Here is a 72,089-nt window from a genome sequence, read left to right as displayed (position 1 = left end):
ACTTTTGGTGATCATGACGAAGATTTTGCAGAAAAATTTCACGATTTTGAAAAACTCTCATAGGTAATTTCATTTTTCTCGTGGATGATGTTGGGATTGTCCCTCATCCTAAAAAGAATAGGAATTTGATGGCAAAGAAAATTTTTGAAGTGTAAATGTAATTTTAAAAAGATGCCCCAATATGGCGAAAGAAATAAAAATCGAACACCAAAAATATGAAGGAAATTGACATTTCATTGATAAGCAAAGACTAAAAACAAAACTTGAATATTTACAAGTATGCGATAAAAAAATCATAAAAGACTGGGGCTGTCTTGCCTCTACAAGATGACTGCTAAGATAAAATGAGAAAAACAGAGAAAATTTGGCATCATTAGTTCTTGGAGTGATCTGGGAGAGGTTTGGTCAGGACAGCAGACTGCTCTTCGTCTTTGTCCTCTATCAGAAGGTTTTTATCGATGCAGTCCTGTATGATATTTTTTAGAACGAAGCAGTGCGTTGTGTCATGCCCCACTGCCCAGTGAAACTTGCAAACATGTTCTTTGAATTTGCCCAAGATTACTGGAGGATCAACAACTTTTGGCAGACAGATCATATTTTTTGTGAGCATATATTCTAGAACCTCCTCGAGTGTTTGTTCCAAAGGGGTGAACTCACGGTTAGGACTCCAGTCCTTGCATTTTTGTTTTTCCTGATCTTTCTCACACTGTTGAGGATTGGATTGGGAATGCCTATTATTGTTGAAAAACTTCCCTTTTTGACCTTTAAATCCTTCTGAATTGTTGCCATGATCATTCTTGTTACCCTTGTTGTCGGATGAGGAACTAGCAGAAAGAGTGAAATGGGCTTTCTTCTTCGCATCTTGACTGCCCCTTGCCAGGGTGATGCCGTCATAGAGTATGTTATCCATTCCCATCTCAAGCCATTCAGCTCGTTCAATGAGTTCGATAAACGATTTTGATGGGTAGGTGGAAATGAGACTCCTGAGAGGTTGAGAGAAGTTGTTCAAGATAACTTGGAGCGCGTGCTCCTCTGAGTTGGGGGTTCTCATTTTGTTGCATATGTCTCTCCACCTGCGAATGAAATCTATGGCCTTTTCCTTGTCATCTTGTTTCAGATTGTATAAATGATTGAGGGTGAGCAGTTATTATCGTCGCAAAATTTTTCCCTTCCCTGCGAGAGAGAGGGGAAACGTTCCGCGAGTCAAACTTGACCAAAGTTTGAAAATTGTTTGAAAATACTCACCTCCGTTTTGAAAATAGCGGGAAATATTCCGAAGAATGGGACTCTACCTGTCGGTACGAGGTTCGACCGTTCCTGTCGCCTTTAACAGGGGTAATCGAACCAAGGATCAAATGTGTGCTTGACTTAGTTAAATCATCAAAATCATGTTCTATCCTAAATGCACAGAGAATTCAGGCATGTGCTATGAAATCTTGTAAAATGCAAGTTGAAAAACATGATGTATGCTTAGAAAATGCTTTGGAGTTGGAAAATATTTTTAAGGCAGAAGATGAAAATCAATCTCTAAGGAAACTCTGATAAAAGAATTTGAAATCTTAAGAAAATTCATAAAGAGTTGGGAAAATCATGAATGGATGAAAATCCTTGGAAAATGGAAAGGGTTTTTGAGAAAAGGCAAACACTTGAAGGGAAAATGCTTGTCCGGAAAACTCCAGATTTGAAAATTTTCTTTGGAAAATGATTGAAGATTCATAGGAAAACTCTTTTGAGAAAAGAAATCAAATCTTAGGAACTTGAAATTCAGAAAATCTTAGCCTTGAGAAATTGGAAATCGATCTTGACTCTGGAAAATGATGGAAAGTTTCCTTTAAAAATGAATCCTAAGTTAAGAAATATTTTCTGGGAAAATCAGGGGAAAACTTAGCTTGGGAAAATCAAATCTTTGGAAACCTTTTCAGAGCATCTTGAAAATCGATTTCCTTGAAAATGAGTTTTTACATAAATGCACATGATTTCATGATGTGAACTATCCTGAATGAATGAATGTCTTTTTATGAAAGCTTCTTTTAAGGAAAGTATGCAATTTTAGAATTAAACTAAGGTAATATTACCACATATTCTGACTATGGCCGTAAATATGCTTGTAATTTACTTAGTTAATTCTAAAATATTTTGTAAAAAATCAAAGATATGCAGTGAATTTTGGAAGATAGCCTAAGGGTGTAGGCTCAGTGTGACTAGTAGAAAGATGTTGAATCTGGGTCTCATCCAATATTCCGACTAGGGCTGTAAATATGGACTCCACCGAGTTCATCAATTCCCTAAGAGTTGGTGCACGTGTCATTCGTGTACATCCATAGTGATTTTGAAATATAATGCATAAATCACATAATCAGGATATTACCGAAATTCAAACTATATGATATGCATCCTAATCTAAGCAGAAAAGTAAATCTCTTATTCCAAAATTTATATTATTACATCACTAAATAAAATGAAATAAAGACAATTGCAGACTTAAGCTCCTTCCTTTGAATGTCCCTGCCAAGCTTGAAATGGGGTTAGCTCAAATATGTGGGTTTTTCCAAGATTTTTCAATAATATCTTGAGATTATTGGACTTAGTTGGATATAAACCCGATTTTCATACTTTATTGATATTTGAAATAATGCAAATGCAAGAAAATCCAGCAATAAATAGTTTGAAATTCGGAATTGTGGTCAAAATGACCAAAATACCCCTAATATTGAAGTTATACCTTTAAAATCAGGGTTTTTGAAGGAGTTTTGATAAAATTTGGAGATTTTGAAATGCAAATGGAATAAAATGATGATAAAATGCATGATGAGACATGATGACATGCTGATAAACATATTAGGACTGTAAAAATCAGAATTGATGTTTGAAACTTGGCCAAAATAACGAATTTTGCTTGTTTTTCGCTCGGACAAGGGTCCCGCGGGGACCCCGATTTGATGATACGACTAAACCGGTCATCAAACGGTACTCAAATCATGCCAAATTCGGTAGAGAGAACCACTCTACCATTAAGAACAGTATAGAATAATAAAATGCATGGAATGACATGGCCTAAATGCAAAATTTCAAAGCAAACTCTAAAATAAGCAAATTTCGCATACGGGTACAAACCAAACATAGTATTTAACGCAATAATGCAAAAATCTGCCATAGAAATGTTTGATATTTTGCAGGCTGCTAAAGTACATGAAAATGAACATCTATAGCTTTTACAGCTCCGGGATTTGAACTATGGTGTGTTTGGTAACAGGGATTTGGTTATGACGGGACTAAAATAAATAGGATCTGATATGGAAATGGATAAAAAATAATAAATACCATCAAAATTTCTGAAAATTAAATGAGGAACTACTGACATGCATATGAACAACTTTCATTTATAGATTTGTCATTTGATCAACTGGATGAGAAATAAAAATACGACATTACACGCATAAACCAGAATAATAGATGTAAGTACCAAAACAAGAGACTGAAATAAAAAATACAGAACTGGCATGAAGACTATCCTAAAAATTGCAAAATTTCAGAATCAAACAGAGACATTCATAACATAAAGTTCACTTTTTAGAGATCCGAATTTGGAGCTATATCTAGAGAGAACCACTAGAATTAAGTTGATCAAGAGTCCTAGAGACTCAAATTAGGCTCTGACACGTGTCCTGAACTCTCGGATTTGTGTCAAGTAGCAAAAAATCATAAAAATCTGATAAAATCATATTAAATACTAGACTTAATCTTGAGTTCAGGGAATTTTTTGGATCAAAAATCGGATCTCACAGAAGGGAGATCCTGATTTTACAAGTTGAGACTAAATGTTCTGAACGTTTCCCGGGTCATAAAACCCGACTTGGCATTTTGAATTTTGAATGAAGTAAATAAACTCAAATGATTCCGATTTTTTTTTCAGATTATCAAGGACAGCTATGAGCACGTAATATGATTTTTTTGGCATTTTTAGAGAAAAATAAAAACATAAAATAACAAGTGGACTAACTGATAAAAACAGAGAATTACTGAAACTAAACATAATTGAAATAAATGCTAAAAAAGAACTAACTAATTCCTAAAATTTGCTAAATTAACGAAATAAAATATGAATCGAATCTAACTAATGCATGAATGTTAAAAATCATCAAGGAAGCATGATCCTACTTAATATATGTCGTTTTATGGGAATGGTTCAATCCATCATTCAGACGAACCCTTTCTTTAAAACGAAAAAAACCATGGGATTCAATATGTAAATTGAAACGAGAATATCATTTCAATAGCATCAACTCGAATGGGAGTTTACATTGTGTTCTTTTGCTGTTTTGAAACCTTAGAGATGGGCGGCTGCGAGATGTCTCCTTGAAAATGGGCTCCAGAGAGGGCGTGAATTCAGAGGAAAACAAAAGAAGCTAAAAAAAAATGGAATTCTAGTTGAAGTTCAGATCTAACAAAAAAGCCCCCTCCACTGGGCGTGGGCTAGAGTATTTATAGAATTTTTGGAGATTTTTGAAATTCAAACAGAGTAAATCTAGACCTTCCATGTGGCGCCATCTCAGAGAATGCTACTTTGGATTTTTGGAATAAAAATAAAATGCAAATTTTGTAAATACGACACCTCAGTAGAGTTTGAAATTTTTTGAACTGAGGTTGGCTTGATTTTCTCTGCAGGAGCTTCTCATGTGGCACCACCTATGTGTGGGCCCACTTTGGGATTTTGTAAAGCAAATAAAAAATAAATTTAAAGAGGAAAATAGAGGAAAATTCTGGATTTGCGCCACCTCAATATGGAATTTGAATATTTGAACTCTGGCTTTTTCTGAAGGAAGCAGAGACAGACATGTGGTGCCACCTCAAAGTGGCTCCACACTGCCATGTGTCAGAGGGCAGGAGCAGAGGAAGCAGATGGCGCCACCTCAAATGAGATAAAAAATGAAATTAAGGAGGAAAATTCAGGATTTACGCCACCTCAGCCTAGAGTTTAAATATTTGAATTGTTGCTTTTTCTGAAGGAGGCAGAGAGAGACATGTGTCATTTGCTTTTCCTGAGGAAAACAAAGAGAGACATGTGTCAATTGCTTTTTCTGAGGAGAGCAGAGAGAGACATATGTCACTTGCTTTTTCTGAGGAAAGCAGAGAGACATGTGTCACTTGCTTTTTATGAGGAAAGCAGAGATAGACATGTGGCATTTCAGGGTGGTTTCACAGCTGACAAGTGTCAGCTTGCAAGAGGAGGCCTCTCAAATGGCGCCACCTCAGGGGGGGGACAATTCTACTTTTTCTGGAGAAAGGAGAGATGGACATGTAGAGACTCAGGGTGACTCCAGAGTGCCATGTGGCAAGGGAGAGAGAAATAAAGGGGGTGGACACGTGGCGCTACTTTAGGGAAGCTCCACAATGACACGTGGCATGAAATAAAAGAAGGTAACTGAAGACATGTGGCGCCACCTCAGGGTGACTTCACATAGACACATGGCGAAGAAATGGAAGGTGAGAGAAAATGACATGTGGCGCCACCTCTGGGTGAACCCCACACTGACACATGACAGAGGACGGAAGGAGAGAGAAAGGGCCCAGTGACAAGGCTCCTATATTTTTGGGTTTTTCGAAATCTAAGTTTTACAAAAGGAAAGCCTGTGTGGCGTCACCTTAGGGTGGACCCCACATTGCTACTTTATTGAAATAAAAGCAAGAAAGTAAAACCTCTTTTTAGAATTTTCATAAAAACTTAGACTAACTGGCAAATAAGAAATACTTGGCCTAATTGCAGAAATTTTGAAAAGAGATGGCCCCTGTAGGGCGATTTTGTAAAAGAATGATATTTGAAATTGCTGACAAAAGGGCAAAATCTGAGATAAAATGGCTAAGTTCAAAGCTAAAATCCATATTGAAAACTATCCAGATCGTTTTCCTGAGAAAATATTTTGAAATTCAAAGTCCTGGGGGTAAAATGGGAAGAATTGACAATTTTGAAGACCCAAGGTTTTGAAATCGATTTTGAAAAGAGTTGAAATTCGAATCTGGATTGAAAATTTTGAAATCGAGAGTTCTGGACCTCGAAATGACATGTTGTGCAGTGCAGTGATATGAAATGCTCATGCGATGATATGTAAAGACATGTCTCATGAAATGCCCTCCTAAACCAAGGTTTGGAGATTCCCGTCTCCTGTCAGGAATAAAATTCTGAAAATCTGAGCTAAAATAGAGAAATTTTGAGAGTTGCAGATGAAATTTGCACTTTTGCAAGTTCTAATATCAGAAAATGACCATATTACCATCTGAAAGTCTTAGAAGACAGGTTGCAGTGATTGGTGGAAGTGTTGGGGATATGTGTAAAAATTTGGGGTGTTTACAACAGTGCCTCAGTATTGAACATGAATCGTTCCACAAACAGATTAACAACCTTGTCAAAATCTCGTAGCTCAACGGGGTTGACGTGTTCTGCATACCATTTAGCCGCTATGCCTTCGAGACTGAGCGAGAAGCACAAGAAAAGAGCATGGTTGTCTTCACTGAATCTAGCACACTCTATGAAAAATATTGCAAGATGAGCTTTTGGGTTGCCGGATCCATCAAATTTAATGAATTTTCTGGGGAGGTCTTTCAAGTTGTTGTCCCCATCTAAACCGAGGTAGAAGCCTTGCCTAGTATATACTTTCTTTTCCTTATCTCAGACTTGCAGATCCTTAACTATCTTAGTCAGTGCTTGGATTGAATCTTTTGTCGGGACCCCATCTCTAGGCTTGTTCACTGATTCGGGGTCTTCTATCACCTTCTTGGGTTGTCGCAGATGTCTTGGGATGAACACAAACCGTTCTTCCTCGGAATCCTCCTCTGCCGATTTTGTACCCTTAGAGGTGATGTCCTGCTAGATTTTCTTTTTGCTGATCCTAACATGCTTTTTCAATGGCTTTCTTTTGATCTTGTTTTTAGAGGATGTTTTCTTTGAACCTGCTCCGGCCTGTTCAGACATCATTTTTGCCATCATCTTCTGGAATATTTTGTATATTGCTGGATCAACATCATCTTCCTCTGAATCATGTCTTCGGGACAATATGGGAGAGTTCACTTCCTCCACTTCACTGTCATTGTTTTACTGAGCTGCTTTCCTTCCTGCTCTCGTTTGAACCATAATGGAAAGCCTAATGTTTTCTGTAGAATAAAGGAAGAGTTTAAACTTAAAGAGTTTTGGGAAAAAAGAGAGACGATGAAGGAGATATTAAAAGATTTGAGAAGAAATCTCTTGATAAAAGAGATCTTGGATGAGAAAATAAAATTTTGAAGACATATTTGAATATGGATGACAAGACCTTGAATATTTTGAAAAATTGCAGGCAGGATCAAAAGAATTGAATAAATCAAAAGAAAAAAGAAAAATACGCCTAGACTTTTGAAAGATAGAGGAAGACTTAAAAGAATGTCCAGGGTTTAAGAAAATTCTGAAAGAATAAAGAACTAAGAAATACATAATCCTGGATTTTGAGAAAATAAAGGAAAATTTGAAATAAACATCCAGACTTTTGAAAAAATGAAGTAAATAAGAATTTAGAAGATAATATTCACAAAAGAAGCCAAACTATACAAGCAATAATGCACAGAACAACACTCACTAGAAGCTGACTCTAAATGCAATATTTGAAATGGCTTGTAGGACCTTAATCCTAACTCTAGGGTTTAGATCATCTGATTCCAATCCAAGATACATTGATATACTCAAGCCGAAGCTCGAAGTACGTGGCATAGAAATATTTTTTCGGTTCTAAGGTAATGGCTTCCCAACATCCTTGAGCACCTACCGACATACTTCGGACTATGGCCCTTAAGTACGTGGTTGAGAGTGTTAACCCAAATAAGTGATCCAGTTGTGAGGCTCTCTCCCAAACTATGGTTCAGTGAGACAACCCAGCAACGTGAAGACCGGGACAATATAGGTAGGGATGTTTTTAAAAACATGTTCAACATGCAAGAAATTAGATAGCTCTAATGCAAGTCCTAAAGAGATAGAATTTAAATGAAGAAGAGCATACACTTGCATACATGTTATCGTCGCACAATTTTTCCCTACCCTACGCGAGAGAGGGGAAACGCTTCCGCGAGTCAAACTTGACCAGAGTTTTGAAAATTATTTTGAAATACTCGCCTCCGTTTTTAAAATTAGTGGAAAATTTTATGAGATGGGGCTCGACCTGTCGGTACGAGGTTCGACCGTTCCTGCCGTCTTTAACAGGGGTAATCGAACCAAGGATCAAAGGTGTGCTTGACTTAGCTAAATTATCAAAATCGTGTTCTATCCTAGATGCACAGAGAATTCAGGAATGTGCTATGAAGTTTTGTAAAATGTAGGTTGGAAAACATGATGTATGCTCAAAAAATGCTTTGGAGTTGGAAAATATTTCTCAGGAAAAAGATGAAAATTAGTTTCTCAGGAAACTCTGATGAAAAGATTTGAAATCTCAAGAAAGCTTAAAAAGATTTGGGAAAATCATGAATGGATGAAAATTCTGGGAAAATAGAAAGAATTCTTGAGAAAAGGGGAACATTTGAAAAGGAAAATATTTGTCAGGAAAACTCTGACTTTAAAAATTTTCTTTGGAAAATGATTGAAATTTATTGGAAAATCTTTGGAGAAGGAAAATCAAAACTCAGGAAATTGAAATCTTGAGAATCTTAGCCTTGAAATATTTGAAAATCAATTTTGATTCTTGAGAATGATGAAAGACTCCTTTTGAAAATGAATCTTAAGAAAATAATATTTTCCAGAGAAAATCGTGGAAAACTTAATTTGGGAAATCCAACTTTGAAAATTTCTACAATTTCTTGAGGAATCGATTTCCTTGTAATGAAATTTTCTTGAGAAAAGTATAAGAAATGCAGGTGATTTTATGATGCAGATTATCCTGAATGAATGAATTATTTTCATGAAAACCCTCTTTTCAGGAAAATATGCAGTTTTAGAATTGAACTAAGTAGAATTACTACATATTTCGACTATGACCGTAAATGTGCTAGTAACTTACTTAGCTAATTCTAGAATATTTTGTAAAATTGATGATATGCAGTGAGATTTTGAAAGATAGCCTAAGAGTGTAGACTCAGTGTGACTAGTAGAAAGATGTTGAATCTAGGTCTCGTCCATATTTCGACTATGGCCATAAATATGGACTCCACCGAGTTCATCAACTCCCTAAGAGTTGGTGCACGTGCCATTCGTGTTCATCCATAGTGATTTTCAAAATAAAATGCATGAATCACATAATCAAGATATTGCAGGAATTCAAACTATATGATATGCATCCTAATCTAACCTGTGAAAGTAAATATTATTCCAAATTTTACAATTGATTGTTACATTGTTGACAAAAAAAAATAATAATAAATAAATGATAGTATCAAGAGAAGCCACATCTTCTAGATTTTCCTGCAAAATGAATTAATACGAGCAATACGACATACTAAAAGAGAGATGGAAACTTTCATGTTGATGACAATGTACAAATGATTATACATGAACTACAATTGGAAATGTACCATTTAATGGAAATATAATGTCATAGGTACAACTGGGATGCTTATAGAAATGCCTAGATGCAATACTTGAATTAAATGAAAATTTGCATTATCTCTAAATGCATGAGAATATGACTATTTAAATGTATATACATTTATCTAATATAGATATTCAATAAGGAGGTGACCTATTTAGGTTTAAGGAGAAGATGCATGAGGATATGTATATACAAGACTAATAAGAAGATGCAACATAGGGCCACTATCTTGAACATAACTAATTTGCTAATGAAAATGCAACAGATGATAGGGTATAGAACATACAAAGAATAGGTTAAATGATATACAGGTGATAGACAATGTGATTGCAATATACTATGATGAAGGGATTAATAACCAAATTCAGAAAGTAGATGCAGAGAATGGACTGTATGATAAAATGAACTGCATGCAGGGAGGAATATTAGATGCAAATGCAAATGCAAATGGACATGAATAACAATAAGTTGAAATAAACAAATGTGACAACATGTTGAGGGCATACAGTGATATGACTACTGGCTACTGTAGGTTGTGCAAATGACTTCAAATGAAATGCCAACCACTCGTTAATACCTGCCAACTAATTACATTTTAACTATTGTGGTATACACATGCTGATAGTGTAGAACCTTTTGTGGAATCTAACTGACTTTTAACCTTGCAGTCATGAGTTGGCTTTCAGCAACTTTAGGGTCACAATGTCAACAAAAACACGTCCATCTTGTTTTTACAAGTTTGGTAACAGATAGGTGATGTATATGTAAAAGTTGCTGATGGTATGGAGATAAAATGGCAATCTACATGTGTGATAAGGGAGATATAACAGTAAAATGTGTATATCGTGACATACAAATACAGAGATTACAGTAAGCATAGGGAATGAAAAAAGTCATGCAGTAGTGAAGCTATTGTTTGCTATGGAAGACACGGATGGTTGATGGATAACAGTGAAACACATACAATGGAAGGGCATAAGATGTAAATGTAAGTGAGCATACATAACGAGAAATTACACAAACAGATATGAGGATGACAATAGGTTGATAGCATACAATAATGAAGACGCTAGCTACAAGGGGGTGCGCAGGTTATTATATTTAATATAGTAAATCACTTGCAGACACTGATCCTTCAAACCCTGTGCAATAAATTGATTTAGCAGACATCAGATTTTTAAAATTCAGACAATGGATCGATCAACGAATCAGATCAGCTGCTCCATCTGATTGCCAGAATGAGACAGTGGTCTTGCAGCAAATCCAATCAGATGCCCCCACCTTCCCTCATAGACATGAGCAGAGTAGATCAATGATGCTGAGGGGCGTCCAACTAATATTGACGAGAGGCATTTACAGAGAAACCTACAATAGGTATTATACTAAAAAAAAACAAATCAAATATTATGATGAATAAAGTGATGGAAGTGCAGGAATTTAAATCAGAAGTTGTAGTGAATCGATGCAGAATGTATGTGGAATACTGCAGAGTATATGCAGAACATTGCAGACTATATGCAGGAAATTTGCAGAATATATGCAGGGAATTTGCAGAACAAGGATAATAAACTGACACAAATTTGGAAAGCAAATACACAGCATATGCTAAAAAAAAAACAAATGTGAGATGTATATATGTAGAATGACATATGCTACAGAGCATTCAACATAAGAATGATGCAAAACGAAATATGGAAATCTATCTACCACTAATATATGATGGAATAAAAATGCGTAGAGTGAAGAAAATAGAAAAAAAAATTTAGATAAAGCGATTTCTCAATGTAACCCAGCAAAAGCGGTCAAATCGTTGTTGCAAGATGCTAATCAGTGCTGTTATAAGCAGACTGATGTTGCATATGGTGCGTTAATGGATAGGGAATCGACAATCTAGGGAAAAGGAAGAAAGGAGATGTGAATCGGGGGAAAAAACATGATCCTCACCTTGGCTTGACAGAAGTTGAAAGAAGGGAAGCGTTCCTTCTGGAATGCTACCTTTGCAGTGGTTGTCTTCAGCCGATCAATGAGGGGGGGAAATCAGGTGAAAGTCGAGAGGGAAGAAGATGGTGATAGAGGAGGGGAGAAGAGAGAGGGAGAATGGGTTCGGGCATCCGATTGGGGTTTTTGCCAAGAGAGTCTCCAAAAAACTGCAGGAAACCAGGGGTGTTCAAGAGATGGGAAGAAAAGAAATCGAAGCCTCCTCCTTTTCTTGCGATCAAAGCCTTTTAAAGATCGGAGCCTCTATGAGGCTCTCGAACTAACTTTTGAAAATTTTTGAAAATCTTAAAACTGGTTTTTTTTTGAAAAGTTTTGAAAAATTGCCGTTTTGATAGGGGGACAACTATCTCTTTATTTGAAAACTCTGGTTCATTTTACCTAAGTTTTAGGTAAAGTGAATCTCTCTTTTTTTTTAATGTGGTGCCACCTCAGTCGGCTTAAGAAAGCCTTTTGAAATACACATAAAAAGATTTTTTTTTCTTTATAGGAAATTCTAGTGGGGCGCCACCTATATGTGGGCCCACTGATTATTTTATAAAATAAATAAATGGACATTAAAAAGAGGGTTTTATGAATTGGTGCCACCTCCAGGTGGGCACTGTCTGAAAACAAGAGAAATATTTGAAAATTTGAGTGTGACACAACTTCCGGGTGGGTCCCACATCATTTTATTTGAAATAAAAATAAAATGAAATAAATAAATAAAAAAAACTACATAAATTCATTTTGGGATTTTTATAATAGTAGGTTATTTTAGAAAATACGAAGTAAAAATTGGCTTGATTTCAAAAATTTAGAAGAAAAAGGGTCCTTCAGGGCAAAATAAAAAAATGCAGAGATTTTATAAAGAAATTCAGAGCCCTTTTGCAAAAGTTTGAAATAAAATCTTCTAAATTTAAAATTGTGTCCCCTTCTTTCCAACTGACGAAATTTGAAAATCAATACAAAACTATCCAGATTGTTTTCTTGAGAAAACTTTTGTAATTCGGAGTTTTGGGGGTTAAGACGAGGAAAACTAACTATTTTGAAAAACCCAGGGGTTTGAAATCAATTTTGAAAACATTTAAAACTTGAATCTGGATTAATAATTTTGAAAATCAGGAGTTCTAGATCTCAAAATGACATGCTGTGCAGTGAAGTGATATGAAATGCTCATGTGATGATATGCAAAGACATGTCTCATGAAATGCCACTCTGAATCAGGATCTAGAAATTTCGGCTTCTTGTCAAGAGTAGGATTTTGAAAATTTGCAGTTTGAAGATATTTTTCAGCGTAAATAGAGAGATTTTGATAATTGAGAATGAATTTTGGACTTTCTGCAAGGTCCAATATCAGAAAATGACCATTTTGCCTTCCGGTGATCTCGGAGAACCAAAATGTGATGATTGGTGGGGATGTCAAGAAGGTGAGTGAAAATTTGGGGTGTTTACAGATGCCCCTCTTTGCTACTAAGCCGGCTTGTGGCCGAGCTTAGTCGCAAAGAAAAACACACCAAATTTGGGCTATGTAAAATGCCCCAGTTAGAAGGATCTGACTGGGTATGAGGAAATTAGCTCTGATGAAGATGGTAGATATGAAATAGAGAACGAAGATGAATAGATTCGCTTTGTGGCGGTGGAGTTTAGGTTTTTGCCCTTAACCTGGATGGGACAGAAAATACCTCGTATGGAACGAAGCTCAGGTTTGACCCTTAACCTGATTGGGGAATGAAATACCTCATCAAAATGAGGCTCAGGTTTGTACCCTTATCCTGATTGGGCGGAAAATGAAATACCTCATCAAAGGAGGCTCAGGTTTGTACCCTTATCCTGATTGGGCGGAAAATGAATGGAATCCTCGAAAGAAGAGACCATGATGGAACCTTTGGATTTTGCATAATGAATCCGACAGGGTTTTTTTTGCAAAAGGAAGGAAAAATGGGGTCCCTAAAGCTTGAAAAGGGGTTGATCTTGGGCGTCTCATTGCTGAGACTAAATAGCTTTTGAAATTGCCTTTTGCGAGAAAATGATTGGTGGTTCGACCTCTAACCGAAATTGGACTGCCTATGGTGGGACAGTGGGGACACAGGGAAGTGTGTGAATCTGAGAGCCCAGAAGCTCAGATTATAAAAAGAAGGGAAGAAATCTTGAAAACTCCCGTAATCAAGTCCTAAAGAGGGATTGAAAATTGGTGTCAGGATGTATAAAAAACGGACATCAAGCTCTCACTTCACGTCAGAACAGCTAAAAAATATTGTTAAAATATTGAGAACTTTGTTGTTGATTCAAAGTATTTGAAAATGGTACCCATTGTTGCAAAAATATTCCTCCTTTTTTACCTGAAGTATTACCTCCAAACGGGATTGACTTCATAGAATCAAGATTTTGAATTCAAATTACTCGTGATTGACCTTCTTCAAGGAAGCTTATCAATTTCCTTGATATGAGCAGGAAAGAGAGAATTTTCATATTATGAAAGCAATTGATAAAAGAATATTGATAATAGAATTTCACAAAATTAAAGAAGATTCTTTATAGATTTGGCAGTTTGATATCCTGGGAGGCTTTTCTCATGATAATCTTTCTGCACTCTTTTGAACTCTCTTGGGTTTCGGCAGAGTTTATTACATCATCCTTCATTTTGGAGATGTCCTGACTTTTCTCTCTTTCTTTTTTCCTCTCTTTCTCTCTTTCTCATGATAATCTTTCTGCACTCTTTTGAACTCTCTTGGGTTTCGGTAGAGTTTATTACAACATCTTTCATTTTGGAGATGTCCTGACTTTTCTCTCTTTCTCTCTTTTGGAAGGGTACGTCACAAACTCCTTCAACTTGGAGATGTTTCGATCCTTCTTTGCCTCAGGGGTCATGTTGATGAGATTGGCTCATTGGTTGGAGATCTTTGGATGATAGCGAGAATTAAATATCTTTTAGGGATTGTCGGGAGGTTCATCGCATTTGCCTTCATCTCGACAGTGCTTTGGACTTTCCCTAGAAGGATCCGTCACAAACTTCGTCATCTTGGAGATGTTTCAAATCTTCTTTGGCCCCGGGGGTCTACTCGCTTAATTTGTCTTCATCTTGACGACAATCGAGAGATCCCTTTTGCGGATATTTAATTATAGTTTAGGTAATTTTGAGGAGACAGGGCTTGGGTGAATTCTCTTTTTTTCTAGCGCTCAGGATATTTTCATTGCCTCATCTTTACAAGAATAATCTTTAGAGATGTGTCATAACTGCGATCAATATCAATCATCTATGGCTTTGCAATAACATTGAATTTTCTTTGCTGGCCATATCAAGGACTTATTCTTCATCCTTTTGGTTGACCAATGGAAAGAATTTGGATTTTGGAATCTCTCTTTGCGAAAGCTTCACTCTTTTGGAAGTAATGCTGGAGGAAAAGATAGGTGCAATGAAGATTTTGAAATCAATAAGTAATTGATTGACAAATTGACAAAATTTTCTTGAAATTCTTGGTTAAAGAGAGCATTTGAGGTCCGGCTCAACACATCAGTGACGAAAATTATCCTCTCCTTTCCCCAAAGGAGAAGACTCAGGCTTAGCCCTTACCTGAATGGGAAATGAAAATTATTCCTCTCTTCCCTTAAGAGGAGGTGTTTGCAAAACGAACTTTCAAAGAGAAATTAAGCTTTCGTCAAAGCTCCCTAATATTAGGCTTCTCTTATGAAAAGGGGGCCGATAGTAGTGAGGTCGGAAAATTGGGTCATGAAGGAACGAGTCCATCACACTCTCCCTAAAAAAGAGGGTCTTCCATGACGAAATGACCTAGTATGAAAATTGGGGGGCCACAAGAAAAGCGAGTCTCCGTCGAGCCTCTCCCTATAAAAGGGTTCCTTGTGTGAAATTGGAAATTATTTTGCAAACGGTTCACAAAGACACGAGTCCCTTCAAACTTTCCCTGAAAAGGGGCTAAGTGAACGAATTGGATAGCATGCGAAAAGAACGAGCGCCCTCGAACTCTCCCTAAAAAGGGTCTCTCGCAAGAGAAAATGATTAAAATTTGGATATTGAGCCAATAGGCATAATGAATACGACCATGATTGGCAAAGGTGACCCGCAGGTTGAAAATGATTGAGATAGAATTGGTAACCCGAAGGTTTAAACTTAGATGATCTAATGGTCGAAATTGAGAATTGGTTGACCCAAAGGTCGAAGTTGTGTGACCCAGAGGTCAAAATTGAGAATTGAGTGACCCGAAGGTCAAAATTGGAAATTGAATGACATGGAGGTCAAAATTGGAAATTGGAAAATTGATTGTTGGAAATTGGGTGACCCAGAGTTCGAAATTGAAAATTGAATGATCCGAAGACTTAAATTGGAAATTGGTGGACAAAAGGTCAAACTTGAGAAATTGACTGACCCTGAAGATCGAAGTGACTTGGATCAACATAGGAGAATAAATGGCTCGGGTCAGAGCTTGAATAAGGGTAAAGAGATCACGAGTCAGAACTCAGAACGACAAAGGAAAATGAAGAGCTCAAATCAAAGCTCGAATAAAGTAAAGAGATCACAAGTCGGAACTCAGATCGACAAAGGAAAGATAATTTGAGAAAAGACCCGAGTCAGAACTAGGATCTATAAAGGAAAAATAATTTAAAGGAAAACCCGAGTTGAAACTCGGATCTTTAAAGAAAAAATAATTTAAAGGAAAACCTGAGACAGAACTCAGATCTTCAAAAGAAGAATAATTTAAAGGAAAACCCGAGTCGGAACTCAGATCTTTAAAGGAAAAATAATTTAAAGGAAAACCCGAGTCGGAACTCGGATCTTCAAAAGAAAATTAATTTAAAGGAAAACCCGAGTTGGAACTCGGATCTTCAAAGGAAAAATAATTTAAAGGAAAACCCGAGTCGGAACTCGGATCTTCAAAAAAGAATAATTTAAAGGAAAACCCGAGTCGGAACTCAGATCTTCAAAGGAAAAATAATTTAAAGGAAAACCCGAGTCGGAACTCGGATCTTCAAAAGAAGAAGAATTTAAAGGAAAACCTGAGTCGAAACTCGGATCTTCAAAAGAAGAATAATTTAAAGGAAAACCCGAGTCGGAACTCGGATCTTCAAAGGAAAAATAATTTAAGGGAAAACCCGAGTCGAAACTCGGATCTTCAAAGGAAAAATAATTTAAAGAAAAACCCGAGTCGGAACTCGGATCTTCAAAAGAAAAATAATTTAAGGGAAAACCCGAGTCGGAACTCGGATCTTCAAAGGAAAAATAATTTAAGGGAAAACCCGAGTCGGAACTCGGATCTTCAAAGAAAAAATAATTTAAAGAAAAACCCGAGTCAGAACTCAGATCTTTAAAGGAAAATATAGACCGACTTGAAAGTTGGATTTTGAAAATGTACCAGTTCGAGCACTGGTTTTTTGAAATGAACCAGTTCAAGCACTGAATCTTTGAAAATATACCAGTTTAAGCACTGGATTTTGAAATAATACCAATTCGAGCACTGGATTTTGGTTCAGTGCTAGTGATTGTCTTTCAATTTTGAATAACAATTAGGAATTGTGATAGGATTATTTGTTGAAATCCCAATGCTAACCAATTGATATTAATGCAGTTGAATGCAAATGAATGCAAATTGATGCACAAGTGTGTAAAATGAGATATTTGTTTATTCTGCCTGCATACAAAACAAAATTTTTTAAAATGCCCCAGTGTAACTAGGAAAATAAAGTTTGATCCTTATTGAAGAGAATAGGAAGATTACAAAGGAAAAATAGATGCTTCAAGTATAGAACTTCTTCAAGTGTCGAGCATTAATGGGATCTGGTAATTCTACCCCATCGGCATTGATGGCCGATATGAGTTGTGAGGTAATGCTTCTTTGACGACGTAGGGGCCTTCCCAATTTGGCGACCATTTCCCGCCGGGATGATGTTTGAGATAAGTTGTGGATCGAAGCACTAGATCATTGACTTTGAATCTCCTTTCGATGACAGATTTTGCATATTGTCTGGCTATTCTCTGGCGATAGGATTGAGCATGATCTGCTGCTTTTAGCCTTCTCTCGTCGAGCAAGTCTAGTTGTATCAGTCGCTGCTGCTGGTATTGATCGGGAGGTAATTCTAGAAGTGATGCAAATTTCAAAGCGGGCTTCTAAACATGTAGTGGCAATACTACTTTTGTTCCATAGACCAGCTCTGATGGAGTAACATTTGTTGGAGTGTGAATGGTGGTCCGGTAGGCCCATAGTGCGTCGTGGATCTTCTCATGCCAGTCACGACCTGTTTCCACAGTTCGCTTCAAGATACGAATTAAGATCTTGTTGGTAGCTTCTGCTTGACCATTCTCTTGAGGATAATATGGAGCAGAAAAATGATGATGGATTTTGAACTTTGAGCAGAATGTCTTCATTCTTTCATTCTTGAAATGATTGCCATTATCTGACATGATGTCATGTGGGATGCCGAAACGGCAGAGGATGCTCTTGTGAATGAATGAGACCACGTGTCGGCCTTCTACTGTGCGGAGGGTGATAGCTTCTACCCACTTGGTGAAATATTCTGTTGCAGCAAGAAAGTATTTGTGGCCATTTGAAGCAGAAGGAGTGATGGGACCTATGACATCGAAGGCCCACATAGAGAACGACCATGGGGAGACAACAGATTGCAAATATGTTGCTGGAGCATGAATAGAAGGTGCATGTACTGACATTGAACACACTTCTTCATAAAATGGTAACAGTCTTGCTGCATAGTCTTCCAATAATAACCCGCTCTGATGATCTACTTGACAAGGGTTTGGTAGTCGATGTGGCCATGTGATCATCGCAAAATTTTTCCTATTCCCTTGTTGGTTTCTATCTCTTCCTTCTCTTTTCCTTTTCAAACCTCTATTTTCCTCCTTTTTTGAAGGGAGAAAAATAAAAGAAAGAAAAGAAAGAGAGAAGAGAAAAGAAAGAAGGAAAAAGAGAGAGAAGAGGAACTATTTTGCGTGGTTTTCACTTGACCTTGATTTGAAAATATTTAGAAAAATTACTCGCCTCCGTTTTGAAAATTTGCAGGAAAAATTGAGAGACGGGATTCGCTCGTCGGTACGAGGTTCGACCGTTCCTGGCGCCTTTACCAGGGGTAATCGAACCAAGGATCGAATCTATACATTTTGCTTTGCCTAAATATAATCTAAGAATTTATTCTAACTCTAAATGCACAAAGAATCATGCTTGTGCAATGCAAGGATGTATGCTCTTTTTGAAAGACATTTTGAAAATTTCCAAGTGATTCTGAGATGAACTTGGTAAATAGAGTGAAGAAATGGTTTTTTTGAATGGTAGAATCTAACTTAGAACTTGGGATAGATCGGAGAAATTCTAAGTTTTTGAAGTAAATTAGGATTTTTTGGAAAAATGAGAAAGAATGACTTGAAGCTTTTAAAAAGTGAAAGGTAATGAAGTTTCAAAGTCAAAATCGACTTTGAATTTGGTTTTGAATTAAAAAAAAAAAAAAAAGGAAATGAATACTTGAGACGAAATTGAATTTGGATTTTCAAGTCTGGAATGGATCTGGGAAAATCAAATGGTATTTAAGAATAGAAATTGATTTAGGGAGTTCAGATGAGATCTGAAAATGGAATTGGATTTTGAAATCTAGAATTGGGAATGGAGATTGGGTTTTGGATCCTAAAATAGATTCGGATCTGAAGTCTAAGATCCAAAGTGAAATTGGAGTCTGGATCCTAAAGGAGAATTGGATCTGAAATCTGAGATCCAAAGTGTGATTGAATTCTGGATCCTAAGATGGATTTTTTGGATCTAAAAGCCTGAGATCCAAAGTAGAATTGGATTCTGGATCCTAATTGGGAATTGGATCTGGAGTCTGAGATCCCAAAGTGAAATTGGATTCTGGATCCTAAGAATGGATTTGGATCTGAAGTCTGAGATCCAATGTAGAGTTAGGTTCTGGATCCTAAAATGGAAAATTGGATTTGAAGTCTAAGATCCAAAGTGAAATTGGTTCTGGATCCTATAAGTAAATTGAATCTGAAGTCTGAGAAACAATATGAGTGTTGAATCCTGGATCCTAAAATGGATTTGGAGTTAAATTCAGAAGATGAATCAAGAACTTCCAAGTTTAATTTGAACTTGGAAAATGAATTTTGGAAATTGAATCTTGGATATATAAATGAATTTCAAAGTTGAATTGGATTTTAAATTTAAGATAGAATTGGGAATTTGAAATACAAGATGATTCTGGAGTTTCAAAGTCAAATGGGACTTTGAAATTGAATTCTTGAATCCTTTTGAGAAATAGAATTGAATTTAAATTTATAAATAGGATTTGATCTGAGAAATAAAGGAAAGAATTACTTGGATTTTATGAAAAAGAATTTAGAAATATGATGCAAATCTATCCTAAATGATGAATGAATTTAAATTTTTGAAATTGGATTTTGAAAAGCTATTCCATTCTTTAAATGAATTAAAATAAGATTGAAGATATAATACATCCTTGACTATGGACATTGAATGTATTATATGATAATCTATATTTAAATTCAGGTGAAGAATGAAACACATTTGGTGCTTTTATAGAATTTAAATTGAAATTAACTCTCAATATACCCAGACTATGGCCATTGGTATATATTTTGAATTAATTTTAAGTTAAATTCTGATAAAAGAAGAAAATATTTAAGGAAATATGATGAATTTTGAAAATGGATCTAGTGTGGATCCAGTGTTATTTCGTAAAAGATAAAAATCCTAAGTCTTGTTTACATCCCGACTATGGTCGTCGATGCAAATCATCAACTTAGAATTAATTATCTCTTACGAAATGGTGCACGTGCCATTCATGGTCCTATTTGAGTAAGATGGAAATGACATGAGAACAAATGATTTAGGATATTTATATGCTCATTCATTCTATCTAGAACTGGAAATATAAAATTTTCATTCATAATTTAGCTATTACATCATCAGGTGGAATTCTGACAATCAAGATTTCAAATGAAGAGAAGAAGCCTGAATTTTCCATGTGTTTCTATGAGAGGGTTAGTATAAGGCAGAAGACTATATGTAGAAAGGAACATGAATGCATATGAATACATCTATCCTAATATGGAACACATGTATGAAACATTCTATTTATGCCAAGATGAGGTTGTATGTATATATATACACCTGGAGATGATGGCTATGTTAGTGAGATGATGCCTATATATTTGTAATAATACATTGGATAAATACTCATTTATAAGAGGTATATTGTTTGGCAGCAAGTGGTTAGAGTTAAGTGGGCATTGTTATGTCTAAATGAAGGGTGATAATGCAAGGCTAAGCTAGCTATGATTGAAATAACAATGTGCGGTGGTGGGTAGGGAATATACCTAGGTGTAGTTACTGTAAAAGGGATTCATGAATATTGTTAATGGATCAAATCAACCCCAAAAAGAAAGGCCTAGATACATATATCTCATCAAGCATACATGCATACACAGTATATGAAATTTTGGGCAGTATAGTTTTGCTTGTAATAATTTGCAGAAAGAGCACAAACCTGTATCCGCAGATCAATCAATCAATTACATAAAGAATCGGCCTTGACAGAGCTGGATCCATCGTGATGCGATCTTGAAGTTCTCATCAGTAAACCTCCCACCATAAATATTGCTCTATTTATCATATAACAGGAATTGGGCCACTTAAACCAATGATTGGAGCTTTAGCATCGAGATAGCAGGATATGCAGGAGACAGGCGCAAGTAAGTAACCACAACATGGTGTAAATATAATGAGGAGTTTTTGAATACTGTAAGAGTAGATATCGAAATGAAAGAAAAAAAAAGCAAATATGGTTGCAGGGAATGACTGCTAACAACAGTCTTAGATATACAATTTCCTATAACAGTTTGGCTTTAGTAGGTCGAACCTGCCTATCAGAGGGAATTCACCCTTTGGTTTCACCATGGCATAATATTTCAAAAGGAAAGAAAAAAAAAATTTAGCAATAAGCCGACCCATAGCAGACAAATCTCTGTGAGTTAGATTCTGCATATTAGTTCAACAATTTTAACAAACTTCATTAAATTTGAGCTTACCGATTAAAAACTCAGATAGATAATAGTCCTGATTAAACCGAAGAAGCTCAATAAATTGATGATCATTCAAGCCAGCGATCGGTGAACGATCGATCAACATTCAAATTGTCACCAACTATCAAGAACAATCTTTAAACAACTGAGTATCAGTAATCGAATTCCCAGATCGTGAGGATCTGATTATCAGGAAAACAAACTACTCTGAATAAAGAAACAGGACATAGTAAAATCAAATCATTCTTTTCTGATGATCAAACAAAGCAATCCAAGTTATTTTGATAAAGGAGCAGGATGAAATCAAGCCAGAATTTATCTGCAAAACAATTCAACACATAAGAAGTCAAGTAATTGTTCCAGATGCTCAAGTAATCACAGGATCGAAAACAACCAGTCGACTGACGTTGGAGATGGGTCATTCAAGGTTCAGATTATTTCAATTGTTGACAAACAGACCACCGATCCTGAGCTTTAAGCGAGCGGATTAAACAATTAATTAAAAAACTCATGCAAATCTGGCTTTAAATATCGAGCTGAGACTCAAACAATGAGTGGCCAAAATTCTGGCGATCAAACAGCTACTAACCAGAGAACAGATTATAGCCAAGCCATACCCAGGTAATTAATCAGGTCAAGTCTCAGCAAGACCCCAAAAAAAATCGATCCAAAAATTGAGTCGATGCCAGCAATCGCTTGGTTTGCTTTTACGAAAATATTTGTTGGAGATTTGAACCCCAACAACAATTCGGAGGAGTCTTGGCAGAAATCTGGTAATGCTTACCGGAGATTGAATGAAACCAATTAAAACTTTAGGTGCCTCATTCCAAGATTTCCAACACCCTTTTAAACATATCTGACGTTTAACGATATTCAGGCAGGCCTAATGGTCAATCTGATTCAGACCTCTGATTGAATCTGATGTCTGTAAGTTAGAGAATCATACCATCATCCGATCCTAAAACCCTCATCAACCGAAATTGAAATATGCAGCATAGGCTAAATGGGTGAAATTAACAGAGGACATTATCTTACTATTGAACCTAATACAAAAGAAAAGCAGAAAAATGAATACGATGTACATAATCATTATGAAATAAAAAAAAATCATAGATCTAAGGGGATGTTGGGATATTTCTTCCCTGTTAATATTGCACAGAAGTATGTTGACATTGCTATAGGCAACTCAACCTTATCCTTGGTGCGTCAATGGAACTTAAAGGCATAAAAAAAGAAGGTAGAGGGGAAATTTGGCAAACAAGACGGGAATGCTGCTTACTATAGCTCACCTAAGGGAGGAGATGCGGAATCGATGAATTGCATTGATGTTGGTTGATGGTATATACTTGATGGAATCCCTTCAGAAGAGCTCCATCCTTTTTCTCTTCCCTCGGGCGAGATTCTTTTTCACCGATTAAGAGGAGCGACTGATTGGCTCGTGTTGATGAGATTAAATGTCCTCTGATCGGCCAGAAGAGGAGCTGGGAGAAAAATGGAAGGAAAGGAAGAAGAGGGATTCGATGAAGTGAAAATCAATGGAGAAGTGAAGAGGGATGTGTAGAGAGGAAGAAAAAGATGCCAATGGGGAGGTGAAGAAGCGATGCCGTGGGGTTTGCCTCTACCGATCTTTTAAAGGAGAGGAAGAAGGTTCGAGAATGGGCCGACGGTTGAAGATGAACGAAGGAGGGGGATTTCGATGGTGAAGGGTTTCCCCATGGAGAGAATCGGGAGAGAGAGAGAGTGAAGAGCGAAAAAGAGTGAAAAAGAGGGGGGCGATTAGGGTTTGTTTTTGTGAAAAAATTTTGGTTTATTCCAAAAAGAGGCTCCCTAAAAGAAAATTTCATAAACATGGTTTAAAACTGATTTTTTTTAGCAAAATCGATTTTAAAAAGCTTAAATTTATTCATTTTTCTTGAAATTTTCCATTTTTTTGTATTTTTGTAATAGAAAAACTAAGATTTAAAGTTTAAACACTAAATTTCTGTATTTTTCTAAGAAATATTAAAAAAATGTTTTCTCAGGAATTTCGGGCCATCTTGGGGAAAATTTCTTCAGAAAAAGGGGTTTGGATCCAGGTTTTGAGGAAATGTTCGAGTTTTGACACTCGAATCGAGAAATACAATGTGATAGATCCAAACGGATGTCAGATGGACTGTTTGAGCTATTTAAAAACTATCTTTGGTATTTTCTATAATTTTAATTTAAAATTTGAGCAAGGAGATTTAGATTTGGATCTGGGCAATGGATCCAGATCCAAAATCAATTTAAACATATAAAATGAATTTAATTTCAATAAAACTTGAGAAATGAACTGGAATTTAGATTAAAACTGACTTATTTACTCAAAAAATGAATTTAGGGGCAAAAGGGGAATATTTAAAAGATTTTGAAAATTTTGGGGTGTTCACAGATGCCCCTCTTTGCTACTAAGCCGGTTGAAAGCCGAGCTTAGTGGCAAAGAAAACACTCCAAATTTTGAAAAATGCCCTAGTCAGCAGATCTGAAGTGGGTGTGGAAGAATTATGGCTTTTCAGGCTTAAAGCTTTGTCCTGAATGGCTTGGGGAGACGAAATCTTCGACAATGATATGACTGAATGATAGAGATGAGGAAATCGTGATGGGACTTTGGGTGAAGATCCCGAAATGATGAAAGGTAAGAATTTAGATCAAGTCTCGTGGACGAGACAAGATCAATCTTTTGAAATGACTCAGGTTTGGCCCTTAACCTGGATGGGACAAAGATATATCAAAATAACCTGAATGGGGAAAGGAATATATGAGGACTTTGATGGGACATTTATGAGAGAAGGCCTTGTGAGATGGAGTTCAAATAGGATCCTGTCCTGGATGGATATACAAAACATGAATTCCTCGATGGGAAGAATCATGACGGGATTGGAGGAAAATACCTCATCGAAACAAGACTCAGGTTTAACCCAAACCTGAAAAAGGAAGATACCTCAATGTACGAGGTTCAGGCTTAACCCTTAACCTGAAGGGGACAACCATACGGAATCCTTGAGTGAAGAAACCATGATGGGACCTTCGGAGTTTGGACGAACAAATCCGAAAGGGGTTTGCGAAAGGAGGAAGGAAATGGGGTTCCCTAAAGCTTTGAAAAAAAGATGAACTTGGACGTCTCATTGCTGAGACTAAATCAGCTTTTTGATTTTAATGACCTCTCGCAGGGAGTACAGGTTTGACCCTTAGCCTGAGTGGGAACAACCATACGGATTTTCTCAAAACCGTGATGGGACAGGAGAGATACTTCAACTGAATGGGGCAACTCTTCTGGGGAATATAAACAACTCTCGGTCGCAAAAATGGATATTGAATATTTACTTCATTCTTAGAATATCTAGAAAATTTTGCCAATAAGATAAATTTATAGTTGACTTCAATGCTTGAAAATGTGCACATGTGTGGGAAGATATTCCCTCTTTTACCTAGAGTATTTCCTCCAACGAGGTTAACTCCTTGGTTTTTAAAAGTCAAATTCAGAACTCTAGCGCTGATGATTTCCTTTAAGGACGTTATTCATTTCCTTGATATGAGAAAAGAAGAAATATTCTTAATTTCATAAAAACAAGTAGTGAAAAGACATTAATAAAAGAATTTCGCATAAGAAAAGATGACTTCTGGCAATTTTGGCGGTTTGATATCTGAGTGTTTTCTCATGATAATCTTTTCTTGCACTCCTTTTGAGTCATTAAACTTTTTCGGGCTTTTACATCATCCTTCATTTTGGATGTTCCTGACTTTTCTCTCTTTTCAGGGGAGGGTACGTCACAAACTCCTTCATCTTGGAGATGTTTCGATCCTTCTTTAATCTCAGGGATTGTATTGATGATATAGGCTCAAAGGTCTTTAGATGATAGCTGAAATCAAATATCATTTAGGGTTTGTCGGTAGGTCCATCACACTCGCCTTCAGCTCGACGGTGATCTGAACTTTCCCTGAAAGGATCCTTCACAAACTCCTTCATCTCGGCGATGATCCAAATCTTCTTTGGCCCCGAGGGTCTACTCGCTTAATTCGCCTTCATCTTGGCGACAATTGAGAGATCCCTTTTGCAGATATTTGATTTGCAACTTTAAAAGGAGAAGATAGGGATTAAGTGAATTCTTTTTGTAGCTCAGGATATTTCCACTGTCTGATTGCCAGAAAATCATTTTACGACATGTGTCATAACTATGATCAATACCAATTCGCTTCCGGCTTTTCAATGTCATTGAACATTTATTTCATTAATCATACCGAGGATATTTCTCTCATCCTTTTTGTTGATCAACAGGAAAAAGATTTGAATTTTACCCTTTTCACAAAAAGTTTCACCCTTTGGAAAGAAATACTAGACGTAAACAGAGGTGATTCTTTTGTGCATTGATGATTTATCGAAATCAACAAATATTTTTATCAAATTGGCAAAGTTTTCATGATTTCTATGTGAAATAATCACTCAATATAGATTTTGATGCGGCCTTTAGTTGCAACTTTTGGGAAGGAATATTTAGATTTTTTTTTTGACCGACCAGCTCGAAAGCAGGATTTTTTTTGGAAGCATCAGCTCGAAAGCAGGGTTTGTTTGACTGACCAGCTCAAAAGCAGGATTTTTAATTGACCGACCAGCTCGAAAGCAGGATTCGATTGGAAAATACCAGCTCGAAAGCAGGATTTGTTTGCCCGACCAGCTCGAAAGCAGGATTTTTTGGAAGTACCAGCTCGAAAGCAGGATTTTTTTGGAAGTACCAGCTCGAAAGCAGGATTTTGCTTGCCCGACCAGCTCGAAAGCAGGATTTTGATTGCCCGACCAGCTCGAAAGCAGGATTTTGATTGCCCGACCAGCTCGAAAGCAGGATTTTGATTGCTCGACCAGCTCAAAAGCAGGATTTGATTGCCCGACCAGCTCGAAAGAAGGATTTTGATTGCCCGACCAGCTCGAAAGCAGGATTTTGATTGCCCGACCAGCTCGAAAGCAGGATTTTGATTGCCCGACCAGCTCGAAAGCAGGATTTTGATTGCCCGACCAGCTCGAAAGCAGGATTTTTAATTGACCGACCAGCTCGAAAGCAGGATTCGATTGGAAAATACCAGCTCGAAAGCAGGATTTGTTTGCCCGACCAGCTCGAAAGTAGGATTTTTAATTGACCGACCAGCTCGAAAGCAGGATTCGATTGGAAAATACCAGCTCGAAAGCAGGATTTGATTGCCCGACCAGCTCGAAAGCAGGATTTTTGGAAAAAATGATTGACATTGATAGAGTTGTGACCCGAAGGTTTGAGAATGATGGATGTTTGATGAAATTGTAACCCGAAGGCTTTGGACTTGAAATAGCTTGATGAAATTGTAACCTGAAAGCTTGAAAAGGATATATATTGATGGAATTGTAACCCGAAGGCTTGAAAAGGATATACATCTGATGAAATTGTAACCTGAAGGCTTAATAATAAAAGACATTTGATGAGATTGATAGACATGTGATGAGATTGATAAAACATTTATTAAGGTTGATAGACATGAGGATTTAGGATATAATAGACAATGATTCAGGTTTATCCCTTAACCTGAAAGGGAAAGAATAGAATTTAAGAAAAGAAATTTAGAAAATCAATTTGATGAGGCTTGTATTTGCAAAAAGAATTCGCATAGGTAACATCATTGCCCCTACGAGAGGTCTCAGGATTATCCCTTATCCTGAGCGGGAAAAAGCATAAAATTTAAGAAAATTTAATGAAGGAAAATTGATATAAATCTACAAAGAATCAATAAAGATTGGCAAAACGTGTATTTACAAAAGAATTCTCATAGGTAGCGTTATTGCTCCTACGAGGGGTCTCAGGATTATCCCTTATCCTGAACGGGAACACCTCGGACAACGAGGGTCAGGTTTATCCCTTAACCTAGGGGGGGGGGGAATAAGAATAAAGGAAATACCTCATGGGAAAGAGGCATCAGGTTTATCCCTTAACCTGAAAGGGTAGAGTTTTGATAAAAAATTTTAATGGAATTGAGGGAATATCGATAAACTTGATATAAATATGAATAAAATGAATGAAACTGCTATAAATATCAATTTAACTGAAAATTTATAAGATTTAAGAGAAAAAGAAGTTTTCCTGATCCTGCCTGCATATGGGATCTTGAAAGAAAAAATGTTTATTTAAAAGATAGGTGAAAATTCATTTTTGGGAAGAAAGTCCACTATAAGGAGAATGATCAGTGTGAGATCTGATCCTTTTAAAAGGAATCATCATGAGAGATCATCATGAGGGTTAATTTTGAAAATAATGGTTTAAAAACCCATTTTAAGAAAAATCAATGTAATAGTTTACTTTGAAGAAGATTTGATCAAAATATTGAATTTTTGGTGATCATGAAGAGGTTTTTGCAGAAATTCTCAAGATTTTTAGGATTTCGAAAATCCTCATAGGTAATATCATTTCTCTCATGATGATGTTTTTAGGATCGTCCCTTAATTTAAAAGAATAGGAGAGATACAAATTTTTTCAAAATAAATGCCCCATGGTGGCAAAGGATAGAGGTATTTGATATCAACAGGTATGAAGAAAATTTTGACAGTTTCATTGATAGGAAAACATTGATAACAACGACTGAAATATTTACAAGCTTGTTGACAAAAGACTAGGACTGAGTTGTCCCTATTAGGTGACTGAAAAAGAAACATTGACATGGTTCAAGAAGCTAAGCTAGGACGGGTAGTTATTCTTCTTTTCGATCTTCCACCGCAGATGTTTATCAATACAGTCTTGGACGATGTTTTTGAAGACAAAGCAGTGCTCGATGTCGTGCCCCATCGCCCGATGGAATTTGCAGAACTGATCCTTGAACCTTCCCATAGTCACGGGCGGATCTGCTACCTTGGGGAGTTTAACCATCTCTTTTGTTGTCATATACTCAAGAACTTCCTCAAGTGTTTGCTCTAAGGGGGTAAACTCGCGGTCATATCCCCAACCGTCATGCTTCGGCTTCCCTTGGGGCTTAGATTCTAACTGGAGACTGTCATTCTGCCTGCTGATCCCACTCTTTTGACTGGAACAGTCATCTCTGCCTGACCCGCCAGTGTGGTTCTTTCTGCCACCTCTTTTGTTTTTGCCATTGTTGTTGGAGGAACTGGTAGAAAAGGTAAAGTTGGTTTTCTTTTTCACATCCTGACTGCCTCCTGCCAAGGTGATGCCATGATAGGTTCCATTCTCTAATCCCATTTCGAGCCATTCGACTCGCTCTATTAACTTGATGAAAGATTTAGATGGAGAAGTAGAGATCAGGCCCTTCAGAGGTTGAGAGAAATTGTTCAAAATTATTGAGAGTGCATGCCCCTCTGATATTGGATCCTTCATCCTGTTGCAAGTGGATCTCCATCTATGAATGAAATCCTTTGCCCTCTCATTGTCATTCTGCTTTAGGTTGAAAAGATGGTTGAGGGTAGGCGAAGCCTCAGTATTGAAGAGAAACCTTTCAATGAACAAGTTGATGACTTTGTCAAATTCTCGCAGTTCAATTGGGTTGATGTGGTCGGCATACCATCTTGCTGCAACTCCCTCCAGACTGTGTGGAAAGCATAGGAATAAGGCTCTATTGTTCTTCCTGAATCGGTTGCATTCGGCGAAAAATGTAGCCAGATGAGCCTTGGGGTTGCCGGTCCCATCAAATTTTATGAATTTACGAGGAAGATCTTCCCAGTTGTCATCTCCTTCTAGGCCGTCATAAAAATCTGCACCGGTATAGACCTTTTTACCCTTGTCCTGGGTTTGTAAGTCTTTGATCGCATAAGTCATTTCTCTCATTTGCTCCTGTATCGGATCTTCTACTGGGATCTGACCTTTGGCTTTGTTTGCTGACTGGTGCCCCTCATTGACTTTCTTGGGTCGATACAAGGGATTGTGAAAATATGTCGGCTCCTCTTCCTCTGAGTCCTCCTCTGCCGACTCTGAAGTGCTGTCACACTGAACTTGCTTCTTGCTGACTTTTCCCTTGGCTTTGCTTTTAGAAGATATTTTCTCAGGGTTTTCCTCAGCCTGTTCAGACATCATTTTGGCCATAACTTTCCGAAACAACTTGTATGTAGCTGAATCAATATTGCTTTCTGCTTCTTGGCCCTGCTGCTTGGATGACCTGATGGAGTTCATTTCCTCTCCTTCACTGTCGCTTTGATGGGGCACTGTTTCCTTTCCAGTCCTTGCCCGAACCATGATGAAATGTCAATGTCCTCTCTGAAGGTAAGAATGGGATATTTAGAAAAATTTTGGAGGAAAATATGATAAAGAAGGAAATCGAAGTCTAATAATGAAAATATCCCATTACGAGGGATTGGGTTGTCACCCAAAATTTTGTGACAACTACATTGTTTTTCTGAAAAAGAATGAACAAAATACTTAATTTTGAAAGGGACATATCCTGAAAAAATTTATTTCATCACAAAAGAATTTGAAAGAGGATATTTAAAGAAAAATTTTGAAGAAATGCAGGCAGGATCAAAGAATTTGAAGAAATCAGAAGAATAAAGGGAAAATACACCTGGGTTTAAAAAAAGAGAAAATTTTGAATAATATATACCCAGGGTTTTGAAGAATATAGGGAAGATATAAATATCATATAATCACAGATATACAAACAAGGATGTACAAGCAGCATTCCCTAAAGCTGACTCTATATGCAATATTTGAAATGGCTGATAGGACCTTAATCCTAACTCTAAGATTTAGATCATCTGATTTCAATCAAGGTATGCCGATATACTTAAGCCGAAGCTCGAAGTACGTGGCATATAAGATATCTCTTCGGTTCTAAGGTAATGGCTTCCCAACATCCTTGAGCACCTACCGATATACCTCGGACTATGGCCCTTAGGTACGTGGTAGGGGGGTGCGAGCCCAAATAAGTGGTCCAGTTGTGAGGCCCTCTCCCGAACTATGGTTCAGTGAGACAGCCCAGCAACGTGAAGACTGGGACAATATAGGTAGGGATGTTTTCAAAATATGATCAACATGCAATAAAATCAGAAGGCTCTAATGCAAGTTCTAAAGAGATAGATTTAAATAAAGAGAAGCGTACACTTGCATACATTATTTTGCATTCAATCTCTAGAATTGAGGAGAGTTGTATTTTAACCTAAATCTAATGTGAACATGGATATAATCTCCTCAATATGGTCCTACCAAACCATACTTAGATCCTATATGCAATGATGTCAGCTTAGGACAGAGTCTAGGCTCCTAAGGTTTGCATGAAAATGTAGCTGACATATGTTAGAATAAAGACTTAGATTATATAAAAGCAAAGCAAAGGCATAGATCCAACCGGACGAAGACGGGTCCCATCACGGTTGCCAAAACTGTGATCATCGCAAAATTTTTCCTATTCCCTTGTTGGTTTCTATCTCTTCCTTCTCTTTTCCTTTTCAAACCTCTATTTTCCTCCTTTTTTGAAGGGAGAAAAATAAAAGAAAGAAAAGAAAGAGAGAAGAGAAAAGAAAGAAGGAAAAGGAGAGAGAAGAGGAACTATTTTGCGTGGTTTTCACTTGACCTTGATTTGAAAATATTTAGAAAAATTACTCGCCTCCGTTTTGAAAATTTGCAGGAAAAATTGAGAGACGGGATTCGCTCGTCGGTACGAGGTTCGACCGTTCCTGGCGCCTTTACCAGGGGTAATCGAACCAAGGATCGAATCTATACCTTTTGCTTTGCCTAAATATAATCTAAGAATTTATTCTAACTCTAAATGCACAAAGAATCATGCTTGTGCAATGCAAGGATGTATGCTCTTTTTGAAAGACATTTTGAAAATTTCCAAGTGATTCTGAGATGAACTTGGTAAATAGAGTGAAGAAATGGTTTTTTTGAATGGTAGAATCTAACTTAGAACTTGGGATAGATCGGAGAAATTCTAAGTTTTTGAAGTAAATTAGGATTTTTTGGAAAAATGAGAAAGAATGACTTGAAGCTTTTAAAAAGTGAAAGGTAATGAAGTTTCAAAGTCAAAATCGACTTTGAATTTGGTTTTGAATTTAAAAAAAAAAAAAAGGAAATGAATACTTGAGACGAAATTGAATTTGGATTTTCAAGTCTGGAATGGATCTGGGAAAATCAAATGGTATTTAAGAATAGAAATTGATTTAGGGAGTTCAGATGAGATCTGAAAATGGAATTGGATTTTGAAATCTAGAATTGGGAATGGAGATTGGGTTTTGGATCCTAAAATAGATTCGGATCTGAAGTCTAAGATCCAAAGTGAAATTGGAGTCTGGATCCTAAAGGAGAATTGGATCTGAAATCTGAGATCCAAAGTGTGATTGAATTCTGGATCCTAATATGGATTTTTTGGATCTAAAAGCCTGAGATCCAAAGTAGAATTGGATTCTGGATCCTAATTGGGAATTGGATCTGGAGTCTGAGATCCCAAAGTGAAATTGGATTCTAGATCCTAAGAATGGATTTGGATCTGAAGTCTGAGATCCAATGTAGAGTTAGGTTCTGGATCCTAAAATGGAAAATTGGATTTGAAGTCTAAGATCCAAAGTGAAATTGGTTCTGGATCCTATAAGTAAATTGAATCTGAAGTCTGAGAAACAATATGAGTGTTGAATCCTGGATCCTAAAATGGATTTGGAGTTAAATTCAGAAGATGAATCAAGAACTTCCAAGTTTAATTTGAACTTGGAAAATGAATTTTGGAAATTGAATCTTGGATATATAAATGAATTTCAAAGTTGAATTGGATTTTAAATTTAAGATAGAATTGGGAATTTGAAATACAAGATGATTCTGGAGTTTCAAAGTCAAATGGGACTTTGAAATTGAATTCTTGAATCCTTTTGAGAAATAGAATTGAATTTAAATTTATAAATAGGATTTGATCTGAGAAATGAAGGAAAGAATTACTTGGATTTTATGAAAAAGAATTTAGAAATATGATGCAAATCTATCCTAAATGATGAATGAATTTAAATTTTTGAAATTGGATTTTGAAAAGCTATTCCATTCTTTAAATGAATTAAAATAAGATTGAAGATATAATACATCCTTGACTATGGTCATTGAATGTATTATATGATAATCTATATTTAAATTCAGGTGAAGAATGAAACACATTTGGTGCTTTTATAGAATTTAAATTGAAATTAACTCTCAATATACCCAGACTATGGCCATTGGTATATATTTTGAATTAATTTTAAGTTAAATTCTGATAAAAGAAGAAAATATTTAAGGAAATATGATGAATTTTGAAAATGGATCTAGTGTGGATCCAGTGTTATTTCGTAAAAGATAAAAATCCTAAGTCTTGTTTACATCCCGACTATGGTCGTCGATGCAAATCATCAACTTAGAATTAATTATCTCTTACGAAATGGTGCACGTGCCATTCATGGTCCTATTTGAGTAAGATGGAAATGACATGAGAACAAATGATTTAGGATATTTATATGCTCATTCATTCTATCTAGAACTGGAAATATAAAATTTTCATTCATAATTTAGCTATTACATCATCAGGTGGAATTCTGACAATCAAGATTTCAAATGAAGAGAAGAAGCCTGAATTTTCCATGTGTTTCTATGAGAGGGTTAGTATAAGGCAGAAGACTATATGTAGAAAGGAACATGAATGCATATGAATACATCTATCCTAATATGGAACACATGTATGAAACATTCTATTTATGCCAAGATGAGGTTGTATGTATATATATACACCTGGAGATGATGGCTATGTTAGTGAGATGATGCCTATATATTTGTAATAATACATTGGATAAATACTCATTTATAAGAGGTATATTGTTTGGCAGCAAGTGGTTAGAGTTAAGTGGGCATTGTTATGTCTAAATGAAGGGTGATAATGCAAGGCTAAGCTAGCTATGATTGAAATAACAATGTGCGGTGGTGGGTAGGGAATATACCTAGGTGTAGTTACTGTAAAAGGGATTCATGAATATTGTTAATGGATCAAATCAACCCCAAAAAGAAAGGCCTAGATACATATATCTCATCAAGCATACATGCATACACAGTATATGAAATTTTGGGCAGTATAGTTTTGCTTGTAATAATTTGCAGAAAGAGCACAAACTTGTATCCGCAGATCAATCAATCAATTACATGAAGAATCGGCCTTGACAGCGCTGGATCCATCGTGATGCGATCTTGAAGTTCTCATCAGTAAACCTCCCACCATAAATATTGCTCTATTTATCATATAACAGGAATTGGGCCACTTAAACCAATGATTGGAGCTTTAGCATCGAGATAGCAGGATATGCAGGAGACAGGCGCAAGTAAGTAACCACAGCATGGTGTAAATATAATGAGGAGTTTTTTAATACTGTAAGAGTAGATATCGAAATGAAAGAAAAAAAAAGAAGCAAATATGGTTGCAGGGAATGACTGCTAACAACAGTCTTAGATATACAATTTCCTATAACAGTTTGGCTTCAGTAGGTCGAACCTGCCTATCAGAGGGAATTCACCCTTTGGTTTCACCATGGCATAATATTTCAAAAGGAAAGAAAAAAAAAATTTAGCAATAAGCCGACAAATCTCTGTGAGTTAGATTCTGCATATTAGTTCAACAATTTTAACAAACTTCATTAAATTTGAGCTTACCGATTAAAAACTCAGATAGATAATAGTCCTGATTAAACCGAAGAAGCTCAATAAATTGATGATCATTCAAGCCAGCGATCGGTGAACGATCGATCAACATTCAAATTGTCACCAACTATCAAGAACAATCTTTAAACAACTGAGTACCAGTAATCGAATTCCCAGATCATGAGGATCTGATTATCAGGAAAACAAACTACTCTGAATAAAGAAATAGGACATAGTAAAATCAAATCATTCTTTTCTAATGATCAAACAAAGCAATCCAAGTTATTTTGATAAAGGAGCAGGATGAAATCAAGCCAGAATTTATCTGCAAAACAATTCAACACATAAGAAGTCAAGTAATTGTTCCAGATGCTCAAGTAATCACAGGATCGAAAACAACCAGTCGACTGACGTTGGAGATGAGTCATTCAAGGTTCAGATTATTTCAATTGTTGACAAACAAACCACCGATCCTGAGCTTTAAGCGAGCGGATTAAACAATTAATTCAAAAACTCATGCAAATCTGGCTTTAAATATCGAGCTGAGACTCAAACAATGAGTGGCCAAAATTCCGGCGATCAAACAGCTACTAACCAGAGAACAGATTATAGCCAAGCCATACCCAGGTAATTAATCAGGTCAAGTCTCAGCAAGACCCCAAAAAAAATCGATCCAAAAATTGAGTCGATGCCAGCAATCGCTTGGTTTGCTTTTACAAAAATATTTGTTGGAGATTTGAACCCCAACAACAATTCGGAGGAGTCTTGGCAGAAATCTGGTAATGCTTACCGGAGATTGAATGAAACCAATTAAAACTTTAGGTGCCTCATTCCAAGATTTCTAACACCCTTTTAAACATATCCGACGTTTAACGATATTCAGGCAGGCCTAATGGTCAATCTGATTCAGACCTCCGATTGAATCCGACGTCTGTAAGTTAGAGAATCGTACCATCATCCGATCCTAAAACCCTCATCAACCGAAATTGAAATATGCAGCATAGGCTAAATGGGTGAAATTAACAGAGGACATTATCCTACTATTGAACCTAATACAAAAGAAAAGCAGAAAAATGAATACGATGTACATAATCATTATGAAATAAAAAAAAAATCATAGATCTAAGGGGATGTTGGGATATTTCTTCCCTGTTAATATTGCACAGAAGTATGTTGACGTTGCTATAGGCAACTCAACCTTATTCTTGGTGCGTCAATGGAACTTAAAGGCATAAAAAAAGAAGGTAGAGGGGAAATTTGGCAAACAAGACGGGAATGCTGCTTACTATAGCTCACCTAAGGGAGGAGATGCGGAATCGATGAATTGCATTGATGTTGGCTGATGGTATATACTTGATGGAATCCCTTCAGAAGAGCTCCATCCTTTTTCTCTTCCCTCGGGCGAGATTCTTTTTCACCGATTAAGAGGAGCGACTGATTGGCTCGTGTTGATGAGATTAAATGTCCTCTGATCGGCCAGAAGAGGAGCTGGGAGAAAAATGGAAGGAAAGGAAGAAGAGGGATTCGATGAAGTGAAGATCAATGGAGAAGTGAAGAGGGATGTGTAGAGAGGAAGAAAAAGATGCCAATGGGGAGGTGAAGAAGCGATGCCGTGGGGTTTGCCTCTACCGATCTTTTAAAGGAGAGGAAGAAGGTTCGGGAATGGGCCGACGGTTGAAGATGAACGAAGGAGGGGGATTTCGATGGTGAAGGGTTTCCCCATGGAGAGAATCGGGAGAGAGAGAGAGTGAAGAGCGAAAAAGAATGAAAAAGAGGGGGGCGATTAGGGTTTGTTTTTGTGAAAAAATTTTGGTTTATTCCAAAAAGAGGCTCCCTAAAAGAAAATTTCATAAACATGGTTTAAAACTGTTTTTTTTTAGCAAAATCGATTTTAAAAAGCTTAAATTTATTCATTTTCTTGAAATTTTCCATTTTTTTGTATTTTTGTAATAGAAAAACTAAGATTTAAAGTTTAAACACTAAATTTCTGTATTTTTCTAAGAAATTTTAAAAAAATGTTTTCTCGGGAATTTCGGGTCATCTTGGGGAAAATTTCTTCAGAAAAAGGGGTTTGGACCCAGGTTTTGAGGAAATGTTCGAGTTTTGACACTCGAATCGAGAAATACAATGTGATAGATCCAAACGGATGTCAGATGGACTGTTTGAGCTATTTAAAAACTATCTTTGGTATTTTCTATAATTTTAATTTAAAATTTGAGCAAGGAGATTTAGATTTGGATCTGGGCAATGGATCCAGATCCAAAATCAATTTAAACATATAAAATGAATTTAATTTCAATAAAACTTGAGAAATGAACTGGAATTTAGATTAAAAATGACTTATTTACTCAAAAAATGAATTTAGGGGCAAAAGGGGAATATTTAAAAGATTTTGAAAAATTTGGGGTGTTCACTGGCCACCACAAATGTCTTCGTGTGCTTCTTGCACGACTTCTTTGGCTTCATCTTCGTCTAAGCATCTGGAATACTCTGAACTGAATCCATGACAATAAAGGACGTTGGCCAGAATGAAATATCGAGTAGACATGCGCTAAATTGCTCGCTGCTCTTTCTTTGAGAGTTCTGGAGGAAATTCACCAGTTTCTATGAAGTTTTTGATGTTGTAATACCAAGGCTTCTTCTTTTGTTCAACTTGGTTTACTTGTTTTGTTGGAAGGAAGTCAGGTTGGTCAAGTCTGCCAATTTCAAAAGAGCAACAAGACTCTCCATTTTTTAATGCCATAATGGAGCCTAGGCTGGCTAGACTATCAACCACCTGATTAAAATCTCTCTTGATGTGGAAGAGATGAAATTCTTCAAACTTGCTGACAAGAGCTGAAATGATTTTCTGATATGGAAATAGCTTTTGATCTTTCACTTGTCATTCGGCTCGAACTTGATTGACAACGAGTAATGAGTCATCGTAAGCATGCACTCTCTTGACATTGAAGTTTAGTAGAATCTTTAGACCTTGAATCAGAGCTTCCTACTCGGCCATGTTGTGGGTGCATTGGAAATCTAACTTGAGAGAAAATGGAATCATTTCTTTCTCAGGAGTGATTAGTAAGATCCCAATGCCTATCCCAGCCATATTCTTGGAACCATCGAAAAATAAATTTCAGATTGAAGATTGCTGGATGTTGCAGATTTGCTCGTCTGGGAAATCATCTTCGGCTTTCACTTCTTCTGCCAGAGGAAAGTCTGCCAATTGATCTGCAATTGCTTGACCTTTGATTGATTGTTGTGAGACATATTCTAAGTCATACTGCATCAGTAAGACTTGCCATTTGGCGACCTGTCTGCTAAGAAAAGGTTGTTCCAGGATGTACTTGAGAGGATTGACTTTAGACAAGATTTTGACTTCAGACGCCAGCAGGTAGTGTATTAGCTTTTGACACATCCATACCAGGGCTAGGCAGGTTTTTTCTATTTGGGAGTATTTCTTTTCATAGTCTATGAAAGTCTTACTCACATAATAAATGGCGTGCTCTATCAAGCTGCATTCTTTGTATTGCGCCAAGAATCCGCCGCATGCGACTTGATTGATTGAGATGTATAATAAATGGGGTTTTCCCAATTCTAGCGGCTTCAAGATAGGAGGATTGAGAAGATACTTCTTGATACGATCGAATGATTGCTGACATTTTGGTCCCCATTCGAACTTCACTCCTTTTCTGAGTAAGTGATTGAAAGGCTCGCATCTCATTGCCAAATTAGAAATAAATCACCAAATTGATTTCATGTGTCCCTGAAGGCTACGCAATTCTTTGAGATTTGTCGGGGTGGCATATCAATGATAGCCTTTGCTTTGGCTGGGTCAACTTTAATTCCCTTTTTACTGACCAGAAAACCCAACAGTTTGCCTGATTCGACTTCCAAAAACACACTTTTGAGGGTTAAGCCTTAACTTAAAAAGAATGAGTCGTTTAAACACTTGATCAAGAGATTCAATGTGATCTTTTTCCTCTTTGGATTTCACGAGGATATCATCAACATATGCATCCATGATTTTGCGCATCTGATCATGAAAAATGATGGCCATCGCACGTTGATATGTTGCTCTAGCATTCTTGAGCCCAAATGGCATGACTGTATAACAAAAGGTGCCCCAAGGTGTAGTGAAGGAAGTTTTTGATTGATCGCGGGCGGCCAACTTAATCTGATTGTAGCCAGAATATTCATCCATAAAAGAGAACATGGCATGTCCTGTCGTGCTATCGATTAGAAGATCAATGCTTGGAAGTGGATAATCATCTTTCAGAGTTGCTTTTTTGAGGTCTCTGAAGTCTATGCAAATCCTCACTTTGCCACTTTTTTTTGGAACAACGACAATATTGGCTAACCAATTTGGGTAGTCAATAGTTCAAATGAATCCTGCTTTGAGCAAATCTTCAAGTCCTTCTTTGACTTGTTGTTCTATTCTGAGATCCATTTTCCTCAATTTCTGCTTAACTAGCTTAGCATCTGGCTTCAAAACGAGGCGGTGTTCGACCAATTTGGGGTCTAAGCCCGACATATCTTTATATGTCCATGCAAACACTTCTTCATGTTGCTTGAGAAAATTTGTGAGCCTTTCCTTCTCTTCCGGACTTAGACTGGTACCGATCTTTAGAATTTTGGGATTGTCTTCTGAACCGATATTGACATCTTCAGTCGGATCTTATACTAGAGCAGATGGTTCGTCTTTCTTCTGAACTGAGGAAAACTCTAGCAATTCTTGAAGGGACTGATCAAATTCTGCATAATCATCTGACTGCTTTGCAACCTTGCCATCTTCTGTGCTCGCTTTGACTCGGTGAATTGTTGTCGATTTCTGAAAAGCCTTTGGATTGAGAATGAGCTTCTTGATTGCTCGGAAAGACATTCTGAAATTTTGGATAAGAAATTTGATTCAAGTAAAATCGCCCATCATAAGACAAACAATCATTTAAAAAGAACCATGCATAAAATGACATTGGAATTATAAAATGAGGAGATAGAGAAGGGAAATAGATGGCATCCAGATAGACAAAGAAACTTGAAATTTTATTGATTTTGAATTAATCAAAGACATTGATAGAATGAGACATTTATTTTGAAAAGAATAGAAAGGAAATAACAAATGGTTCTCAACGTGCTCCCTTAACAAAAACAGTCTTCTTTTGTGAGCCTTTGCAGGAAAACCCTAGTCCTGTTCTGTGGTGATGATACTTTGGAATCATTGGCTCAATGCGACCATCTTCATTTTTGCCCAGTCCCTTGAAGGGTTGATAACCATGCTTCAGAAGTAAATGAAATCCCTTTCTTGCTTTCATGAACTATGGAAACAATGGATGATCTTTGAGAGTGTTGTAGTTGATCCGACCTCCAATCTTAAAGAATTCAGGACCTCTCCATCGGGTCATGGCTACAGTGTGCAGAGATGGCTCTGTTGCCTGGAGTATTTCTAGACTTTCTCCAAGACTGATTTATTCACTTTCCCTGATGCTAGGGATATCTGCAGTGAATTTCGGTCGAGGGATCATGGGTTGCAGGAGCCTTTCTTTTGAGTCTTCTCCTAGTACTGTTGTGATCATTCCACCTTTGGACCATTTTACGCATTGATGAAGGGTGGAAGGTACTGCATTTGCATTATGAATCCACGTCCTTCCGAGCAGCAGATTGTAGGTGGGTGGCACATTGACCACATGAAAAAGAACGGAGTGCACTGAATAATTGATAAACACTTTCAAGAATATCTTGCCTTTAGTTGTTTGACCATGGTTGTCAAATCCATATATAGTGATAGGATCTGGAATATATTCTTCATCCTTAATCCCTAGTGCCTTTGCTGTCATTTTAGGACATATGTTGAGGATGCTGCCTCTATCGACCAGCACATGGGGTACTGTCATTCCTCTTACTCGAACGACGATGTACAGGGCATTATTATGAAAGGAGTGAGGTTTTGGAAGGTCCTCATCCGAGAAGGTGATTGGCGCATTTGTCATGGCTGAATTCACAATTTGAGCCATGTCTTCAGGCGTGGTACTGGGTTTGACTTTAATTTTTTTAAGCAAATCGTCAAATACCTATTGATGCTTGCAGAAGTTCTTGGCTAAGTCCAAAATTAAAACATTAGACAAAGCAGTCAGTGACTTTTGAGTTGAAATTTCTCCCTTTTCTGGAATGGATTGGATAAAGTGTTTTGGGAACCTCGGAATTCAACTGGCTGCCGTAGGAAATACTCTGACTAGCTCTGTGTAAACACCCCAAATTTTCACTCACCTCCCCGACATCTCCACCAAACATCATCATCCAGCCTCTGAAATCGCTGGAGGGCAAAATGGTCATTTTCTGAGTTCGAACCTTGTAAAAGTCCAAATTTCATCTGGAACTCTCAAAGTCTCCCTATTTTAGCTCAGATGTTCAAAATTTTATTCCTGACAGGAGACAGGCATCTCCAAGTCTTGGTTCAAGATTATATTGCATAAGACATGTCATTGTATAGCATTGCATGAGCATTTCATATCACTGCACTGCACAGCATGTCATTTCGAGGTCCAGAACTCTCGATTTCAAAATTTTCAATCCAGATTAGAATTTCAACTCTTTTCAAAATTGATTTCAAAACCCTGGGTCTTCAAAATTATCAGTTCTTCCCATTTTACCCCCAGGGCTCTGAATTTTAAAATATTTCCTCAGGAAAATGATCTGGATAGTTTTAATATGGATTTCAGCCACCTTATCTCAGATTTTGCCCTTTTGACAATTTCAAATATCTTCCTTTTACAAAATTGCCCTACAGGGGCCAACTCTTTCCAAAAGTTTCTGTTTTACCAATTAGTCCAAATTTTTATGAAAATTCCAAAAAGAGGTTGTTGTCTTGTTCTTATTTCAATAAAGAAGCAATGTGGGACCCACACTGAGGTGGTGTCACATAGACTTTTCTTTTGAAAAACCTGAACTTTGAAAAACCCAAAAAAATAGGAACCTTGTCCCCTAGATTGGTGCCACTTGTCCTTTCTCTCTCCTCCCATTTACCTGCCATGTGTCAGCATAGGGTTCACCTAGAAGTGCCACATGTCACCTTCTCTCTTCTGCCATCCTTTGACACGTGTAAGCATGGGGCCACCTTAAGATGCCGCCACATGTCATTAGTCATCCTCTTCATTTTATGCCACGTGTCAATGTCTACCATCTTCACCCTGTGCCATGTGTCATTCCAAGGTCACCATGAGATGCCACGTGTCATGTGTTGTTCTGTTCAGAAAAAGTAGAACTTGTCTCCTCTGAGGTGGCACCATTTGAATTATGTCTCCTGCAAGTGACACATGTCACTCTCTCCTTTCCTCAGGAAAAGCAAGCGACACGTGTCAATCTCTGCTCCTTTCAGAAAAAGCAGAGGACACATGTCTCCCTCCTATTTTTCTCAGAAAAGTAGATGACACATGTCATCTCCAGCTTCCTTTAGAAAAAGTAGAAGACACATGTCACTACCTGCTTTTCTCAGAAAAAGCAAGTGACACATGTCACCCTCTGCTCTTCTCAGAAAAAGCAAGGGACACGTGTCTCTCTCTGCTTTCTTCAGAAAAAGCAAGTGACACATGTCACTTTCTGCCTCCTTCAGAGAAAGCTAGAATTCAAATGTTCAAACTCCAGCCTGAGGTGGCGCAAATCCTGAACTTCACCTTTTCTATTTTGTGTGAGATGGTTCCACGTGTCCCTTTTCCTCCCTCTTGCCACATGTCATTGTAGGAGCCACCCTGAGGTGGTGCCACATGGCAGTCTCTCCTTTCCTCTAGAAAAAGCAAAAATTTAAATTTCAAACTCTCAGAGGTGGCACCATCTGAATCCTCTGCCTTTCCTTCTGACACATGTCAATGAAGATGCTCTGAGATGGCGCCACATGTCAGTCTCTCCTTTCATCAGAAAAAGTAGAATTCAAACCCCTCTGAGGTGGCGTCTTCTGCTTCCTCTGCTCCTACCTTATGACACATGGCAATGTGGATGCTCTGAGATGGCGCCACATGGAAGTCTCTCCTCCTTCCAAAATAAAGCAGAATTTGAATTTCAAACTCCAAGACAACACCCTCTGAGATGGCTCCACATGGAGGGCTCAGATTAAGCTTCTTTGAATTTCAAAATTTTCCAAAAATCTCTATAAATACAAGGCCCCATGCTCAGCCTAGGGGAGCTTCTTTTGGATTTAGCATTTTCACTCTGAGAGCCCTGTTTGAGAATTGAACTTCAGAATTCCATTTTCATTCTTTCTTGGTTTCCTCTGGATTCACGCCTCTCTGGAGCCCATTATCAAGGTAGCCACTCATTTTGGGAGTTCCAAAACCGCTGGAGAACACAAGGTAAGCTTCCATTCCTATTGATTTCACTATGATAATTCTTTTGGTTTGATTCGTGTTGTCGTTTGAAGAAAGAGCTCATCCGAGGGATGGATTGAGCTATTCTCATAAAACGACATATATAAAAATACATAATTATACTTCCTTGATGATTTTAACATGCATGTAGTTAGCTAGATTTAATTTGCATTTTATTTCATTCATTTAGTACATTTCATGAATTAATTAGGATTAATTTAGCATTTATTTCAATTCTGCTTATTTTCAGTAGGTCCCTGTTTTTGTCAGTCAGTCCACACGTCATTTCATGCATTTATGTTTTATTAAAAATCCCAAACAAATCACGGAATGCGCCCTTAGGTGTCCCTAAACTTTTGCCAAAAATTCGGAGGCATTTGAATTTGTTTACTGCGGTAAACATTCAAAATGGCAAGTCGGGTTTTTTTACCCGAGATGCATTTTGAAAATCATTTTCCAACTTGTAAAATCGATCTATCCCTCATGGGAGATCCGATTTTCGATCCGAAAGATGTTTTGAACTAGGAAGGATGTCTAGTTTTTAATATGATTTTTTCAGATTTTTCTGATTTTTTTTTATGTCTGACAAAAATCCGAGAGTTCGGGACACGTGTCAGAGCCTAATTTGGGCCTCTGAGATCTTGGATCGACTTAGGGCTATGGTTTCTCTTTGTGTGTTGCTCCAAATCCGAAACTGTAAAAAGTAAAAGTGATTTCCGAGATGTCCTCTGTTTTAATCTAAAAGCCTGTAATTTTGAGAATAGTGTTGACCCCTGCTTAGGATTTTTCTTGTCAGCCCCCTATTTTTCTACATTTGTCTGTTCTGTTAGTTTAGGCAGAACTAGTTATATTTTTATTTATGCTTCCGTTGATCAAATGCCGAAGTCATAAACATGAAAGTTGTTCATGTAGGTGTCGTGCATAACTCTGATTAATTTTATAAATTTCCATGGCCGTTTTATATTTTTTGGGCATTTTACATCAGACTAGGGTGATTTTTACCTCTGTCAGAACTAAATCTCTGTTATTGAACTCACCATGGCTCAAATCCCGAGGCTGTAAAAACCAAAAATGTTCCATTTCGGGTCTTTTAGCAGTCTGCAAAATATCAGAAGTTTCCATGGTGTAAATATTGCATTATCATATTAGACATTGCATTTGGTTCGGATCCATAGGCAAAATCCACCATTTTAGGACTTTCCTTGAATTTTAGCATTTAAATCATATCATTTTGTGATTCTTAGCATTCTAGGTTGTTTATCAGAGTGTTTAGATGCTTCATACCGAATTTGGTGCAATTTGGAATCCATTTGAGGTTCGGATCATCCATAATACCAAAACAGGGTCCCGCAGGACCCGGATCCAAGTGAAAAACAAGCGAAATTCGCTATTTTGGCTAAATTTCAAAATGTCAAATTCTGATTTTACAGTCATAATGTGTCTAGAAGCATGTCATCATATCTCTTACTGCATTTCATCATCATTTGATTCAATTTGAATTTCAAAATCTCAATTTTACCAAGTTTTCCTTCAAAAAACCCTGATTTTAAAGATGTAACTTTAATTTTAGGGGTATTTTGGTCATTTTAACCTCAATTCCGAATTTTAAATTGTTTTTCACTGAATTTCTAGCATTTTCATCATTTCAAAATATCAAGGAAGCATGAGAATAGGGTTTATATCCAATTAAATCCAATAATTTCATAATATTATTGGAAAATCTTGGAAAAACCCACATATTTGAGCTACCTTTATTCCAAGTTTGGCAGAGACATTCAAAAGAAGGAGCTGAAGTCTGCAAATTTCTTTTATTTCCTTTATTTAGTGATGTAATAATGTAAATTTTGGAATAAGAGAGTTAATTTCCTGCTTAGACTAGGATGCATATCATATAGTTTGAATTTATGCAATATCCTGCTTATATGATTCATGCATTCTATTTCAAAAGCACTATGGATGTTCACGAATGGCACGTGCACCAACTCTTAGGGAGTTGATGAACTCGGTGGAATCCATATTTACGGCCCTAGTCGGAATATGGACGAGACCCAGATCCATCATCTTTCTACTAGTCACATTGAGCCTACACTCTTAGGCTATCTTGAAAATGCACATCATATTTTCAATGTTTTCAAAGTCTTGTGCATTAAATCAATTAAACTCGGAACATATTCATGGCCACAGTCAGGATATGTGAAGGATTTACATTGACTTAATACACATTTTTCCAACAAAGTTCTTGGAAAATCTTCCAAAATGCTCTCATTCACTCATATCATTTGCATCATGAAATCATTGGTTTTCCCATGACTTTCTTAAGAAAACTTCATTCTCAAGAAATCGATTTCTCAAGAAACTCTAAGGATTTTTCAAAATCGGTTTTCCAAAGACAAGTTTTTCCACAGTTTTCCCAGGAAAATGATATTTTCTTAAGATATTCAAAAGAGTTTTCCAATCTTTCTTCAAGATCCAAAATCGATTTCCAAGTATTTAAAAAGGTAAAATTCCCAGGATTTCGATTCCCCAAGTTTTGAATTTCCTTCTCCAATGAGTTTTCCTATAAATTTCCCATCATTTTCCTAAGAAAACTCTCAAAGTCCAAGTTTTCCTAAGAAGTGTTTCCCTTTTCAAAAAGGTTCATCTTTTCTCAAGAATCACTTCCATTTTCCCAAGATTTTCAACTATTTCTGATTTTTCCACATCTTTATAAGCTTTCTCATATTTTCAAAAACTCGTTTTTTATCTGAGTTTCCTGAGAAATTGACCCTTTTCCTGAGAGATTCTTTCCAACTCCAAATGTTTTTCTAAGCATACATCATGTTTTCCAACTGGCATTTTCCAAAATCTCATAGCACATGCCTGAATTCTCTGTGCATTTAGGATAGAACATAACTTCGATAATTTAACCAAGTCAAGCATAGTTTTGGTCCTTGGTTCGATTACCCCTGTTAAAGGCGGCAGGAACGGTCGAACCTCGTACCGACAGGTCGAGCCCCATCCCATGGATTTTCCCGCAATTTTCAAAAACGGAGGCGAGTATTTCAAAACAATTTCCAAAATCCGGTCAAAAGTTTGAAGCGCGAAAGCGTTTCTCTCTTTTTCTCTTCCGCAAGGAAGGGAAGACGGGGGAAAAATTTCGCGACGATAACAGGTTTGGCGACCGAGATGGGACCTGTCCTTGTCTGACCTAAATTATGCTTGACTTAGTTCAATTATCAAAACTATGTTCATAAATGTCAGCTCTTTTACTTTCAATATCATGTGAACCTAGGAGCCTAGATTCTGACCTAGCTGACATTGATTACATATAGTTTAGGCATGGTTTCGTAGGACCATATTGAGGAGAAGCTTTCATGCTCACATAGACTTAGGTCTAAATACAACTCTCCTCAATTTAGGATCTGAATGCAAACAATGTATGCTTCTTCAAAGTTTTCAAAATCTATCTCTCTAGGACTTAGAGCCCTCTATTTCTTGCATGTGATCATTTTTTCAAAACCTCAATTACCTATCATTACCCGGTCTTCACGTTGCTGGGCTCTCTTCCAGAACCATAGTTCGGGACAGAGCCTCACAACTGGGCCAACTATTTGGGTTAACACCCCCCTACCACGTACCGCGGGCCACAGTCCGAAGTATATCGGTAGGCGCTCAAGGATGTTGGAAAACCTTACCTTAGAACCGGAGTTGAAATTCTATGCCACGTACCTCGGATTTCGGTTCGGGTATATCGGCATAACTGGATTGGACAAAGATGATCTGAACTTAGAGTTAGGATTAAGGTCCTACAGCTATTTTCAAATTGATGCATCTAGAGTCAGCCTTTTAGGGAGTGCTGAATGTGCATAAATGTTTGTGCAGGATGTGATTGTATGTATGATTTTCTCAATTCTTTATATTTCCCAATGTTTTTCAACTCATTAGGTCTTTTCCAAATATCTTTATTTTCCACAAGATGTTTTTCTCAAACCCTGGATGATTTTCTCAAATATCCCATTTCTTCCAAAACTCCAGGAGATTTTACATTCTATCCTTCTACTGGATCTCGAATTTCTAGCTGCATTTTTATCCTGCCTGCAAAATTTTTTCAAAATTTCTCACATTTTCCTAAGTCTCATTCTGAGTCTTTCTCTGTTTTCAGTTCGATGGCATCCAGTCAAGTCGATCCTATCTTTCCTGAAGGTCACATCTCCTTCGAGGTGCGACAAGGCCGTCCTGAACATCGAGCTCTTAGCACCGGAACTTTCATTCCCCGGTGGTATTATTCCTGGCTAAAGAGCTTTTCCCGAATGTTCCCGGACCATTTGAGCGCGTGCGGATTAGAGCTGGCATCAGCAGTCGGAAAGCAAACCATCAATGGCAACCTGATCCATGCAATGGCGGAGCGATGGAATCCTCGGACGTGTACCTTCTGGTTCCCGTGGGGAGAGATGACTGTTTTAATGGATGAATTTTCAGAAATCATGGGATTGCCAGAACCAGCCGGTCAGCCAAGCGACCCATTAGAGCATCAATTCCTTATCAATGTCAAGGGTTTGGACCCCCGAGACTCCTTAGCCCGTATGACAGGCCGCCGATCTTGGCCCCTGATCCAGTTAGAAGGAAATGAATATGTTGACCTACTTGAGTTGTACCGCCAGTACGGGACCTTCGTCGAAGTCAGCTCGCTATCAAGAACAGCTAAAGAAAAGATTCAGAATGCAATGGTTCTATGCACCGTAGGACTGTCCCTTTTCCCAGATGGACAGAACTACATGGACGTCAGGATAATCCAGCTTATGAGAAGATGGGGAAGTCGGCAAACCAATCGCCTCTCCATAGCCATGGCAGCGCTCGCCTTCCTTTATCGAGGTCTGACTCGATTCTCACTTGGAGAGTCCATTTTAGTTGAAGGATGCATCTACGCACTTCAGTCCTGGTTTTTCCAGCATGTTCCAACCCGAGCAAGCTCTTTCAGATACAATGGTCAAGAACTCCTCCCAGTGGCGCAGTACCGGTCTATGATCAACAACATTCAAGAGGATGACGTTGTTTGGGACTATTTTGATCGGCAAATATCTCCTCCCAGATATACCTACGCTTATGGTAAGCGGTTCAAGTTGCTGGGACCATTCTTCTGCACTTACTACCAACCAGAGAGATGTGTTCGGCAGTTCTCTCAGAGGCAGCAATATGTCGAAGCCCGACTGTTATCAGGAGCTATGACAGAGTTCGATCTCACTTCCGCACAATGGTCCGGGGCATATCATTCTGCCCGCTACGGATGGGATTCCTTTGTCTCTCTTAAAATCTTTCCAGGTCCTAGAGTGTCTGCCGACTATCATGAATGGTGGCAAATCGTCTGTCCTCCACCTCTTTGTCAAGATCAATAAAATCTTATTCTTCTCATTTTAATAAAATTCTATTTCCTTCCATTGTGGTTTGACGACCTCGCCTAGGTAACAAGGCACATTTTCGTTGTTTATTTCTTTTGCAGAAGGAATGACAACACAATTGTCGTGATTCCCACGACGACTCAGTCCCTAGTAATGGGACATCTTTTCCAAATTGTCTACCATATTTTCAGCAAATATTTCTTCCAAAATCTAATTCCCTCAAAATCTAATCAGGTCTTTTGCCCTGCAGAGAGCATCCATATCATTTGATGGTTGAGACAAGATCAGGCAAAAGAACCACGGCATCCCAGTACTCATCAGCCTCAGAAGAAGAGATGGGTTCCCCTCGATCTGAGAAGAGTCGAGAGCAGCAGCAAGAAGACGATGGCATAGACCCTCAAATGTATGCCATGTTCAGAAAAATGATGAACAAAATGATGAATGAGCAGCCCGGGACCAGCTCAGAAAGAAATCCATTCAGAGAAAGGTTCCATGGTCGCAGGGGTAAGAAGGCTCCCAAGAAGCAAATCCAGCCAGAAGAGATTTCAGATGAATCAGATTCCACTGAAGATACAGATGAAGAATATGAGGTGCCTCCGGCATTTCAGAAGCATGGCCAAAGTAAGATCCGCAGGTCAAAAAGCAGAGATAAAGAAGAGCCTTTGCAAGTGCAGTTTAAGGAAATGGCCCGAGTTGTCAAGGATCTGCAAGCCCGCGACAAGGGCAAGAAAGTCTTCACCAGCGAGGACTTTTATGACGGCTTAGAAGGAGATGACGATCTAGATAATCTCCCCCGTAAATTCATCAAGTTCGATGGTTCCGGCGACCCAAAAGCTCATCTCGCCACCTTCTTCGCAGAATGCTCGAGGTTCAGAAAGGATAACCGAGCATTGTTTCTATGCTTCCCCCGCAGCTTGGAAGGAGTTGCAGCCAAGTGGTATGCTGAGCATATCAACCCCATCGAGCTCAAGGAGTTCGACAAAGTTGTAAATCTATTCATTGAACGCTTCTTGTTCAACACAGAAGCGCTGCCTACATTAAGTCATCTCTGCAATTTGAGACAGAACGAGAATGAAAAAGCACGGGACTTCATTCACAGATGGAGATCAGCCTGTAATAAGATGAGAGATCCTATCTCGGAAAGACATGCATTGTCCTTAATCCTCAACAATTTCTCGCAGCCGCTAAGAGGATTAATCTCCACAGCGCCGTCCAGGACCTTCATTGAGCTGACTGAACGAGCCGAATGGCTCGAGCTGAGTGTGGAAAATGGAGTCTATGAAGGCTTCACCTTTTTCCAAGAACAACTCCCATGGTGAGCAGAAGAAGAAAGCTCACTTTACTTATTCTGCCAACAACAGCAACAAAGGCCAAAAACGATACAAAGGGCAGAAGAAAGATTACTGCTACAGCTCAGGCAGTTCGAACCACAAAGATCAGAAAGCAAAGCCTGCTCCTCAGTTCAGCAAGCCTCCTCAGCAGGATCAAGGGCCGAAGCTGCGCGAGAAAGCTAAACATGAAGGATGGAGCTACGACAGAAAATTTACTCCCCTTGACCAATCGCTCGAGGACGTGCTCGAGTACATGCTATCAAAAGAGATGGTCAAATTGCCCAGATTGGCTGATCCCCCTGTGCCCATGGGGAAATGGAAAGATCAGTTCTGCAAGTTCCACAGGACAGTGGGACACAACACCGAGAACTGCTTTGTTCTCAAAAACATCGTGCAAGATCTCATTGAAAAGAATTTATTGGTGGAAGGAGAAGAAGAAGAGAAAATGGACATTCTCAATCACCCCTTCCCTTCACACACCACAGCAGTAGTGTCTGCACAACCCTTTCTACCACATGAACATATCAAGCCATGTTCTGCGCAAGATCTCCAAGTTCAGCATCAGGTGACGGTGCTACGACAAGCGGCTCCAGATTCTAAGAAGATGGACTTAATTTCAGCATTCAGTAAAATGAAAGTTGCAGAAGCACCGGTGAAGTCAGTTCCCAAATCAAAAGGAACTCCTGACTTCTTCAAGCAAATCGTTAGACCAAGGCCAGAGAATTCAAGTCAGAAGCCTCTGACTGCTTTATCCAATGTCTCCATCCTTGATTTGGCCAAGAATTCTAGAAAGCACCAGCAAGTACTGAATGATTTACTCAGGAAAATCAAAGTTAAACCCAGTACCACTCCTGAAGACATGGCACAGATTGTGAACTCCGCCATGACCAATGCACCAATTACCTTCTCAGATGAGGACCTTCCAAAGCCTCATTCCTTTCATAATAATGCCTTGTACATCGTCGTTCGGGTCAGAGGAATGACGGTTCCCCATGTGCTGGTCGATGGAGGCAGTAGCCTCAACATATGTCCCGAAATGACCGCAAAGGCATTAGGGATCAAGGACGAAGAATATATTCCGGATCCCATCACTATCTATGGGTTTGACAATCATGGTCAAACGGCCAAGGGCAAGATATTCTTGGAGGTGTTTATCAATTATTCGGTGCACTCCGTCCTTTTCCATGTGGTTAATGTACCACCAACCTACAACTTGCTGCTCGGTAGGACGTGGATTCACAATGCTAATGCAGTGCCTTCCACCCTCCATCAATGTGTGAAGTGGTCAAAGGGTGGAATGATAACCACAATACTGGGAGAAGACCCAGAAGAAAGGCTCCCACAGCCCATGATTCCTCGGCCATCATTCAATGCAGATATTCCCAGCATCAGGGAAAGTAAAGAGATCAATCTCAGAGAGAATCGAGAAATACTTCAGGCATCCTCAGAGCCATCTCTGCAACCTAAGGCAGAATGAAAATGAAAAGGCAAGGGACTTCATTCGCAGATGGAGAGAGACCTGCAACAAAATGAGGGATCCTATATCAGAAAGACATGCTTTATCATTGATCCTCAATAATTTTTTGCAACCTCTGAGAGGATTAATTTCTACCTCACCATCCAAATCTTTCGTTGAACTCATTGAACGAGCAGAATGGCTCGAGTTGAGTGTGGAGAATGGAGTCTATGAAGGCTTCACATTTTCCAAGAATAACTCTCAAGGTGAACAAAAGAAGAAGGCTCACTTCACTTTTGCGGCCAAATCTTTCAATAATAGCAAAGGCAACAAGAATGATCATAGTTTGGAGAGAATCAAAAAGCAAAAGGGGAAGGACATCAACAGTGATAAACCTCTTCAATTCAGCCCTCAACATCAAAAGAAAGATCAGGAAAAATCAAAGCGCAAGGACTGGAGAACTGATCGAGAATTCACCCCTCTGGATCAGACACTCGAGAGTATCCTCGAGTATATGCTTGAGAAAGACCTTGTCTGGTTGCCTAAAGCTGCTGATCCTCCAGCAATTATGGGCAGATTCAAAGAACAATTTTGCAAGTTTCATCGAGCAGTAGGGCATGATACAGAAAACTGCTTCGTCCTTAAGAACATTGTTCAAGACTGCATTGACAAGAAGCTCCTCGTTGAAGATGAAAAGGAAGACTAGTCATCCTGACAAAGATTTTTCTACAATCATTCAAGAAGATGACAATGCCAACAATTTTCCATTTCCCATCTTGCCTTTTCAAAAGAATAATGTAATCCCATTCTCTTTCCTTGATTTTAAAGCATCAATAAAGTCATCAAATTTTTTTCAATAGCTTGGTGTCGTCTTATTTACTTCCTCTTCCTTTTCATAATGTCTCTCTTGTGAGGAATGATCTTGAGGACATCTATCAGTCAAGAAACTTGTCGCCTTATTCATCAATTGTCCTTCTTCTATTCAAAACTTTCTCCCTAGTTACACTGGGGCATTTTTTTGAAAAATTTATCTTTACCTCAAAACATCCTGTATGCAGGCAGGATAAACCATTCTCTCATTTTGCATATATATGCACTCATTTGCACTTCATTTGCATTTCATGTGCATGTGCATTGCATTTGCATTGACTATGCACCCAATTCCATTCCCCTTCAGGTTAAGGGATAAACCTGAATCATTTTCCATAATTCTTCAATTTCGACCCTCGGGTCATCCAATTCTTCAATTTCGATCTCCGGGTCACCCAATTCTCAATTTTAAAATCACCAAAATTCTCAATTTTGATCGCCAGGTCATCCAATTTTCATTCCCCGTTCAGGATAAGGGGATAATCCTGAAACCATTCATAGAAGCGATTCAACTCTCTATAATGGTCCTTGTTCTTCATTGAACTGATAGTGTTCCAAACGAACTGATAGTCGTTCTTCATTGAACTGATAGTGTTCCTAACGAACTGATAGTCGTTCTTCACTGAACTGATAGTCGTTCCAAGCGAACTGATAGTGTTCCAAACGAACTGATAGTCGTTCTTCATTGAACTGATAGTGTTCCAAGTGAACTGATAGTCGTTCTTCATCGAACTGATAGTGTTCCAAGTGAACTGATAGTTGTTCTTCATCGAACTGATAGTGTTCTAACCAAACTGATAGTGTTCCAAGTGAACTGATAGTCGTTCTTCATTGAACTGATAGTGTTCAAGTGAACTGATAGTCGTTCTTCATTGAACTGATAGTGTTCCAAGTGAATTGATATTGTTCCAAGTGAACTGATAGTCGTTCTTCATTGAACTGATAGTGTTCCAAGTGAACTGATAGTCGTTCTTCATTGAACTGATATTGTTTCAAGTGAACTGATAGTCATTCTTAATTGAACTGATATTATTCCCACTGATGGTTGTTCTTAATCGAACTGATATTGTTCTCAGCAAACCGATGGGCGTTCTTAATTGAACTGATATTGTTTCCAGCGAACCGATGGTCGTTCTTAATTGAACTGATATTGTTCTCAGTGAACTGATAGTCACCTCCTTTGAGGAAAAGAGAGGAGAATTTTCGTCACGGATGCGTTAAGCTGGACCTCATGTGCTCTCTTTCATCAAGGATTTCAAGAAAATTTTGTCAATTTGTCAATCAATTGTTGATTTCAAAATTTTATTGCATAAATCTTTACCTCAGTTTACCTTCAGCATTACTTTCAAAAGAGTGAAGCTTTTGCGAAAAGAGATTCAATCTTCAAATTCGTTCTATTTGACCAACCAAAAGGATGAAGGATAAATCCTCGATATGGCCAGAAAAGAAGATTCAATGTTATTGAAAAGCCGTAGATGATCGATATTGATCACAGTCAATGGCGCATCTTTAAGGTTTATTCTTGTAAAGACAAGGCAGTGGAAATATCCTGAGCGCTAGAAAAGAGAGCGTTTACCCAAGCCCCGTTTCCTCAAAATCACCTAAGCTGCAATTAAATATCCGCAAAAGGGAGCTCTCACCTGTCGTCAAGATGAAGGCGAATTAGGCGAGTAGACCCCTGGGGCCAAAGAAGATTCGAAACATCTCCAAGATGACGGAGTTTGTGACGGGTCCTTCCAGGGAAAGTCCAAAGCACTGTCGAGATGAAGGCAGATGCGATGAACCTCTCGACAATCCCTAAAAGATATTTAATTTCAGCTATCATCCAAAGATCTCCAAACCCATCGTCCAAGAAGGATCGAAACATCTCCAAGATGAAGGAGTTTGTGACGTACCCTTCCAAAAGAGAGCAAGAGAGAAAAAAAAAGTCAAAATATCTCCAAAATGAAGGAGAGTGTAGCAAAAACCCAGAGAGCCAAAAGAGTGCAGAAAGATTATCAAGAGAGAAGCTCTCAGGATATCAAGCTGCCAGATTTATCAAGAATCCTCTTTAATCTTGTGAAATTCTATTATCAATACTCTTTCATCAATTGCTTTCATAATATCAAATTCTCTTTCTTGTTCATATCAAGGAAATTGATAACTTCCTTGAAGAAGGTCAATTGCGAGCAATTTGGGTTTCAAATCTCGATTCTACGAAATGAACCCTGTTTGGAGGTAATGCTTTGGGTAGAAAAGAAAGAATATCTTTGTAGCCATGTGCAACATTTTCAAAAACTTAGAATCAACAACAAAATTCTCAATATTTTGACAATATTTTCTAGCTATCCTGACGTGAAGTGAGAGCTTGATATCCGTCTTTGATACATCCAGACACCAATTTTAAATCCCTCTTAAGGACTTGATTCCTTCCCTTCTTTGAGAGCATGAACTCTCAGATTTGCACACTTCCCTGTGTCCCCACTGTCCCACCATAGACAGTCCCATTTCGGTTCGAGGTCAAACCACCAATCATTTCCCGCAAAAGGCAATTTCAAAAGCTGATTTTAGTCTCAACAATGAGACGCCCAAGATCAATCCCTTTTCAAGCTTTAGGGACCCCATTTTCCTTCCTTTTGCAAAAAACCCTGTCGGATTTACTGTGCAAAATCCAAAGGTTCCATCATGGTCTCTTCCTTCGAGGATTCCATTCATTTTCCGCCCGATCAGGATAAGGGTACAAACCTGAGCCTCCTTTGATGAGGTATTCCATTTTACACCCAATCAGGATAAGGGTATAAACCTGAGCCTCAATCAAAGAGGTATTTCATTTTCCGCCCGATCAGGATAAGGGTACAAACCTGAGCCTCCTTTAAAGACGTATTTCATCTTCCGCCCGATCAGGTTAAGGGTACAAACCTGAATCTCATTTCAATGAGATATTTCATTCCCCAATCAGGTCAAGGGTTCAAACCTGAGCTTCGTTCCATGCGAGGTATTTTTGTCCCATCCAGGTCAAGGGCATAAACCTGAACTTTGCTCTCACAGAGCAAATCTTTCCTCTTCATTCTCCATTTCATATCTACCATCTTCCTCGGGCTAATTTCTTCACACCCAGTCAGATCCTTCTAACTGGGGCATTTTTTTATGTATAGCCCAAATTTGGTGTGTTTTTCTTTGCCACTAAGCTCGGCCATGAGCTGGCTTAGTAGCAAAGAGGGGCATCTGTAAACACCCCAAATTTTCACTCACCTCCCCGACATCTCCACCAAACATCATCATCCAGCCTCTGAAATCGCTGGAGGGCAAAATGGTCATTTTCTGAGTTCGAACCTTGTAAAAGTCCAAATTTCATCTGGAACTCTCAAAGTCTCCCTATTTTAGCTCAGATGTTCAAAATTTTATTCCTGACAGGAGACAGGCATCTCCAAGTCTTGGTTCAAGATTATATTGCATAAGACATGTCATTGTATAGCATTGCATGAGCATTTCATATCACTGCACTGCACAGCATGTCATTTCGAGGTCCAGAACTCTCGATTTCAAAATTTTCAATCCAGATTAGAATTTCAACTCTTTTCAAAATTGATTTCAAAACCCTGGGTCTTCAAAATTATCAGTTCTTCCCATTTTACCCCCAGGGCTCTGAATTTTAAAATATTTCCTCAGGAAAATGATCTGGATAGTTTTAATATGGATTTCAGCCACCTTATCTCAGATTTTGCCCTTTTGACAATTTCAAATATCTTCCTTTTACAAAATTGCCCTACAGGGGCCAACTCTTTCCAAAAGTTTCTGTTTTACCAATTAGTCCAAATTTTTATGAAAATTCCAAAAAGAGGTTGTTGTCTTGTTCTTATTTCAATAAAGAAGCAATGTGGGACCCACACTGAGGTGGTGTCACATAGACTTTTCTTTTGAAAAACCTGAACTTTGAAAAACCCAAAAAAATAGGAACCTTGTCCCCTAGATTGGTGCCACTTGTCCTTTCTCTCTCCTCCCATTTACCTGCCATGTGTCAGCATAGGGTTCACCTAGAAGTGCCACATGTCACCTTCTCTCTTCTGCCATCCTTTGACACGTGTAAGCGTGGGGCCACCTTAAGATGCCGCCACATGTCATTAGTCATCCTCTTCATTTTATGCCACGTGTCAATGTCTACCATCTTCACCCTGTGCCATGTGTCATTCCAAGGTCACCATGAGATGCCACGTGTCATGTGTTGTTCTGTTCAGAAAAAGTAGAACTTGTCTCCTCTGAGGTGGCACCATTTGAATTATGTCTCCTGCAAGTGACACATGTCACTCTCTCCTTTCCTCAGGAAAAGCAAGCGACACGTGTCAATCTCTGCTCCTTTCAGAAAAAGCAGAGGACACATGTCTCCCTCCTATTTTTCTCAGAAAAGTAGATGACACATGTCATCTCCAGCTTCCTTTAGAAAAAGTAGAAGACACATGTCACTACCTGCTTTTCTCAGAAAAAGCAAGTGACACATGTCACCCTCTGCTCTTCTCAGAAAAAGCAAGGGACACGTGTCTCTCTCTGCTTTCTTCAGAAAAAGCAAGTGACACATGTCACTTTCTGCCTCCTTCAGAGAAAGCTAGAATTCAAATGTTCAAACTCCAGCCTGAGGTGGCGCAAATCCTGAACTTCACCTTTTCTATTTTGTGTGAGATGGTTCCACGTGTCCCTTTTCCTTCCTCTTGCCACATGTCATTGTAGGAGCCACCCTGAGGTGGTGCCACATGGCAGTCTCTCCTTTCCTCTAGAAAAAGCAAAAATTTAAATTTCAAACTCTCAGAGGTGGCACCATCTGAATCCTCTGCCTTTCCTTCTGACACATGTCAATGAAGATGCTCTGAGATGGCGCCACATGTCAGTCTCTCCTTTCATCAGAAAAAGTAGAATTCAAACCCCTCTGAGGTGGCGTCTTCTGCTTCCTCTGCTCCTACCTTATGACACATGGCAATGTGGATGCTCTGAGATGGCGCCACATGGAAGTCTCTCCTCCTTCCAGAATAAAGCAGAATTTGAATTTCAAACTCCAAGACAACACCCTCTGAGATGGCTCCACATGGAGGGCTCAGATTAAGCTTCTTTGAATTTCAAAATTTTCCAAAAATCTCTATAAATACAAGGCCCCATGCTCAGCCTAGGGGAGCTTCTTTTGGATTTAGCATTTTCACTCTGAGAGCCCTGTTTGAGAATTGAACTTCAGAATTCCATTTTCATTCTTTCTTGGTTTCCTCTGGATTCACGCCTCTCTGGAGCCCATTATCAAGGTAGCCACTCATTTTGGGAGTTCCAAAACCGCAGGAGAATACAAGGTAAGCTTCCATTCCTATTGATTTCACTATGATAATTCTTTTGGTTAGATTCGTGTTGTCGTTTGAAGAAAGAGCTCATCCGAAAGATTTTTCTGATTTTTTTTTATGTCTGACAAAAATCCGAGAGTTCGGGACACGTGTCAGAGCCTAATTTGGGCCTCTGAGATCTTGGATCGACTTAGGGCTATGGTTTCTCTTTGTGTGTTGCTCCAAATCCGAAACTGTAAAAAGTAAAAGTGATTTCCGAGATGTCCTCTGTTTTAATCTAAAAGCCTGTAATTTTGAGAATAGTGTTGACCCCTGCTTAGGATTTTTCTTGTCAGCCCCCTATTTTTCTACATTTGTCTGTTCTGTTAGTTTAGGCAGAACTAGTTATATTTTTATTTATGCTTCCGTTGATCAAATGCCGAAGTCATAAACATGAAAGTTGTTCATGTAGGTGTCGTGCATAACTCTGATTAATTTTATAAATTTCCATGGCCGTTTTATATTTTTTGGGCATTTTACATCAGACTAGGGTGATTTTTACCTCTGTCAGAACTAAATCTCTGTTATTGAACTCACCATGGCTCAAATCCCGAGGCTGTAAAAACCAAAAATGTTCCATTTCGGGTCTTTTAGCAGTCTGCAAAATATCAGAAGTTTCCATGGTGTAAATCTTGCATTATCATATTAGACATTGCATTTGGTTCGGATCCATAGGCAAAATCCACCATTTTAGGACTTTCCTTGAATTTTAGCATTTAAATCATATCATTTCGTGATTCTTAGCATTCTAGGTTGTTTATCAGAGTGTTTAGATGCTTCATACCGAATTTGGTGCAATTTGGAATCCATTTGAGGTTCGGATCATCCATAATACCAAAACAGGGTCCCGCAGGACCCGGATCCAAGTGAAAAACAAGCGAAATTCGCTATTTTGGCTAAATTTCAAAATGTCAAATTCTGATTTTACAGTCATAATGTGTCTAGCAGCATGTCATCATATCTCTTACTGCATTTCATCATCATTTGATTCAATTTGAATTTCAAAATCTCAATTTTACCAAGTTTTCCTTCAAAAAACCCTGATTTTAAAGATATAACTTTAATTTTAGGGGTATTTTGGTCATTTTAACCTCAATTCCGAATTTCAAATTGTTTTTCACTGAATTTCTAGCATTTTCATCATTTCAAAATATCAAGGAAGCATGAGAATAGGGTTTATATCCAATTAAATCCAATAATTTCATAATATTATTGGAAAATCTTGGAAAAACCCACATATTTGAGCTACCTTTATTCCAAGTTTGGCAGGGACATTCAAAAGAAGGAGCTGAAGTCTGCAAATTTCTTTTATTTCCTTTATTTAGTGATGTAATAATGTAAATTTTGGAATAAGAGAGTTAATTTCCTGCTTAGACTAGGATGCATATCATATAGTTTGAATTTATGCAATATCCTGCTTATATGATTCATGCATTCTATTTCAAAAGCACTATGGATGTTCACGAATGGCACGTGCACCAACTCTTAGGGAGTTGATGAACTCGGTGGAATCCATATTTACGGCCCTAGTCGGAATATGGACGAGACCCAGATCCATCATCTTTCTACTAGTCACATTGAGCCTACACTCTTAGGCTATCTTGAAAATGCACATCATATTTTCAATGTTTTCAAAGTCTTGTGCATTAAATCAATTAAACTCGGAACATATTCATGGCCACAGTCAGGATATGTGAAGGATTTACATTGACTTAATACACATTTTTCCAACAAAGTTCTTGGAAAATCTTCCAAAATGCTCTCATTCACTCATATCATTTGCATCATGAAATCATTGGTTTTCCCATGACTTTCTTAAGAAAACTTCATTCTCAAGAAATTGATTTCTCAAGAAACTCTAAGGATTTTTCAAAATCGGTTTTCCAAAGACAAGTTTTTCCACAGTTTTCCCAGGAAAATGATATTTTCTTAAGATATTCAAAAGAGTTTTCCAATCTTTCTTCAAGATCCAAAATCGATTTCCAAGTATTTAAAAAGGTAAAATTCCCAGGATTTCGATTCCCCAAGTTTTGAATTTCCTTCTCCAATGAGTTTTCCTATAAATTTCCCATCATTTTCCTAAGAAAACTCTCAAAGTCCAAGTTTTCCTAAGAAGTGTTTCCCTTTTCAAAAAGGTTCATCTTTTCTCAAGAATCACTTCCATTTTCCCAAGATTTTCAACTATTTCTGATTTTTCCACATCTTTATAAGCTTTCTCATATTTTCAAAAACCCGTTTTTTATCTGAGTTTCCTGAGAAATTGACCCTTTTCCTGAGAGATTCTTTCCAACTCCAAATGTTTTTCTAAGCATACATCATGTTTTCCAACTGGCATTTTCCAAAATCTCATAGCACATGCCTGAATTCTCTGTGCATTTAGGATAGAACATAACTTCGATAATTTAACCAAGTCAAGCATAGTTTTGGTCCTTGGTTCGATTACCCCTGTTAAAGGCGGCAGGAACGGTCGAACCTCGTACCGACAGGTCGAGCCCCATCCCATGGATTTTCCCGCAATTTTCAAAAACGGAGGCGAGTATTTCAAAACAATTTCCAAAATCCGGTCAAAAGTTTGAAGCGCGAAAGCGTTTCTCTCTTTTTCTCTTCCGCAAGGAAGGGAAGACGGGGGAAAAATTTCGCGACGATAACACTCTGCTGACACTTTCAGCTCACCAAAAGCTGAAATTATGTCCATTTTCTTAGAAGTTGGAGTTGCTTGTCATAGCACTAACACCTGATGCTGAACTTGGAGATCTTGAAAGGAACACGACTTGATGTGTTCTTGAGGCTGGAATGGCTGTTCAGATATTACTGATGTGGTGTGCGGAGAAAATGGCTGATTGAGAATGTCCATTTTTTCTTCTTCATCTCCTTTCACTAAAAGATTCTTGTCAATGTAGTCTTGCACAATATTCTTGAAAACGAAACAGTTCTCAGTGTTGTGTCCCACTGTCCTGTGGAACTTGCAAAATTGGTCTTTCCATTTCCCTATAGGCACAGGGGGATCGGCCAGTCTTGGCAACTTGATCATTTCTTTCGACAACATATACTCGAGCACATCTTCGAGTGATTGGTCGAGAGGAGTGAATTTCCTGTCGTAGCCTTATCCTTCATGTTTGGTCTTTTCACATAGTTTCGGCCCTTGATCTTGCTGAAGGGGCTTGTTATATTGAGGATCAGGCTTTCTTTTCTGATCACTTTTGTTGTTTGCATTGCCTATGCCATAGCAGTAATCTTTCTTCTACCCTTTATAACGATTGTTGTTGCTGTTGTTGTTGGCAGAGTAGGTGAAGTGAGTTCTCTTCTTCTGTTCGCCTTGGGGGTTATTTTTGGGAAATGTGAAGCCTTCGTAGACTCCATTCTCCATGCTTAGCTCAAGCCATTCGGCTCGTTCAGTCAGCTCAATGAAAGTCTGGAATGGTGCGGTGGAGATTAATCCTCTCAGCGGTTGCGAAACGTTGTTGAGGATCAGCGATAAAGCATGTCTTTCTGATATAGGATCCCTCATTTTGTTGCAGGCTGATCTCCATCTATGAATGAAATCCCGTGCTTTTTCATCTTCATTCTGCCTTAGATTGCAAATATGGCATAATGTTGGGAGCGCCTCTGTGTTGAACAGGAAGCGTTCGATAAACAAATTCACAACTTTATCGAACTCCTTGAGCTCGATGGGATTGATATGCTCAGCATACCATTTGGCTGCAACTCCCTCCAAGCTGCGGGGGAAACATAGAAATAGTGCTCTGTTGTCTCTTTTGAATCTCGAGCACTCTGCGAAGAACGTGGCGAGATGAGCTTTCTGGTCTCCAGAACCGTCGAACTTGATGAACTTGCGAGGTAGATTTTTCAGATCTTCATCTCCTTCTAGGCCATCATAGAAGTCCTCGCTAGTGAAGATTTTCTTGCCCTTGTCACGGGCTTGCAGATCTTTAACAACTCTAGCCATTTCCCTGAACTGTGCTTGCAGGGGATCTTCTGCGACCTGACTTTTTAGTTTGCGGCTCCCCCTTTGTTCCCGGCCATGTTTCTAAAATGTTGGAGGGACTTCATATTCTTCATTGGTATCTTCCGCTGATTCTGTTCTATCTGAGATTTCTTCTGGCTGAATCTGCTTCTTGGAAGTCTTTATTGATTTCTTATCCTTGTGACCGTGGAACTTCTGCCTAAATGGATTCTTTTTTGAACTGGTCTCGGGCTGCTCACTCATCATCTTGTTCATCATCTTCCAGAACATAGCATACATCTGCGGATCTATGCTATCGTCCTCTTGCTGCTGATCTTGACTTCTGACGGATCTGTGTGAATCCATTTCTTCTTCTGAAGCTGATGAGTACTGAGGTGATGTTTTTCTTTCTGATCTTGTTCGAACCATCAAATGTTGCAGATGCTCTCTGCAAGGTAAAGACCTGATTAGATTCTGAAGGAATTGGTTTTGGAAGAAATATTTGCTGGAAATATGGTAGACAATTTGAAAAGGTATCTCATTACTAGAGATTGAGTCAGCGCAGGAATCACGACAATTGTGTTGTCATCCTTTTTCAAGAGAAATGAACAATGAAAATGTGCCTTGTTATCTAGGCGAGGTCATCAAACCACAATAGAAAGAGAGAAAATGTTATTGAAATGAGAAAAATATGATTTTATTGATCTTGACAAAGAGGTGGAGGACAAACAATTTGCCACCATTCATGATAGTCGGTAGACACTCTAGGACCAGGAAAGAATTTAAGAGTAACAAATGAATCTCAACCGTAGCGGGCATAATGATATGCTCCGGACCATTGTGCAGAAGTGAGATCAAATTCTGCCATAGCTTCTAATAATAGTCTAGCTTCAATATGCTGCTGTCTTTGGGAAAACTGCCGAACACATCGCTCCAGTTGGTAATAAGTGCAAAAGAATGGTCCCAACAATTTGAACTGCTTGCCATAAGCATATGTATATTTGGGAGGAGACAATTGTCGATCAAAGTAGTCCCAAACTATGTCATCTTCTTGAATGTTGTCAATCATGGATCGGTACTGTGCTACTGGAAGGAGTTCTTGGCCATTGTATCTGAAAGAATTTGCTCGGGCTGGAATGTGCTGGAAGAACCAAGATTGAAGTGCGTAAATGCATCCTTCAACTAAGATGGATTCTCCAAGTGAGAAACGAGTCAAACCCAGATATAGGAAAGTGAGCGCTGCCATGGCTATGGAAAGACGGTTGGTCTGTCGACTTCCCTATCTTCTCATGAGCTGGATTATTCTGATATCCATGTAGTTTTGTCCATCTGGAAAGAGGGATAATCCTACAGTGCATAAAACCATTGCATTATGGATTCTTTCTCTAGCTGCCCTTGATAATGAGCTGACTTCGACAAAGGTCCCATATTGGCAGTACAACTCGAGCAGATTGACATATTCATTTACGTCCAACTAGATCAGGGGCCAAGATCGGTGGCCTGTCATACAGGCTAAGGAGTCTCGGGGGTCCAAACCCTTGACATTGATCAGGAACTGATGCTCTAATAGATCTCCTGGTTGATCGGCTGGTTCTGGTAATCCCATAATCTCTGAAAATTCATCCATTAAAATGGTCATCTCTCCCCATGGGAACCAGAAAGTATAGGTTCATGAATTCCATCGCTCTGCCATTGCGTGGATCAGGTTGCCATTGATGGTTTGCGTTCCGACTGCTGATGATAATTCTAATTTGCACTCGCTCAAATGGTCCGAGAACATGCGAGAAAAGCTTTTGAGCCATGAATAATACCACCGGGGAATGAAAGTTCCGGTGCTAAGGGCTCGATGTTCAGGATGACCTTGTTGCACCTCGTAGGAGATGTGACCTTCAGGAAAGATAGGATCTATTTGACTGGATGCCATCAGACTGAAAACAGAGAAAGACTCAGAATCAGACTTAGAAAAATTATGGAAATTTTGAAAATTGCAGGCAGGATATAAAATGCAGCTAGAAATTCGAGATTCAGTAGAACGGGAGAATGGAAAATCACCTGGAGTTTTAAAAGAAATTGGATATTTGGGAAAATCATCTAGAGTTTGAGAAAGTAAAAGGAAAAGATGAGAATATGGATATTTGGAAAAATATTTTGGGAAAAATATGAGAGGAATAAAGGTAAAATACAAACAGTCACATTCTGCATAAACATTTATGCACATACAGCACTCCCTAAAAGGTTGACTCTAAGATGCATCATTTTGAAAACAGCTGTAGGACCCTAATCCTAACTCTAAGTTCAGATCATCTTTGTCCAATCCAGTTATGCCAATATACCCGAACTGAAATCAGAGGTACATGGCATATAATTTCAACTCTGGTTCTAAGGTAAGGTTTTCCAACATCCTTGAGCACCTACCGATATACTTCAGACTCTGGCCCGCGGTACGTGGTAGGAGGGCATTAACCCAAATAAATGGCCCAGTTGTGAGGCTCTATCCCGAAATAGGTTTCTAGAAGAGAGTCCAGCAACGTGAAGACCGGGTAAAGATAGGTAAGGGAGGTTTGAAAAAATGATCACATGCAAGAAATAGAGGGCTCTAAATCTTAGAGAGATAGATTTTGAAAACTTTTGAAGAAGCATACATTGTTTGCATTCAAATCCCAAATTGAGGAGAGTTGTATTTAGACCTAAGTCTATGTGAGCATGAAAATATCTCCTCAATCTGGTCCTACCAAACCATGCCTAGTCTATATGCAATCAATGTCAGTTAGGTCAGAGTCTAGGCTCCTAGGTTCGCATGATATCAGAAAGCAAAAGAGCTGACATTTCGAGAACGCAGTTTTGATAATTGAACTAAGTTAAGCACACTTTTGATCAGACAATGACAGGTCCTATCACGGTCGCCAAACCTGTTATCATCGCAATTTTTTTCTCTTCCATGCGGGAGAGAGGGGAAACGCTTCTGAGAGTCAAACTTGACCAGAGTTTTGAAAATTATTTTGAAATACTTGCCTTCGTTTTTAAAATTAGCGGGAAAATCCATGGGATGGGGCTCGACCTGTCGGTACGAGGTTCGACCATTCCTGCCACCTTTAATAGGGGTAATCGAACCAAGGATCAAAGGTGTGCTTGACTTAGCTAAATTATCAAAATCGTGTTCTATCCTAGATGCACAGAGAATTCAGGCATGTGCTATGAAGTTTTGTAAAATGTAGGTTGGAAAACATGATGTATGCTCAGAAAATGCTTTAGAGTTGGAAAATATTTCTTAGGAAAAAGATGGAAATTAGTCTCCCAGGAAACTCTGATGAAAAGATTTGAAATCTCAAGAAAGTTTATAAAGATTTGGGAAAATCATGAATGGATGAAAATTCTGGGAATATAGAAAGAATTCTTGAGAAAAGGTGAACATTTGAAAAGGAAAATATTTGTCAAGAAAACTCTGACTTTGAAAATTTTCTTTGGAAAATGATTGAAATTCATTGGAAAATCTTTGGAGAAGGAAAATCAAAACTCAGGAAATTGAAATCCTGAAAATCTTAGCCTTGAAATATTTGAAAATCAATTTTGATTCTTGAGAATGATGAAAGACTCCTTTTGAAAATGAATCTTAAGAAAAGAATATTTTCTAGAGAAAATCGTGGAAAACTTAATTTGGGAAATCCAACTTTGAAAATTTCCAAAATTTCTTGAGGAATCGATTTCCTTGTAATGAAATTTTCTTGAGAAAAGTATAAGAAATGCAGGTGATTTCATGATGCAGATTATCCTGAATGAATGAATGTCTTTTCATGAAAAACCTCTTTTCAGGAAAATATGCAGTTTTAGAATTAAACTAAGTAGAATTACTACATATTCCGACTATGGCCGTAAATGTGCTAGTAACTTACTTAGCTAATTCTAGAATATTTTGTAAAATTGAAGATATGCAGTGAGATTTTGGAAGATAGCCTAAGAGTGTAGACTCGGTGTGACTAGTAGAAAGATGTTGAATCTGGGTCTCGTCCATATTCCGACTAGGGCCGTAAATATGGACTCCACTGAGTTCATCAACTCTCTAAGAGTTGGTGCACGTGCCATTCGTGTTCATCCATAGTGATTTTCAAAATAAAATGCATGAATCACATAATCAAGATATTACAGGAATTCAAACTATATGATATGCATCCTAATCTAAGCTGTGAAAGTAAATATTATTCCAAGTTTTATAATTGATTGTTACATTGTTGACAAAAAAAAATAATAATAAATAAATGATAGTATCAAGAGAAGCCACATCTTCCAGATTTTCCTGCAAAATGAATTAATACGAGCAATATGGCATACTAAAAGAGAGATGGAAAATTTCATGTTGATGACAATGTACAAATGACTATACATGAACTACAATTGGACATGTACCATTTAATGAAAATATAATGTCATAGGTACGACTGGGATGCTTATAGAAATGCCTAGATGCAATACTTGAATTAAATGAAAATTTGCATTATCTTTAAATGCATGAGAATATGACTATTTAAATGTATATACATTTATCTAATATAGATATTCAATATGGAGGTGCCCTACTTAGGTTTAAGGAGAATATGCATGAGGATATGCATATACAAGACTAATAAGAAGATGCAACATAGGGCCACTATACATACCTAATTTGCTAATGAAAATGCAACAAATGATAGGGTATAGAACATACAGTGAATAGGTTAACTGATATACAGGTGATAGACAATGTGATTGCAATATACTATGATGAAGGGATTAATAACCAAATTCAGAAAGTAGATGCAGAGAATGGACTGTATGATAAAATGAACTGCATGCAGGGAGGAATATTAGATGAAAATGCAAATGCAAATGGACATGAATAACAATGAGTTGAAATAAACAAATGTGACAACATATTGAGGGCATATAGTGATATGACTACTGGCTACTATAGGATGTGCAAATGACTTCAAATGAAATGCCAACCACTGGTTAATACCTGCCAACTAATTACATTTTATCTCTTGTGGCATACGCATGTTGATAGTGTAGAACCTTTTGTGGAATCTAACTAACTTTTAACCTTGTAGTCATGAGTTGCCTTTCAGCAACTTGAGGGTCATAGTGTCAACAAAAACACGTCCATCTTGCTTTTACAAGTTTGGTAACAGATAGGTGATGTATATGTAAAAGTTGCTGATGGTATGGAGATAAAATGGCAATGTACATGTGTGATAATGGAGATATAACAGTAAAATGTGTATATCGTGACATACAAATACTGAGATTACAGTAAGCATAGGGAATGAAAAAAGTCATGGAGTAGTGAAGCTATTGTTTGCTATGGAAGACACGGATGGCTGATGGATAACAGTGAAACACATACAATGGAAGGGCATAAGATGTAAATGTAAGTGAGCATACATAACGAGAAATTACACAAACAGATATGAGGATGGCAACAGGCTGATAGCATACAATAATGAAGATGCTAGCTACAAGGGGATGCGCAAGTTATTATATTTAATATAGTAAATCACTGGCAGACACTGATCCTTTAAACCCTATGCAATAAATTGATTTAGCAGACATCATATTTTCAAAATTCAGACAATGGATCAATCAGTGAATCAAATCAGCTGCTCCATCTGATTGCCAGAATGAGACAATGATCTTGCAGCAAATCCAATCTGACGCCCCCACCTTCCCTCATAGACATGAGCAGAGTAGATCAAAGATGCTGAGGGGCGTCCAACTAATATTGACGAGAGGCATTTACAGAGAAACCTACAATAAGTATTATACTAAAAAAAAACAAATCAAATATTATGATGAATAAAGTGATGGAAGTGCAAGAATTTAAATCAGAAGTTGTAGTGAATCGATGCAGAATGTATGTGGAATACTGCAGAGTATATGCAGAACATTGCAGACTATATGCAGGAAATTTGCAGAATATATGCAAGGAATTTGCAGAACAAGGATAATAAACTGACACAAATTTGGAAAGCAAATACAGAGCATATGCTAAAAAAAAAAACAAATGTGAGATGTATATATGTAGAATGACATATGCTATAGAGAATTCAACATAAGAATGATGCAGAACGAAATATGGAAATCTATCTACCACTAATATATGATGGAATGAAAACGTGTAGAGTGCAGAACATAGAAAAAAAAATTAGATAAAGCAATTTCTCAATGTAACCCAGTAAAAGGGGTCAAATCGTTGTTGCAAGATGCTAATCAGTGTTGTTATAAGCAGACTGATGCTGCATATGGTGCGTTAATGGATAGGGAATAGACAATCCAGGGAAAAGGAAGAAAGGAGATGTGAATCGGGGGAAAAACCATGATCCTCACCTTGGCTTGACAGAAGCTGAAAGAAGGGAAGTGTTCCTTCTTTAATGCTACCTTTGGAGTGGTTGTGTTCAGCCGATCAATGAGGGGGGAAAATCAGGTGAAAGACGAGAGGGAAGAAGAAGGTGATAGAGGAGGGGAGAAGAGAGAGAGAGAGAATGGGTTCGGGCATCCGATTGGGGGTTTCGCCAAGAGAGTCTCCAAAAAACTGTAGGAAACCAGGGGTGTTCAAAAGATGGGAAGAAAAGAAATCAGAGCCACCTCCTTTTCTTGTGATCAAAGCCTTTTAAATATTGGAGCCTCTATGAGGCTCTCGAACTAACTTTTGAAAATTTTTGAAAATCTTAAAACTGGTTTTTTTTTGAAAAGTTTTGAAAAATTGCCGTTTTGATAGGGGGACAACTATCTCTTTATTTGAAAACTCTGGTTCATTTTACCTAAGTTTTAGGTAAAGTGAATCTCTCTTTTTTTTAATGTGGTGCCACCTCAGTCGGCTTAAGAAAGCCTTTTGAAATACACATAAAAAGATTTTTTTTCTTTATAGGAAATTCTAGTGGGGCGCCACCTATACGTGGGCCCACTGATTATTTTATAAAATAAATAAATGGACATTAAAAAGAGGGTTTTATGAATTGGTGCCACCTCCAGGTGGGCACTGTCTGAAAACAAGAGAAATATTTGAAAATTTGAGTGTGACACAACTTCCGGGTGGGTCCCACATCATTTTATTTGAAATAAAAATAAAATGAAATAAATAAATAAAAAAAACTACATAAATTCTTTTTGGGATTTTTATAATAGTAGGTTATTTTAGAAAATATGAAGTAAAAATTGGCTTGATTTAAAAAATTTAGAAGAAAAAGGGTCCTTCAGGGCAAAATAAAAAGATGCAGAGATTTTATAAAGAAATTCAGATCCCTTTTGCAAAAGTTTGAAATAAAATCTTCTAAATTTAAAATTGTGTCCCCTTCTTTCCAACTGACGAAATTTGAAAATCAATATCAAAACTATCCAGATTGTTTTCTTGAGAAAACTTTTGTAATTCAGAGTTCTGGGGGTTAAGACGAGGGAAACTGACTATTTTGAAAAACCCAGGGGTTTGAAATCAATTTTGAAAATATTTAAAACTCAAATCTGGATTGATAATTTTGAAAATCAGGAGTTCTGGATCTCAAAATGACATGTTGTGCAGTGAAGTGATATTAAATGCTCATGTGATGATATGCAAAGACATGTCTCATGAAATGCCACTCTGAATCAGGAATTGGAAATTCTAGCTTCTTGTCAAGAGTAGGATTTTATAAATTTGCAGTTTGAAGATAGTTTTGAGCCTAAATAGAGAGATTTTGAGAATTGAGAATGAATTTTGGACTTTCTGCAAGGTCCAATCTCAAAAAATGACCATTTTGCCCTCTGATGATCTCGGAGAACCAAAATGTGATGATTGATGGGGATGTCAGGAAGGTGAGTGAAAATTTGGGTTGTTTACAATACATTGTTTGTATTCAATCCCTAGAATTGAGAAGAGTTGTATTTCAGACCTAAGTTTAAGTGACCATGGAATAATCTCCTCAATATGGTCCTACCAAACCATACTTAAATTCTATATGCTTTTATGTCAGCTTAGGACAGAGTCTAGGCTCCTAAGGTTTGCATGAAAATAAAGCTGACATTTGTAGAATAAAGATTTAGATAATATCAAAGCAAAGCAAAGCAAAGGCATAAATTCAAACAGACAAAGACGAAGTCCCATCTCGGTCGCCAAACCTGTGATCATCGCAAATTTTTTTCTCTTTTCCTTTATTCCTCCTTTTTGAAGGGAAAAAAAGAAGAAACGAGAAACTCTTTTACGAAAGTCTCACTTGACCTTAATTTTGAAGAACATTTTGAAATTTACTCGCCTCCATTTTGAAATATTTGCGGGAAAAATGGAAAGATGGGGTTCGCTCGTCAGTACGAGGTTCGACCGTTCCTGGCGCCTTTACTAGGGGTAATCGAACCAAGGGTCGAATTTACGCTTTTTTGCTTTGCCTAAATATTGTCTAAGAAATTATTCTAAGTCTAAGGATGCACAACGAATCATGCGTGTGCAATGCAAATGCATAAATGTATGCTTTTGAAAAAAATAGTTTAGAAATTTTGGGGTTTTTTCAAGTGATTTTGAGATAGATTTGATAGTGGGATGAAGAAATGATTCAAAGATTTGCACTTGATTTTAAATAAGTAGATTTTGTATGTAATTCAGAATTTTGAAATAGATCTAGAAAAAGACTTGAAATTCCAAGTCTTAGGATAATCAGAAACTTGAAAATAAATCTTAAATTTGAAGAAATGAAGAAAAAGGAGAGATTTGAATACTTAGATAGAATTTTTGAAATGAACATGAATTTTCAAAGTTAGAATGAACTTTGAGTTTGATTTCTAATCTAGAATTCGAATTTGAGATGGGATTGAATTCTAGATTTAAAATATGAAACTAGAATGGATCTTGGATCTAGGTGGAATTTGAAAACATGATTGGATTTTAGGATGGTTTTGAATCCAAAATCTGGAATCCTAAATGGAATTGGATCCGAAGTCTGAAATCCAAGATGGGATTGGATTTAAAATCTGGAATCCTAAATGGAATTGGATCCAAAGTCTGGAATCCTAAATGGAGTTGGATTCGAAGTTTGGATTTTGAACATGTATTTGGATTTCAAGATCTAAATTGAATTTGGATCTTTAAAATATCCAAGTTGAATTTAAAAGTGGAAAATTGGATTTTGAGAAATCCGGAATTGAATTTGAGAATCCATATTGAATCTGAATTGGATTTGTAAAATCCCCATGGAATTTGAAGATAGAATTGGATTTTAGAAATCCAGATGAAACTTGAGATTGGACCTGAGAGATCCTAGATCGACTTTCGAAATTTGGAAAGAAAGGTAGAGAATGAAACTTGAATTTCAAAATCAAGAGATGAATCTGAAAATTTCAAAGTTGAATTGAACTTTGAAATTTGATTTTAAATATTAGATTGAATTTGAACTTGAATCTGGAAATGAATTTGGAATTTCAAAGCTGAATTGAACTTTGAAATTTAACTTGAATTGAGAGTTGAATTTTGAATATAAAAATGAATTTGAAATTTCAAAGTCAAATTGGACTTTTAAATTGAAGTTTGAATTTTTGAAATAAGATAGAATTTGAGGATAGAAAGAAGAATTTTGAATTCATAAGAATTGAAGATTGATTTGAGAAGTGAAGAAGATATTTGAAGAATTATATCAAAATCACTTGGATTTTGAAATAATATGAAAAAAAATTGAAAAAATGATGTAATTCTATCCTAAATGATGAATGAATGAAAAAGAATTTAAAATGGGATAGTGAAAAGCGTGTTTCATTCTTTAAATGAATTGAAATAAGATTGAAGATATAATATATTTCTGACTATGGTCATAAAATGTATTATATAATAATCATATTTAAATTCAAGCGAAGAATAAAATACATTTTTGGTGTCTTTATAGAGTTTAAAATGAAATTAACTCTCAATATATCCTGACTATGGCCATTGATATATATTTTGAATTAATTTTAAGTTAAACTCTGATAAAAGAAGAAAATATTTAGAGAAATATGATGATTTTTAAAAAGAGACCCAATGTGGATCCAATGTTATTCCATAAAAGATAAAAATCCTAGGCATTGCCCACATTTTGACTATGGCCATCAATGTGAGTCATTTGCTTAGGATCAAATACCTCTTATTAGAATGGTGCATGTGCCATTTGTATTCCATCATGTGAAATTTTGAAATATAAGAGAAAATTAATATGAAACCAATAATATTTACATGCTCATACATTCTAATCTAATACGGGAAATATAAAATTCTCCTTATTAGCTAGCTATTACAATTTTGAGATTGAAATTGAGATTACAATTTCTAAGCTGAGAAAGAAGATGACATTTTCTACATACTTCTTGTAAAACAGGGTTAGCAAAAGATAATAAATGCATATTGCAAGATATCACATTTAACCTAGAATATGACTAATGAAATGTTCATGTATATATTTTATACTAATGAAAATGTAGCATAAATGACAAAACACATATTGGAATAATGTATCAAGCCAGTGAGGAGTGAATATCAAAATATACCTAAAATATTATAAACTAATGGTGAAAACTAAATGCTGAAATATATGAATGATATCTTAAGCTAATTAAGATGCATATGTGGTATTTCATCTAATGGAAGTACAGTGCTTGTATTTGATGAAGACATGGACATAAATAATCCTTAATGAAAAGAAAAAGGTGACATGAGATATGTCAAAGGGGTCTAATTTGAAAATGAAGCTCCTTCTTCAATCCGAATGCAAGACTTCCTTTTACAATGCTTAACCTCCCATCATCTGATTATGTGATGTGTTCAAATGAACAGGTTAAAGGGATGTATAGGTAAGGTGGGATAGCAGGTTGCAGGTGGCTGGAGCTGGACGGATGCTACCATGCATGAATGAAGGATGACAGTGCAAAGTGGGGCTAGATGGTGAAGGATTAGTGTAACCGTGTGAGGGTATTGCAGGAAAATGATGGATATTACACACAAAATGTGATGGTACTACATTAATGTATGGTATAGGTGCAGCCTAAAAGGGCATTTTGCAGAGAAGAAAAATAAAAGATGGCATCAAGATTGTGAGGAAAATTGACAATTTTATTGATACATTGAAGAAAAAATGACAAATTAAGGAAAGACAAATGGGATTACATCATCCCTTTAAAATGATAAAGCAAGATGAGAAATGGAAAAATGTTGGCGTTGTCAGCTTCTTGAGGAAAAAGCTCAGCCAGGATGATTGGTCCTTCGTTTCATCTTCAACGAGAAGATTCTTATCAATGCAATCTTGAAC

This window comes from Nuphar pumila, chromosome 12, assembly GCF_984573655.1.
Source record: "Nuphar pumila chromosome 12, dmNupPumi1.hap1.1, whole genome shotgun sequence".
NCBI classification, from domain to species: Eukaryota; Viridiplantae; Streptophyta; class Magnoliopsida; order Nymphaeales; family Nymphaeaceae; genus Nuphar; species Nuphar pumila.
This window is presented reverse-complemented; position numbering follows the sequence as displayed.